Source organism: Coregonus lavaretus (assembly GCF_964263955.1).
Source record: "Coregonus lavaretus genome assembly, chromosome: 26".
NCBI classification, from domain to species: Eukaryota; Metazoa; Chordata; class Actinopteri; order Salmoniformes; family Salmonidae; genus Coregonus; species Coregonus lavaretus.
The window spans coordinates 39,457,222-39,529,310 of NC_140013.1; the positions used below are offsets into that span (position 1 = coordinate 39,457,222).

Consider the following 72,089-nt stretch of genomic DNA (forward strand, 5'->3'; position numbering starts at 1 on the left):
GTGGAATGAGCAGGCCCTTATCGACCACTTCCGGTGCCATCTGCGGGAGGACGTCCGAAGGGAGCTAGTCTGCCGGGACACCGTGTTAACTGGTGGACATGGCCCTCTGTTTGGACAACCTGCTGGCAGCCAGAGGACGTCCTGGAGGGGGTCTGCCCGTTCCCACCCCGGCCGACTCAGATCCAGAGCTGATGGAGCTGGGTGGAACCGCGATCCGAGAGAGCGGAGGACGACAGCGCCAGTGTCACTCTGGTGGCACGAAGGGACATTGCACCGCACATTGTCGTCAGCGTTCTTTTGGGTCTGGAGGCGGCAGGCAGGTATCTCGCATCACCCCTGGTATCGAACACCTACTCTCGTTCAGAGCCCTCTGCTGCGCACTGTACCCTACCCATCTACTTTCCTGATCACATGGTAGTTCCCCAGTGTAAGGCGCTAGTCGATTCAGGCGCAGGTGGGAACTTTATGGACAGGGCATTCTCACACAGTCCAGTTATTTCATTGGTTCTCCTATCCATTCCACTCCCCATCAGAGCACTTGATAGTCGACCATTAGGGTCCGGGTTTGTTAAGGAAGTTACAGCACCAGTCACCATGATTACCCACGAGACTCATTGCGAGCGAGTCTCATGCTTTCCCTGTGGTATTAGGAATCCCTTGGTTAGCACTCCACAACCCCACCTTTTCATGGCTGCAGAGGGTTCTCACGGGGTGGTCATGAAAGTATCAGGGTAGGTGTCTAGGTGTTTCTGTTGGTGCAACCACGGTGGAAAGTCCAGACAGTACCTCCACCGTGCGCATTACCCCCGAATACCTCGATTTGGTGCACACGTTTTCTAAAATGCAGGCCACCAAGTTACCACCTCATTGGGCGGGGGATTGCGCGATAAACCTCCGGGTAGACACTGTGCCTCCCAGGAGTCATGTGTATCCCCTGTCACAGTCTGAAACGGAGGCTATGGAAACATACGTCACCGAGTCCCTGCGCCAGGGGTATATACGTCCCTCCACTTCACCCGCCTCCTCGAGTTTATTTTTTTGTGAAGAAGAAAGACGGCGGTCTGTGCCCTTGCATTGATTATCGACCACCGAACAAGAAGACGATAACATTTAGTTATCCTCTCCCCCTCATTCCTTTAGTGATCGAGACAATGCATGGGGCGCGCTTCTTCACCAAATTAGATCTCAGGAGTGCGTACAACCTGGTGCGTGTCCGAGAGGGGGACGAGTGGAAGACAGCATTCAGCACAACCACGGGGCATTATGAATACCTGGTGATGCCCTACGGTTTGATGAATGCTCCATCCGTCTTCCAGTCCTTTGTGAATGAGGTGTTTTGGGACATGCTTGGTCGTGGTGTAGTGGTCTACATCGATGACATTCTGGTGTATTCCGCTACGCACGCCAAGCATGTGTCCCTGGTTCGCAAAGTGCTGGCCCGACTGCTGAAAAATTACCTTTATGCCAAGGCAGAGAAGTATATGTTTCTCCTTCCTCGGATACCGCATTACCACCTCAAGTGTGGAGATAGAAGGAGATCGCATTTCAGCCGTGCATAATTTGCCGACTCCCACCACGGTTAAGGAGGTGCAGAGCTTTATTGGCTTTGCCAACTACTATCGGAGGATTATCTGGGACTTTGGCAAGGTCGCAGCTCCCATTACATCTCTGTTGAAGGGTGGGCCATCCCGGCTCCGCTGGTCTGCTGAGGCTGACAGGGCCTTCAGTAACCAGCCCTGGTACTGGCCCACTCCGATCCATCACTACCGTTCGTAGTGGAGGTGGATGTGTCCGAGGTAGGGATAGGCGCTGTCCTATCTCAACGCTCGGGCACACCACCCAAGCTCCGCCCCTGTGCCTTCTTCTCTAAGAAGCTCAGCCCGGCGGAGCAGAACTAAGACGTTGGTGATCGGGAGCTGTTGGCTGTTGTCCAAGCCCTGGCCGTGTAGAGGCATTGGCTCGAAGGTGGCGAAACACCCTTTCCTCGTCTGGACGGACCACCGTAACCTGGAGTACATCCGGGCAGCGAGGAGGCTGAATCCTCGCCAGGCCAGGTGGGCGCTATTCTTCACCCGGTTTGATTTCACACTATCATACATCCCGGGTACGAAGAACGTGAAGGCAGATGCATTTTCACGGCTGTATGACACAGAGGAGAGGCCCAGAGACAACAACCCCATACTCCCGGTCTCCTGCATTGTGGCGGCGGTAGTATGGGCGATGGACACGGATATAGAGCAGACGTTATGCACAGAGCCATCTCCACCTCAGTGTCCAGCTGGGCTGCAGTACGTGACTGCTCTTATCCGTGATCGTCTGATCTACTGGGCACACATGTCACCCTCCTCTGGTCACCCAGATATCGGTCGTACAGTGCGCTGCCTGACCGGAAAGTACTGGTGGCCTACCTTGGCTAAGGACGTGAGGGTGTATGTCTCCTCCTGCTCGGTGTGCGCCCAGAGTAAGGCACCTATGCACCTCCCAGCGGGTAAGTTACAACCTTTACCAGTTCCACAACGACCATGGTCTCACCTGAGTATTAATTTCCTGACTGATCTTCCCCTCTCCCAAGGTAACACCACCATCCTGGTCATTGTGGACCGCTTTTCCAAGGCCTGCCACCTCCTTCCTCTGCCCGGTCTACCCACGGCCCTGCAAACTGCGGAGGCCCTGTTTACACACGTCTTCCGGCACTACGGGTACCAGAGGATATAGTGTCTGACCGAGGTCCCCAGTTTACATCCAAGGTCTGGAAGGCGTTCATGGAACGTCTGGGGGTCTCGGTCAGCCTGACCTCTGGTTTCCACCCTGAGTCTGATGGGCAGATGGAACGGGTAAATCAGGATGTGGGTAGGTTCCTGCGGTCCTACTGCCAGAACCGGCCGGGGGAGTGGTCGGTGTTCTTACCGTGGGCGAATATGCCCAGAACTCTCTCTGTCACTCCTCCACTAACCTAGCGCCATTCCAATGTGTTTTAGGCTACCAACCGGTTCTGGCACCGTGGCACCATAGCCAGACCGAGGCTCCTGCCGTGGATGACAGGTTTCGGGCGCGCGGAGGAGACGTGTCCACCTCCAACGCTGACCGCCACCGCAGTGAGGCCCCGGTCTTCGTACCGGGTGATCGGATCTGCCCCTCCGCCTGCCCTGCCGGAAGCTGAGCCCGCAGTTTGTGGGGCCGTTCAAAGTACTGAGGAGAATCAACGAGGTCATGTATAGGTTATTACTCCCCCCTTATTACCGTATTAACCCCTCGTTTCATGTGTCTCTCCTCAGGCCGGTGGTGGCAGGTCCGCTCCAGGAGTCTGAGGTGCGGGAGGTCCCTTCGCCTCCTCTGGACATCAAGGGGGCCCCGGCGTACTCCGTCAGTTCCATCCTGGATTCGAGGCGTTGGGTGGGGGTCCTTCAGTACCTCATGGAGTGGGAGGGGTACGGTCCGGTCCGGAGGAACGGTGCTGGCTCCCGGTGAGGGATATCCTCGATCCCTCCCTGTTGTGGGATTTCCACTGTCACCATCCGGCTTGCCCTGTTACGCGTCCTCCTGGCCGTCCCCGAGGCCGGGGTCGGCCCGCTGCTGGAGCTGCGCGTCAAGGTGGGGGTACTGTCACGACTTCCTCCGATGCTGCCTCCCCTCCTTGTTCGGGCAGGCTTCGGTGTTCGTTGTCACCGGCCTTCTAGCCACTGCCGCTCCATATCTCATCATTCCATTTGTCTAGTTTTGTCAATTACACACACCTGGTTCATATTACCCTCATTAGTACACGTATAAGTGTTCCCTCTGCCCCCTTGTCCTTGCGGGTGATTGTTTTATGTGAGATTAGTGTAGCTCGGTGGAGCTACCTGTACTTTGTGTTGCCGGGGTATATTTTCCCTGTGTGCCTGTATTTGTTCCAGTGCGCCTGTTTTGCCAGAGAGTCTGTTCTAATGAAACAAAATTGTAAAGCCTTTAATACAGCATAGCAAAGTTTAAAAGCAGCCGGATTTGTGAAATTGCTTTATCCGATTTGTGGTTGCATGAGGCTTGGTGATCACAGAATCAGTTGGATATTAAACAAACACTCAAATGGGCAACAGAAGCAGGAACAGAAGCATAGGGCTGAGTGACTCACTCATTCCTGGTTTTCGTTCAAAATAAGATATATTATAATGCAGGGTTAAAGACACATTCTTTCTGATTGACTTTAGCATATGCAGTCTCGCTCCTCTTGCTACAGCTCATTTCGTTTGAATTATTATGTGGAAAATAATAAATTGATATATTTGTAGGGGTTGATGCATTTTTCGTTAGGCAAATCTGGTGTGTGATATTGAGTTAGAAATTTAAAACTTTAGAGGACTTAAGCCTTGCAAGTTTGCCATTTTTGGCCATTAGGCTGCACTTTACAATAGGACTCAACTCTGACTGACCGCAGCATCTATCAGTAGTCTAAACTGTGGCACAAACTGGGGGACTTTTCACACCTAGCCAAGCTATTAGACTATCCTTTTGTAAATTAATGGAGGTGTGAACGTTTCAGTGCGAGAGTCTCTCTACTCTTGCACTAGAGTCCTGCGTCGGGTAAAAAAAAAGTCAGCTGGCAGGTGGTCCCTGAGTTGAGAGAAAACTTGGGTAAATACAATGGCGCAATTACACTTGACATGTGGGCTGACCATTTTCGAAAAATAGGATATATGTGCCTTACAGCCCATTACATAAAGGAAGAGTGGGTGTTATCCACCACTGAGTGGGACAGTGCAGCTCAAAACTGCAGATAACATAAGGCCAGCTATTGTGAAAGAATACTTGTGGATCTTGTTGATTTCCTGGTAATTGTGTGGTTCCAAAGGATAAAGCGTTACCTGCAGATGGATGTGTGGTTTCAGAGAGAAGCCAGCTGCCAGCCTGCGACCAGGCACGGTGGGCATTTGGTTTCTCTCCTTCTAAAAACAGAAAGAAAGAATTCTAAATAACAAATTGGCTTTATTTACCACAGTGTGAAAGAGTGACAGCCCCTCTATATAAAGTCAGTTTGTGAAACACAGAGTCCTTTGCTGATGTGAAGAAGAAACTGAATGAAAGGGAGTCCAGCGAGGACAGGGAGGACAGGGAGTCCAGCGAGGACAGGTAAGACAGTGAGGACAGGGAGGACAGGGAGGACAGGGAGTCCAGCGAGGACAGGGAGGACAGGGAGGACAGGGAGTCCAGCGAGGACAGGGAGTCCAGCGAGGACAGGGAGGACAGGGAGGACAGGGAGGACAGGGAGGACAGGGAGTCCAGCGAGGACAGGGAGGACAGGGAGGACAGGGAGGACAGGGAGGACAGGGAGGACAGGGAGGACAGGGAGGACAGGGAGTCCAGCGAGGACAGGGAGGACAGGGAGTCCAGCGAGGACAGGGAGGACAGGGTGACAGGGAGTCCAGCGAGGACAGGGAGGACAGGGAGTCCAGCGAGGACAGGGAGGACAGGTAGGACAGGGAGTCCAGCGAGGACAGGGAGGACAGGGAGTCCAGCGAGGACAGGGAGGACAGGGAGGACAGGGAGTCCAGCGAGGACAGGGAGGACAGGGAGGACAGGTAGGACAGGGAGGACAGGGAGTCCAGCGAGGACAGGGAGGACAGGGAGTCCAGCGAGGACAGGGAGTCCAGCGAGGACAGGGAGGACAGGGAGGACAGGTAGGACAGGGAGGACAGGGAGTCCAGCGAGGACAGGGAGGACAGGGAGGACAGCAAGGACAGGGAGGGGAAAAAGGTTGCCCATATTTTCAAGACCTGAGCTACTTCCTTTATTTATTTAATTTATGAAATGTACTAGTTTATTTAGGCAATGTAATATGTTAGTTTAGGCTATGGCTATTTCGCAGCATAAATCTATATTTGTCAGCATAAAACTGAGTGACTCACTCATTCGTGGATTTGGATCAAAATAAATAAGTACCAACATTCTTTCTGATCGTCTTTAATAAATAAACGTTTTGACCAAGTTAATCTGCTCATGTTGTGTGTGTGTGTGTGTTCAATTATTTGTGACTTTGTGGTTACAATTAAGAATGTAAACGAAATAAATCAAAGAAATCCTATGCATAATGAATAATCAGCTACATGTTGCAAGCTTGTCAAGTTAGCTAGGCTAAGGGTTAAGGTTAGGGTTAGGTTTTGGGGTTAGAGGTTAAGGTTAGAGCTAAGGTTAGGTAACATACAAGCTAACATGCAAGCTAGCTAAATTGTTAAAATGTAGTAAGTTGTTGCTAATTTGCTAATTAGCTAAAATCCTAAAGCTGTCCATGACTTCATTCGAACACACAACGTTTGGGCTGCTAGACGGTCACGTCATATGCCCACCCCGACCAACCTCACTCCTATTGTTTCTGTCTTAAGTAACCTACTGTCTTTATCTGTGATTAAAATGCACTGTATACATAATTGTGTACTGCACATGACAAAGGCCTTTTCAGACAAGGCCTTTCAGACAAAGGCCATCTTTCTTCTCTCTGTAAAAGTCAATACACTGGCCTGTGTGTTCGTGTGTGTGTACTGTATGTGACTGCACTGGCTTAGCGGTGTGTGTCTATGTTTCATTCTCGGGAAATCCCAAAGTTTATCAACACGTTTACGAAAAGCGTTTTCAAGTCACAAGTTTCTTATGGGATTGGGTTTGGTGTTGATGTAACAGGGGGAACTGTACAGCAAATAACTTGTGCACGCACACACACAGTCACACACACACACACCCACACACACACCCACACAGCGTTGCACTGTGGCACTTGTGATAACCTCTCAATGGAGTAGTTTATCAGGTGCTGCTAACCGCCGGGTCACAGTGTTTTAGCAGTCATGGTCAGCAGGGGAAAGAACCAGGTGGACAAATAATATTTGTGAAATCTTTACCTCTCCGGGATGAAGAAAAAGTAGTCCACGCTATGCCCAGGAGGACATGTTCTAGGCTGGGCTGTGATGTCTGGAAGTCCCCTGAGGGGAGATGACCTATTTCTCTGAAAATGGAGGTCGGAGGAGACATTCTTTAAACATGACGTGTGTGAAGTAATTAATACTCTTCTCTGCTGGTTGTCTGGAGAGGTTTGCTGTGATTTACAGGAAAACAGGAGCACCTTGATTCTCTGGCCTGTTTATATGAATCTCAACAGGTGTTTAATTTGGTAATGTGTTCCACATTGACACATTATTTGACACATTATTTGACATTTTCTCTTTTGTCTTTTAATTAAAAATCACTATGCTTTTCACGCACAAACACACACACACACACACACACACTGACACACACACACACACACGGCTTCATGCCTCTGTAGATCTTCTCCTCTCTCTCTCTCCTTCTCTACCTCCTGCTCTCTCTCTCTCCTCTCTCCTCTCTCCTTCTCTACCTCCTCCTCTCTCTCCTCTCTCCTCTCTCTCTTCTCTACCTCCTCTCTCTCTCTCCTCTCTCCTCTTTCCTTCTCTACCTCCTCCTCTCTCTCTCCTCTCTCTCTTCTCTCCTTCTCTACCTCCTCTCTCTCTCTCCTCTCTCTCTCTCCTCTATCTGACCCCATAACAACTGATCCCACAGGAAATGCTTCACTCAAGCAGCTCTGACTTCTCAGAAGCAATATGTCTCCCTCTCTCTCTCCATCTATCTCTCTCTTTCCCTGTTACAAGAAATACACCAAACATAAACAATACATTTTTGTTGGGTTTCAACATTCAAACATTTTACATGGAGCTATATTCAACACGCACGCACACACACACACACACACACACACACACACACACACACACACACACACACACACACACAGGGGCATTATCCAGTCAGTCATTATCTGGGACAGAATAGGAAGCAGACTGGTTCATTTTATTGTCAGAAAACATAACAAAATAATGCATGTCTTCAATTCACCATATTTCACATGAAAAACAACAACTGTCATGATATTTAAAAGGATTTGTAAGGAGAATACTGAAACAAATAAAAATAGTATCTCTGAGATTAGATGAGATGAGATTAGATTATGTGTCATCAAAGTCATCAAAAATGCACTTTGTCTGAAACACGCTAATCCCATGATAAAGAACGCTGAGCTTTATTTCCCCAACAAGATTATTCTGTGACAAATCTGCGAATGGTGGTGAGGAGTGTCAGCTGAGCTGAGGAGGCTTTCAGGGAAAAGATAAGGAGACTGATAGCGAGAACAGTAGCTCTGCAGTAAACTCAAAGCTGCTACTTTAAACTGCTTTCAATTGACTGCAGCTCTGTTAAACCTCAAAGCCTGAAAATAACAGCTACATGCTCAGACTTTAAACACTCCAAACCTGACATCCTGTAAGGGTTTTACCCCTTCTCATGTTGGTCCTTCCAGGTCACAGGGCAGGCGGATTGAGACCCAGTTAGACAGAGAGCGAGCGAGAGAGCAAGATAGTTATTTTGACCCTTGTTTATTGTTGTTTCTGTTGTCCCGTTGACAATATTGATTATTATTATTTTAATTATGTTAATATTGTAAATATCCAAAGTAAGCTTTGGCAATATGTACATTGTTATGTCATGCCAATAAAGCAAATTGAATTGAGAGAGAGAGAGAGAGAGAGAGAGAGAGAGAGAGAGAGAGAGAGAGAGAGAGAGAGAGAGAAAGGTGGGGTGGAGTGGGGTGTGGAGACACGTGAAGAGGCTCAGTACACCTCACATGATCACAGGGCCTACAGGGGATGAGAACTCAACTATGTTTATCCCAAATACTCTCTACTGGTCCTCAATAACAGCAGTGGTGGAAAAAGTACCCAATTGTCATACTTGAGTAAAAGTAAAGATACCTTCCAAGAAAGTAAAATAGTAAAATACTACTTGAGAAAAAAAGTCTAAAATATTTGGTTTTAAATATACTTAAGTATAAAAAGCAAATATAATTGCTAAAATATACTTAAGTATCAAAACTAAAAGTATAAATAATTTCAAATTCCTTATATTAAGCACATTTTATTGTATTTTTATTTATTTACGGATAGCCAGGGGCCCACTCCAACACTCAGAGATCATTTACAAACGAAGCATTTGTGTTTAAGTGAGTACACCAGATCAGAGGCAGTAGGGATAACCAGGGATGTTTTCTTGACAAGTGCGTGAATTGGACCATTTTCCTGTCCTGCTAAGCATTCAAAATGTAACGAGTACTTTTGGGTGTCAGGGAAAATGTATGGAGTAAAAAGTACATTATTTTTCTTAGGAATGTAGTAAAGTAAAAGGAACGGTGGTAAAAGTAGTCAAAAATATAAATAGTAAAGTAAAGTACAGATACCCCAAAAAACTACTTAAGTAGTACTTTCAAGTATTATTACTTAAGTACTTTACACAACTAAATAACAGCCAGGTCACACGTGATACAAGTCAGTATTCGTGGAAACCGGCCACTAGGGGCAACATTAAGCGCTTATACCTTCAAGTAGGTTTTCAGTTTTGTCAGAGTGTTGTGGACAGGGATGGCAGATGGGCTTAAGCATCTGCCTCTGATTCCAAAGGTTGCAAGTTTGAATCCAGTGATAGACAGTTATTTTTGTTTTAAGCCTATCCTAAACCTTAGGAGTTAACGCCTAACCTTACGATTTCAGTTTTGTTTTTACATGATTTTAGCAGACGCTTTTATCCAGAGCGACTTACAGTAAGTAATGAGCGCATACATTTATGTACTGATCCCCCATGGGAATCGAACCCACAACCCTGGCGTTGCAAACACCACGCCACAAGGCAGTTAATGCCTAAACTTAACCCTAACCTTACAAATTTGGAGTTAATGCTTAAACTTAACCCTAACCTTACACATTTGGAGTTAATGCTTAAAATTAACCCTAACCTTACAAACTTGGGAGTTACTGCTTAAACACTTAGAAATTTGACGAGATTCAGCTGCAGCATCAGATGGATATGTCAGAATTCAAATGTAGAACACTTGGCTTCATCAAATGTCTTCCATCTGGCATCAGTTGTTCTGCCTCATTGGTTTCCTTGGTGATTCGAAAATCCAGACAAACCTGTTTTGATATCTGGTATTGTTGTTGGGACGCAGTGCCATAAAGAGTGGAAAATCCATCAGTTTTCAAGCACAAAACAAACAAATAAACACTGTCTATCACTGAAAAAACAACAACAAAGACAAAAATCAAAGCAGCACCTAAACAACTGCTGAGTTGCTAGGGGAAACAGAAATGAACATTGAAACACCGTAACTTTTCTTCTGTTTTCTACAAGTTATGCTGCAGCCATTTTATGAAGTTTTCCGTCATCGTGCGTCCAATCAGGAAGTCGGTTGGCCACACCGTGAACATGAGGGCGCCGTGGAAACCACTGGCGTAGTGTTCGTGCGTCACCTCCACGCCAGCGTGGCGCAGGCGCGTGGCATACATCACCCCGTCGTCCCGCAGCACGTCGTACTCACAGGTCAGCACGTAAGCCTTGGGTAGCGAGCGTAAAGCGGCATCCGGGACCAGCAGGGGCGAGGCCCGGGGGTCAGCGATGGAGCGCGATGGCCCGTCCGACCCCGCCCCTCCCGCCGACAACGCCACGACCGGAGCGCTGTAGTTGTACTTCCCCCGGTAGGACTCTGGCAGGAAGGCACTCCAGTTGGCGAACTTGAGCAGGGCAGCAGACTCTGGGCTGTTATGAGTGTTGGCCATCATGTCCCTGAAGAAGGTCTTGTCGCTGGTGAAGTACTCGCTCCAGAAGCGCACCATGAGGGTGCGGGGCAGGATAGGCATGTTCTGGTTCTGCTGGTAGGACGGGGTATTGAGGTCCAGAGCCTGCAGCACCGGGTAGAGCAGGGCCTGGACCTTCAGCTGCAGCTGCTGTTCTGGATCCTGCTGCAGCTGTAGACACACACACACACAGACACACACACACACACACACACACACACACACACACACACACACGGACACACACACACACAGATAGACAGACAGACAGACAGACAGACAGACACACACAGACACACACACACACACACACAGACAGACAGACAGATACACACTCACACACACACACACACACACACACACACACACACACACACACACACACACACACACACACACACACACAGGACCATAAGACCTACTGTTCTGTACTGCACCGCAGCCTTGGATGGCTCCTCCTAATCTCATCTACTCATAGATCAAAACAACAGTGGATAGATAGTACTGCTAACCTGCTGGGACACGGCTGCAGCCAGGTTTCCCCCGGCGCTGTCCCCAGACACAGCGATGCGTCCTGGGTCCACAGTGTACTGGGCCAGCACCACCCTCTGGAGGAAGTGCTTCACCACCCGGTACACGTCCTCATACGGGACAGGGAAGTGGTGCTCTGGGGCCAGGCGGTACCTGGGCGGACACAGGGGAGGGGTCAGAGGTCAACTGAGCTAGAATTCAGGTCATCTCACCTGAGAACAATTTGTGTACCAGCTGAGGTAGCTATAGCTAAATGACAACACCATTTCCTGTACCCTATGGAAGTCAATATGGACCTGAGGCAACTAGGACATGGTGACTAATCTCTATACAAACTGAACAATAAGGACATAGTGATTAATCTCTATAAAAACTAAACAGTAAATCAGGGTGGATCTAAAACGACATCCAACTAGTTTAGACATAAAGTATCTCTGACTCGCTGGTTGTGACCCAGGGGTTAATTACACTACAGTACTTCTAACTTGTCATGTTGTGTTGACATTACTAAAGCAAAACCTCCTAATCCTGTATTGTCAGTGTACTGTATGTGATCAATCTAATCAGGGACCAAAGGCTAGCTGATACAAGAGCATTGTTTTTCATGAGCTGGTTTAGAGATGAAAGGCAAGTCATATAATGATACTGCATAGTACAGTCATATGACTCAGCCCATTAACGTTATCACACAAGTTATATAAAAACAGTTTGGAACCTAACACATTTGGAAAGCATTGGAATGTCGACACATTGTTGGCAGGAATTTGGCTGGCAGTTTGCACAGATACAATACCCCCACACACATGCAGCCATGCTTTCACAGAGGGAATCACAGGTGTGATGTGGTGTACAAAGTGCTCTCTGTCTCTGTCTCAGTCTCTCTCTGTGTCTCAGTCTCTCTCTGTGTCTCTCTCTGTGTCTCTCTCTGTGTCTCTCTCTCTCTCTCTCTCTCTCTCTCTCTCTCTCTCTCTCTCTCTCTCTCTCTCTCTCTCTCTCTCTCTCTCTCTCTCTCTCTCTCTCTCTCTCTCTCTCTCTCTCTCTCTCTCTCTCTCTCTCTCTCTCTCTCTCTCTCTCTCTCTCTCTCTCTCTCTCTCTCAATTTAAGGGCGTTATTGGCATGGGAAACATATATTTACATTGCCAAAGCAAGTGAAATAGCTAATAAACAAAAGTGAATTAAACAATAAATATTAACAGTAAACATTAAACTCACAAAAGTTCCAAAAGAATTTCAAATGTCATATTATGTGCAAATAGTTAAAGTACAAAAAGGGAAAATAAATAAACCCCAAAAGACTGGTACTGTATATAACATTGATACCAGATGTATGTCAGATATACAGTACATCAAATATATACTCACTCTACAGACACGACCACAGAGTTAAGATCCATTACCATCTGCCTAGCTAGGAGGTCGTATGGTCCCATTCCTACACAAAGAGAGGAGAGAAGAGAGAGCCGTCAGAGACAATATCATCTAATAATATCTTACATCGTCAACAGCTACAAAGTACTCAATAGTATCTTGAGCAGTATCTTGAGCATCTCATGCTCAATAGTCTTGTAGTCCTGGCAAGTCACACACAAACACACACACACACACACACACACACACACACACACACAAACAAACAGCAGATTGCAGGCACAACATGACACTTGTCGCATGTCACATAATTGCCTTTGGTTACCAGGGGGTTACCATGGTCTCTGTGTTGAACAGCTTGAACAGAGTGTACATTCCTCAGGAGAGGTGGAGGGTGAACAGAGTGTATATTAATTCCATAGTAAACTGTAGTATACTGTAGAATACTATAGTAAATACTACCGTGTTATCTGCGAACAAAAACACTGCAGTAAATACTACAGTTATGTCCGCAAAAACACTACACTTTTTTAAAACTATAGTAAATACTACATTATTTAAAGATGCACTATGCAGAAATCGCTTTACCATTTCCTGGTTGGTAAAATTCGAATAGTTGGCCTGATTTCAGTTTATGTGACAAAACAAGCAAGTATAGTATAGAGAACCATTGTACCATCTAAACCGCTGTGAAATAATGTATATTTTACATAAGTCAAAATATAGTATTTCAGCTGTTTGAAGCTGGTATACAAATCTGAAAGTAAAAGACGCAAATACGAAACTTAAGAACAGGAAGCATAGAATCAAATCAAATCAAATTGTATTTGTCACATGCGCCGAATACAACAGGTGTAAACCTTACCATGAAATACTCACTTACAAGCCCTTAGCCAACAATGCAATTCAAGAAATAGAGTTAAGAAAATATTTACTAAATAAACTAAAGTAATAAATAAAATAAAAGCAACACAATAAAATAACAATACCGAGGCTATATACAGGTGGTACCGGTACCGAGTCAATGTGCGGGAGTACAGGTTAGTCGAGGTAATTTGTAAATGTAGGTAGGGGTAAAGTGACTATGCATAGATAATAAACAGCGAGTAGCAGCAGTGTAAAATGGGGGGGTGTCAATGTAAATAGTCCGGATGGCCATTTGATTAATTGTTCAGCAGTATTATGGCTTGGGGGTAGAAGCTGTTAAGAAGCCTTTTGGACCTAGACTTGGTACTCCGGTATTGCTTGCCGTGCGGTAGCAGAGAGAACAGTCTATGACTAGGGTGACTGGAGCCTTTGACAATTTTTTGGGCCTTCCTCTGACACTGCCGAGTACGTATATAGGTCCTGGGTGGCAGGAAGCTTGGCCCCAGTTATGTAATGGGCCGTACGCATTACCCTATGTAGCGCCTTACGGTCGGATGCAGAGCAGTTGCCATACCAGGCGGTGATGCAACCGGTCAGGATGCACTCGATGGTGCAGCTGTAGAACTTTTAAAGATCAGGGGACCCATGCCATATCTTTTCAGGCTCCTGAGTGGGAAAAGGTGTTGCCGTGCCCTCTTCACAACTGTCTTGGTGTGTTTGGACCATGATAGGTTGTTGGTGATGTGGACACCAAGGAATTTGAAACTCTCGACCCGCTCCACTACAGCCCCGTTGATGTCAATGGGGGCATGTTCGGCCCTCCTTTTCCTGTAGTCCACGGTCATCTCACATTGAGGGAGAGGTTGTTGTCCTGGCACCACACTGCCAGGTCTCTGACCTCCTCCCTATAGAATGTCTCATCGTTGTGTCGTCAACAAATTTAATAATGGTGTTGGAGTCGTGCTTGGCCACGCAGTCGTGGGTGAACAGAGAGTACAGGAGGGAACAAAGCAAGCACCCCAGAGGGACCCCCGTATTGAGGATCAGCGTGGCAGATGTGTTGTTGCCTACCCTTACCACCTGGGGGCGGCCCGTCAGGAAGTCCAGGATCCAGTTGCAGAGGGAGGTGTTTAGTCCCTGGGTCCTTAGCTTAGTTATGAGCTTTGTGGGCACTATGGTGTTGAACGCTGAGCTGTAGTCAATGAGCATTCTCACATAGGTGTTCCTTTTGTCCAGATGGGAAAGGGCAGTGTCGAGTGCGATTGCGATTGCGTCATCTGTGGATCTGTTGGGGCGGTATGCGAATTAGAGAGGGTCTAGGGTTTCCAGGATGATGGTGTTGATGTGAGCCATGACCAGCCTTTCAAAGCACTTCATGGCTACCAATATGAGTGCTAATGTCGCACATAGAACAGATCTACCACTTCTTAGACTTGCTTTCAATAAGAATGACAGATCTATAACTTACATTTCTCTGTGAATTTGGTCAGGTCACCCAAAAAGTTACATATTGCAGCTTTAATTTGCATCTGGCCTACCCATTCCCCTCCCCCATATCGCTGGTTATTTCTTGTCTGGGTTCCCAGTGCTGACATTCAGCCCACTGAACCTCTCCGACATTACATTGTGGACGGGTGGGTGCATGGATGGATGGATGGATGGATGGATGTTGGTGAATGGATCAGTGGATGGATGGATAAATATACTGTATAGATATACGCCTTGACTAATTGCTTGCTTGGTAGATGGATTCATTACCAAGCAACTAACTGCTACTCACTGGAGCTGCCCAGACACCATCCTCCTCCATGCAGGTATATGACTGCTCTCCTCAGCTCAGTGTTGCCGTCCTGCAGTTTGGGCTGGTACACCACCACCTCCACCCCATCAAACAGCTCCTCTGTGACGTGCACATGTTGGTCTGACACGGGCACCACCCGCTCAGCAAAGGTGATGAACATCATCACCCCCATGTAGTCCTTCATCCCCACCAGTTCACTGAAGTCTGCCTGGAGAGAGAGAGAGATGAAGAGGTATGTTGGAGCAGAGGTAGAGAGTGAGGCAGGGATAGAGGTTAGAGAGAGAGGCAGGGATAGAGGGTAGAGAGAGAGGCAGGGATAGGGGTAGAGAGAGAGGCAGGGATAGAGGTTAGAGAGAGAGGCAGGGAGGGATAGAGTTAGAGAGAGAGGCAGGGATAGGGGTAGAGAGAGAGGCGGGGATAGGGGTAGAGAGAGAGGCGGGGATAGGGGTAGAGAGAGAGGCAGGGATAGGGGTAGAGAGAGAGGCAGGGATAGGGGTAGAGAGAGGCAGGGATAGAGGGTAGAGAGAGAGGCAGGGATAGGGGTAGAGAGAGAGGCGGGGATAGGGGTAGAGAGAGAGGCGGGGATAGGGGTAGAGAGAGAGGCAGGGATAGGGGTAGAGAGAGAGGCAGGGATAGGGGTAGAGAGAGGCAGGGATAGAGGGTAGAGAGAGAGGCAGGGATAGGGGTAGAGAGAGAGGCGGGGATAGGGGTAGAGAGAGAGGCGGGGATAGGGGTAGAGAGAGAGGCAGGGATAGGGGTAGAGAGAGAGGCAGGGATAGAGGTAGAGAGAGAGGCAGGGATAGAGGGTAGAGAGAGAGGCAGGGATAGAGATAGAGAGAGAGGCAGGGATAGAGGTTAGAGAGAGAGGCAGGGATAGAGGTTAGAGAGAGAGGCAGGGATAGAGGTAGAGGTAGAGAGAGAGGCAGGGATAGAGGTTAGAGAGAGACAATATTTCCTGTTGAGTGAGAGAATTTAAATAAATATATTTTGATCATGGGGGCCAACGGGTGAACTTCCCCTGCTATTCAGTCACCTATTTTTATGAAATCTCGACAGCTTAATTATCCACGGTCCTGCCTGTCTCTGTCCAAGAGCAAAGACCAGGCCTTTTCTGACACATATTTGGCTGGTGCATGGCACCCGTATAAATACCAACAGGGAACCTTGATTGGATTGATCACCCATATAAATACCAACAGGGAACCTTGATTGGATGGATCACCCATATAAATACCAACTGGGAACCTTGATTGGATGGATCACCCATATAAATACCAACAGGGAACCTTGATTGGATGGATCACCCATATAAATACCAACAGGGAACCTTGATTGGATGGATCACCCGTATAAATACCAACAGGGAACCTTGATTGGATGGATCACCCATATAAGTACCAACAGGGAACCTTGATTGGATGGATCACCCATATAAATACCAACAGGGAACCTTGATTGGATGGATCACCCATATAAATACCAACAGGGAACCTTGATTGGATGGATCACCCATATAAATACCAACAGGGAATCTTGATTGGATGGATTTTGGAGTAAACGTTAGTGCTGAGCGATTCGTGCATTTTGAGGTCAGTCCTGTTTCGGTTCCATTTATGATTTTTCGGTTTTAATTTTTTTGTTTTTTATTATTATTGACATTAAATGGACTATGCATTATGTGGGTTGAATGCTGTAACAACACAGAATAAAACAATTAATAAAAGTCCCATGATGGTAGTGACTGCCCATTACTGCTGATCACTTTTATAATCATCATTTATTCACATTACTTTACTTTAATAAAATATTCAGTGTTGTGTATTTTACATTTGTTTTAATTGATGACTTTATTATTTCATTCCAAGTCATCATCTCATCTCTACAGAGCTGCTGCCTATGCTGTCTGACTAAATCACTATTTTAGTAGTTCTTCAAAGTAAATGAGGCATATAGTACGTTTATGACAGCTGAATACCAACTACCAATCACTTAGATCATGTATTTTCAGGTAGAAATACCTCATTAAGCAACTCCTCTCTATCCCTCGGTCACGGATTTAGCCGAGGCTGCTCCTCCTCCTTGCTCGGGCAGGCTTCGGCGTTCGTCATCCCCGGAGTACTAGCTGCCACCGATCTAGGTTTCAGCAATCATCTAGATTGGTCTGCTTTGTGTACACCTGTTTCCCATTAGTGTTGATGGTTTCCCTGTATAACCCCTGTCTGTCATTCGTTTGTTGTGTGTGATTGTTCTCTGTTTGTTTTCGGCAGGACTGTGTATTGCGATTATTGTTCCTCCCTGTTTTGGAGGTATTGTTGTTTTGTACTTTGCATTACGTTTATTAGTAAAGTACATCTGCCAGTCTCTCGGTGTCCTGCGCTTGACTTCGTTCACCGCATACACGTTTATCCTGACACCCTCTCCATCATGCATTCTTCTCTCCCTCTCTGGTCTACCGCACACAGACCGGACAAGTAGGCGCGCAATGGATTATGGTCATTGTAGTTAATTACAAAATTTTCTGAGCTAAACTATGTAGAATATTGACCTGTTGGTAAACTACAACTCACTACCAAATCGCACAGTTCGGTCTTGATCCGATTTATCTCTAGAGATACTGTGCATTGATCTCACAGGAAAAAAACTGAACGAAATGTAATTCAAATAATTGAATTGACATGGTAAATTAGTTGTTTAAAAACCGGAAAATAACAGACATTTTGGTTAATCGCTCAGCACTAGCGTAATCATCAACCCAAGTTTACTGTTGCGACCAGGCGGCACAGACAGACTAGGGACCTTTCTAGGAAGACTAGACCCTTTCTCCTCCTAAAGCAAATTTGCGGGTGTTAAAATCTCGGTGTTATTAGTGTTATACCTGAGTATTGATTCTAGTGGGGTTAACACCAATGTTATATCTGAGTGTTGATTCTAGTGGGGTTAACACCAGTGTTATACCTGAGTATTGAGTCTAGTGGGGTTAACACCAGTGTTATACCTGGGTATTGAGTCTAGTGGGGTTAACACCAGTGTTATATCTGAGTGTTGAGTCTAGTGGGGTTAACACCAATGTTATATCTGAGTGTTGAGTCTAGTGGGGTTAACACCAGTGTTATAACTGAGTATTGAGTCTAGTGGGGTTAACACCAGTGTTATACCTGAGTATTGAGTCTAGTGGGGTTAACACCAATGTCATATCTGAGTATTGAGTCTAGTGGGGATAACACCAGTGTTATACCTGAGTATTGAGTCAGGTGGGGTTAACACCAATGTTATATCTGAGTGTTGAGTCTAGTGGGGTTAACACCAATGTTATATATGAGTGTTGATTCTAGTGGGGTTAACACCAGTGTTATACCTGAGTATTGATTCTAGTGGGGTTAACACCAGTATAACATCTGAGTGTGATTCTAGTGGGGTTAACACCAGTGTCATATCTGTGTGTTGAGTCTAGTGGGGATAACACCAGTGTTATACCTGAGTATTGAGTCAAGTGGGGTTAACACCAATGTCATATCTGAGTGTTGATTCTAGTGGGGTTAACACCAGTGTTATACCTGAGTATTGAGTCTAGTGGGGTTAACACCAGTGTTATACCTGAGTATTGAGTCTAGTGGGGATAACACCAGTGTTATATCTGAATGTTGAGTCTAGTGGGGTTAACACCAGTGTTATATCTGAATGTTGAGTCTAGTGGGGTTAACACCAGTGTTATATCTGAGTGTTGATTCTAGTGGGGTTAACACCAGTGGGATTGTAATTGACACCACCTGCTGTGAATAAACGAAGTGTTATTTGAATCACAGTGGAATCAACACTGCGTAGGTGTTGTTATTCGACTGTGTTGAGTTCATTTCCGTTAACTCTCTCAGAGTGAAAAAGACATCGGAGAGGCCTCGTTATCATATTTCTCAACATGCATTGATGCAGGTTGCTTTTTAGAGTAGTTTGTTTTAATACATAGCTTTCTGCATGCACATTGATTGACTAATTGATCTTATACTACACAAAGATAAATAACATACATTTTCCTAAACTAATCCAATCTATAAGTGGTTGGACTTTTTCACACGTAATTGAATTGGTTGTTCCAGTTTAAGTAGTCTCATTTATCAACCTTCCCTACCTTGAGAGCCACTCTAACTGCAGTTGCGGGTGATTCAAAGTTCAAATAGTTGGCTATCCTATCTCTGGCTGGATTCCAATAGGAATTATATAACACTTTTTGCAAGCCAGCATATTGAGATTTGCCGATGTGGCCTGCAAACCAGACGTTTCAGCGTTAGGGAATTAACACCTGTGGTGTTACAGTAATTCGTTTTTTTTTTTGGCTATTGTGACAGAAACATTATTGTTGCATTATTGTATGGCTTGCAGTCCTGTAGCCTTCACCAAGTGAGTGCCCGCCTAAGGGAATGTTTATCATAAAAATGTAATTATTTATAATAATAATAATAATAATATGCCATTTAGCAGACGCTTTTATCCAAAGCGACTTACAGTCATGCGTGCATATGTTTTTTGTGTATGGGTGGTCCCATACATTGCTTTTTTTTTTTTACAACACCATACTTCAACAGCCTAGTGTTACCCTAAAACAGTGGTATGGGAACGTGTAACTGCATCAGCTCTAAAGGTTTAAGTTAAGTTGGAATTTACAACACCCACGGGTGTTAGAGACCCAACACTCTTGGGGTGTTTGTTTATCAACACTTTGAAAAGTATTAGTTTAACATTATTTGAGATGGTCACATCAGAAAGTGTTAGATGTAACACTGGGGTGGTGTTCACGTTCTGATTGCAAATTTGCTGTGTGTATCGTATCTACATCACCAAACACCTCTGGAGTCATGCTGGGGTATAAACAGTCGTCTAATTTGGTGGTCTTCCGTTCATAAGTACAGCATCGATTTTCTTAATAGGGTCTATAATTAGAACAGATCAGCAGGACTACAAATACCTGGATTACCGTTTGACATGATCTGCTGTAACTGTCATTCAGCATGTCTGCATGTGCACATCAACCTCAGTGGAATCAATGTTAAAATAACACAAGATTTTGAATGCACAGCCTATATGTAAATACAAAAAATATGACTAAATATGTTTTTAGGTACAGTAAAACAAAGATTTGGGCATTATTTTCATTTAATATAGAATGGTCAGCTATGCATACCAAGAAGAGAATGTTCCTACTACCCTCTTTATGTTGGGACAGGCAGAGGAAAACAGAATGTTCCCACTACCCTCTTTATGTTGGGTTCCCACTACCCTCTTTATGTTAGGACAGGCAGAGGAAAACAGAATGTTCCCACTACCCTCTTTATGTTGGGACAGGCAGAGGAAAACAGAATGTTCCATTTACCCTCTTTATGTTGGGACAGGCAGAGGAAAACAGAATGTTCCCTTTACCCTCTTTATGTTGGGACAGGCAGAGGAAAACAGAATGTTCCCACTACCCTCTTTATGTTGGGACAGGCAGAGGAAAACAGAATGTTCCATTTACCCTCTTTATGTTGGGACAGGCAGAGGAAAACAGAATGTTCCATTTACCCTCTTTATGTTGGGACAGGCAGAGGAAAACAGAATGTTCCATTTACCCTCTTTATGTTGGGACAGGCAGAGGAAAACAGAATGTTCCATTTACCCTCTTTATGTTGGGACAGGCAGAGGAAAACAGAATGTTCCCACTACCCTCTTTGTGTTGGGACAGGCAGAGGAAAACAGAATGTTCCCACTACCCTCTTTATGTTGGGACAGGCAGAGGAAAACAGAATGTTCCCACTACCCTCTTTATGTTGGGACAGGCAGAGGAAAACAGAATGTTCCCACTACCCTCTTTATGTTGGGACAGGCAGAGGAAAACAGAATGTTCCCACTACCCTCTTTATGTTGGGACAGGCAGAGGCAAACAGAATGTTCCATTTACCCTCTTTATGTTGGGACAGGCAGAGGAAAACAGAATTTTCCCACTACCCTCTTTATGTTGGGACAGGCAGAGGAAAACAGAATTTTCCCACTACCCTCTTTATGTTGGGACAGGCAGAGGAAAACAGAATGTTCCCACTACCCTCTTTATGTTGGGACAGGCAGAGGAAAACAGAATGTTCCATTTACCCACTTTATGTTGGGACAGGCAGAGGAAAACAGAATGTTCCCACTACCCTCTTTATGTTGGGACAGGCAGAGGAAAACAGAATGTTCCCACTACCCTCTTTATGTTGGGACAGGTAGAGGAAAACAGAATGTTCCCACTACCCTCTTTATGTTGGGACAGGCAGAGGAAAACAGAATGTTCCCACTACCCTCTTTGTGTTGGGACAGGCAGAGGAAAACAGAATGTTCCCACTACCCTCTTTATGTTGGGACAGGCAGAGGAAAACAGAATGTTCCATTTACCCTCTTTATGTTGGGACAGGCAGAGGAAAACAGAATGTTCCCACTACCCTCTTTATGTTGGGACAGGCAGAGGAAAACAGAATGTTCCATTTACCCTCTTTATGTTGGGACAGGCAGAGGAAAACAGAATGTTCCCACTACCCTCTTTATGTTGGGACAGGCAGAGGAAAACAGAATGTTCCATTTACCCTCTTTATGTTGGGACAGGCAGAGGAAAACAGAATGTTCCCACTACCCTCTTTGTGTTGGGACAGGCAGAGGAAAACAGAATGTTCCCACTACCCTCTTTATGTTGGGACAGGTAGAGGAAAACAGAATGTTCCCACTACCCTCTTTATGTTGGGACAGGCAGAGGAAAACAGAATGTTCCCACTACCCTCTTTGTGTTGGGACAGGCAGAGGAAAACAGAATGTTCCATTTACCCTCTTTATGTTGGGACAGGCAGAGGAAAACAGAATGTTCCCACTACCCTCTTTATGTTGGGACAGGCAGAGGAAAACAGAATGTTCCATTTACCCTCTTTATGTTGGGACAGGCAGAGGAAAACAGAATGTTCCATTTACCCTCTTTATGTTGGGACAGGCAGAGGAAAACAGAATGTTCCATTTACCCTCTTTATGTTGGGACAGGCAGAGGAAAACAGAATGTTCCATTTACCCTCTTTATGTTGGGACAGGCAGAGGAAAACAGAATGTTCCCACTACCCTCTTTATGTTGGGACAGGCAGAGGCAAACAGAATGTTCCCACTACCCTCTTTATGTTGGGACAGGCAGAGGAAAACAGAATGTTCCCACTACCCTCTTTATGTTGGGACAGGCAGAGGCAAACAGAATGTTCCATTTACCCTCTTTATGTTGGGACAGGCAGAGGAAAACAGAATGTTCCATTTACCCTCTTTATGTTGGGACAGGCAGAGGAAAACAGAATGTTCCCACTACCCTCTTTATGTTGGGACAGGCAGAGGAAAACAGAATGTTCCCACTACCCTCTTTATGTTGGGACAGGCAGAGGAAAACAGAATGTTCCATTTACCCTCTTTATGTTGGGACAGGCAGAGGAAAACAGAATGTTCCATTTACCCTCTTTATGTTGGGACAGGCAGAGGAAAACAGAATGTTCCCACTACCCTCTTTATGTTGGGACAGGCAGAGGAAAACAGAATGTTCCCACTACCCTCTTTATGTTGGGACAGGCAGAGGAAAACAGAATGTTCCATTTACCCTCTTTATGTTGGGACAGGCAGAGGAAAACAGAATGTTCCATTTACCCTCTTTATGTTGGGACAGGCAGAGGAAAACAGAATGTTCCATTTACCCTCTTTATGTTGGGACAGGCAGAGGAAAACAGAATGTTCCATTTACCCTCTTTATGTTGGGACAGGGAGAGGAAAATAAAAACCAAAAGATAATGAAACATCAACTCCTTCCCTACCTGTCTCCTTCCCCTCCGTCCCTCTCTCCCTCCCAGGGTTGTACCACCCACTCTCCCTCCCTACCTGCCTCGACCTCTGAACCTTGGGGGGGGGGGGGGTGGGGCTGCACAAGATAGCTACTGGGAAGAGGGGACATTGCCGGCGGTTCCCCACTATAGGGTCACCATCACAAGTGGCAAGTGTGGCAGTACAATATTGGTTGCTTATGATGTTATTATAGTTCACGTTCCACCTTCATAAGTAATTGTCTAAGAGGTTTGGAGGGTGGGTGCTCCATTTGTTAAGCGGCCAAGTTAACAACAGTGTATAGCCAAGTTTAGAAGAGAAATCCTTTAGAATATAATGTAAATATCTATACAATTCCCATTGACAACGTTAATAGAAATCCTATAAGAATAAAAAAACATTGACATCCTATAGGATCCTATAGGATTCCAATACAATAATCCAATTGGATTACAATTACAATCAAATAGAAATATTATATCAGATTTTGGAACCAGTCCTATTGGACTCCTATGAGATTCTATCCTATATGGTTTTGTCTTATGGGATCCTTTAGGATTCTACTACCAATAAAAAAAGGTGCCAGGGGTTGACCGGGGCCAATCAGGGGTTGACCGGGGCCAATCAGGAGTTGACCGGGGCCAATCAGGAGTTGACCGGGGCCAATCAGGGGTTGACCGGGGCCAATCAGGGGTTGACCGGGGCCGATCAGCTGACTACTGACATCTCCTCATCCCCTGCCCGTGCTCTTCAGAGTAGGACGAAGTCGCCCCTAAATCCACTGATCTTAAAGTGTTGTGTTACCCCCTTATGTATAAGGATTTGGTGAGGATAAGCTGCTAGATCTGTGCATTGTGTAACGTTGTCACTTTCTAGCCAGAGGGGGGTGTCAGAGCTGATGTATTCTGCTCTGGGCTTGTATAGGAGGAGAAAGGGTCTCGTGCGTCTGTCCGTGACACCAGGTCCCAGTAAACCTGGGTAGATTATTTCAAATTACGTTTGCCTTTTCGGAGCTTTTACACTACGTTTCCTCACAAATCCATTCAGTCAAGGTTCCCTGTTGGTATTTATACGCGTGCCATGCACCGGCCAAATATGTGTCAGAAAAGGCCTGGTCCTTGGTCTTGGACAGAGACAGGCAGGACCGTGGATAATTAAGCTGTCGAGATTTCATAATAGTAGGTGACTGAATAGCAGGGGGAGTTCACCCGTTGGCCCCCATGAACAAAATATATTTGTTTCACTTCTCTCACTCAACATGGACAAAGTGAAATATTGTCTGCTTAATAAAAGTTAATAATTCTAGTTAGAGGGAATTCAGTCTGGTTTAACCCATTGTTCTCTTTATAATATAATATTTTATAATTTGAAATAATAAATACAATGTTGAATTATATCATATCTAAATCGATAAACACCTCTGTGTCATGAATGCTGGGGTATAAACAGTCATCTAATCTGGTGTTCATCCGTTCATAAATACTTCATCGATTTTCTTAATAGGATCTATAATTAGAACAGGTGAGCAAGACTACAATACCTGGATTACCGTCTGACATAATCTGGTGTAACTGTCATTCAGCATGTCTGCATGTACACATCAACCTCAGCGGAATACATTTACTAGACTATAGGCTACTAGGCTATTTACCAAGTCTATTTACCATGCCAAAGGACTGGCCAATAACCTTGTAATTCTAGTCAAACAATAACATCTTAAAACCATACATGTATTTTAGGCATGACTCCCACGCACATCCGAGAAGCGCAGCTTTGAGTACGATCCCTCTATAATAGCAACTTCACAACAATATTAAACACATCAACAGGATAAGTCTGCCTAAAAAAAAAAAATCTGAATCAAAAACGAATATTCTATTTTATTGAAAAATCCATTCTTGCATTATTCTTACCAGGTGGCTGAGACTTCTGAAGAAGCAGTCGGTCAACATGAGTTTCCATCTCTCCTCTATCTTGTCCGGGATGGGCTGGTAAACATAATATGCGGTGAACGCTCCCAAAGACAGGAGTAAAAATATGCCTTTCAAACGCATTTTAGGAAGAGTCCGCATCTATTGGTGGCAGGGTGCAGAAAGAAACTATGTCAGTTGTGCTTATTAACAAGTCACTTAAATCCGAGCAAAGCGTAATCTTGTATTAATTTTGGAACTGAGCCAGCCTGATATGAAAGCACATGTAAGCGTTATCTGATCATTATAAACGAGCATGATCATAGCTTTTCACCATGACTATCACTGCCTCCGCACAGCAGGCGGTTGTGTCGTATGATCCCCTGGTCTTCACACCCATGGAACGAGAAAAATGCGTTAATGCGAAGCGCGCCAGTGAGTTGAAACGATCGAACTGAGGAGTGAGCAATCCCCCCCCCCTCCCTCCCTCCCCACTCCCCCTTGCAGTCCACTCGGTTCCTTACCGGGTGAGGAACATGAACCAGAAAACTTGCTGCGACAGCACCAACAGCTTGTGCGCAACTTTCACAACTGCGTCGCCCTGTATGTTTGTTAGCAGGTTGCAGGTTATTCTATCGGCGTAGAATACAACGTGTTAAAGGTTCCGGCACGTAGATAATACAATTTCACAATTATACACATTCTTCAAGCCGAAGCACAACATTTGGTGTCAGCACACTCCACCCAGGCGAGATGCGAGCAGCCAATGATTTATGTACACTAGGTGACTAACATGGGGAGCTATTTCGTAGCCACCGCGCCTCCATCTTGGCCCTCTCAGACATCATAAAAAATATTTAGGAAGCTATGGAAATGTTTTATTAATGTCTACATTTGTTTTTTTTCCCATGCTTATTCTATAACAGACAACTTAATGCATACTTTGAAATTATATTATGTGAGCTAAACGTATATATATATATATATATATATATACACAGTACCAGTCAAAGGTTTGGACACCTACTCATTCCAGGGTTTTTCTTTATTTATTTTTTACTATTTTCTACATTGTAGAATAATAGTGAAGACATCAAAACTATGAAATAACACATATTGAATCATGTTGTAACCAAAAAAGTGTTAAACAAATCAAAATATATGTTATATTTGAGATTCTTCAAAGTAACCACCCTTTGCCTTGATGACAGCTTTGCACACTCTTTGCATTCTCTCAACCAGCTTCACCTGGAATGCTTTTCCAACAGTCTTGAAGGAGTTCCCACATATGCTGAGCACTTTTCCTTCACTCTGCGGTCCAACTCATCCCTAACCATCTCAATTGGGTTGAGGTCAGGTGATTGTGGAGGCCATGTCATCTGATGCAGCGCTCTATCACTCTCCTTCTTGGTCAAATAGCCCTTACACAGCCTGGAAGTGTGTTGGGTCACTGTCCTGTTGAAAAACAAATGTTAGTTCCACTAAGCGCAAACCAGATGGGATGGCGTATCGCTGCAGAATGCTGTGGTAGCCATGCTGGTTAAGTGTGCCTTGAATTCTAAATAAATCACAGACAGTGTCACCAGCAAAGCACCCCCACACCATCACACCTACTCCTCCATGCTTCACGGTGGGAACCACACATGCGGAGATCATCCGTTCACCTACTCTGCGTCTCACAAAGACACGGCGGTTGGAACCAAAAATCTCAAATTTGGACTCAGCAGACGAAAGGACACATTTCCACTGGTCTAATGTCCATTGCTCGTGTTTCTTGGCCCAAGCACGTCTCTTCTTATTATTGGTGTCCTTTAGTAGTGGTTTCTTTGCAGCAATTTGACCATGAAGGCCTGATTCACACAGTCTCCTCTGAACAGTTGATGTTGAGATGTGTCTGTTACTTGAACTCTGTGAAGCATTTTTTGGGCTGCAATTTCTGAGGCTGGTAACTCTAATGAACGTATACTCTGCAGCAGAGGTAACTCTGGCTCTTCCATTCCTTTGGCGGTCCTCATGAGAGCCAGTTTCATCATAGCGCTTGATGGGTTTTGCGACTGCACAAGCAAAGTTCTTGAAATGTTCCGTATTGACTGACCTTCATTTCTTAAAGTAATGATGGGACTGTCGTTTCTCTTTGCTTATTTGAGCTGTTCTTGCCATAATATGGACTTGGTCTTTTACCAAATAGGGCTATCTTCTGTATACCACCCTTACCTTGTAACAACACAACTGATTGGCTCAAACGCATTAAGAAGGAAATAAATTCCACAAATTAACTTTTAACAAGGCACACCTGTTATTTATAATGCATTCCAGGTCACTACCTCATGAAGCTAGTTGAGAGTATGCCAAGAGTGTGCAAAGTGAGATACCCAATGGGCTGGACGATTCCCTTCTCATCCCTCATCTTTAAAAAAAGTATACTAAAAACGTAGAAATCAATTAACACAATGGAAAAATCAAGAGATGGGGTGTGTGCTAGTGGGTCTTTGGAAGGTGTGATGTAGTTGATGTTTGTATAATTTCTTTGTGTATTTTGGGAAACATTTTGAGAAACATATTAAGATGGATTTATTCATACATTTTTGGTGAAATAAAATTAACAAATCATTGAAACGACTTCATTTATTTTTAATATAAGCAGTGGGGAGAACAAGTATTTGATACACTGCCGATTTTGCAGGTTTACCTACTTACAAAGCATGTAGAGGTCTGTAATTTTGATCATAGGTACACTTCAACTGTGAGAGAAAAATCCAGAAAATCACATTGTATGATTTTTAAGTAATTAATTTGCATGTTATTGCATGACATAAGTATTTGATCACCTACCAACCAGTAAGAATTCCGACTCTCACAGACCTGTTAGTTTTTCTTTAAGAAGCCCTCCTGTTCTCCACTCATTACCTGTATTAACTGCACCTGTTTGAACTCGTTACCTGTATAAAAGACACCTGTCCACACACTCAATCAAACAGACTCCAACCTCTCCACAATGGCCAAGACCAGAGAGCTGTGTAAGGACATCAGGGATAAAATTGTAGACCTGCACAAGGCTGGGATGGACTACAGGACAATAGGCAAGCAGCTTGGTGAGAAGGCAACAACTGTTGGCGCAATTATTAGAAAATGGAAGAAGTTCAAGATGACGGTCAATCACCCTCGGTCTGGGGCTCCATGCAAGACATCAAAACTATGAAATAGCACATATGGAATCATGTAGTAACCAAAAAAGTGTTAAACAAATCCAAATATATTTTAGATTTTAGATTCTTCAAAGTAGCCAACCTGTGCCTTGATGATGGCAGGTAGCCATCAGGTAGGGTGACAGGTAGTTTAGTGGGTAAGAGCGTTGTGCCAGTAACCGAAAGGTCGCTGGTTCTAATCCCCGAGCCGACTAGGTGAAAAATCTGTCGATGTGCCCTTAAGCAAGGCACTTAACCCTAATTGCTCCTGTAAGTCACTCTGGATAAGAGCGTATACTAAAATAGATAAAATATGACATCTTTGCACACTCTTGGCATGCTCTCAACCAGCTTCATGAGGTACCTGGAATGGATTTCAATTAACAGGTGTGCCTTGGTAAAAGTTAATTTGTGGATTTTCTTTCCTTCTTAATGCGTTTGAGACAATCAGTTGTGTTTTGACAAGGTAAGGGTGGTATACATAAGATAGCCCTATTTGGTAAAAGACCAAGTCCATATTATGGCAAGAACAGCTCAAATAAGCAAAGATAAACGACTGTCCATTATTATTTTAAGACATGAAGGTCAGTCAATCCGGAAAATTTCAAGAATTTTTAAACTTTCTTCAAGTGCAGTCGCGAAAATCATCAAGCGCTATGATGAAACTGGCTCTCATGAGACTGCCACAGGAAAGGAAGACCCAGAGTTACCTCTGCTGCAGAGGATACGTTCATTAGAATAACTGCACCTCAGATTGCAGCCCAAATAAATGTCATACATCTCAACATCAACTGTTCAGAGGACACTGCGTGAATCAGGTCTTCATGGTCAAATTGCTGCAAAGAAACCACTACTAAAGGACACCAATCAGAAGAAGAGACTTGCTTGGGCCAAGAAACATGAGCAATGGACATTAGACTGGTGGAAATCTGTCCTTTGGTCTGATGTGTCCAAATTTGAGATTTTTGGTTTAAACCGCTGTGTCTTTGTGAGACGCAGAGTAGGTGAACGGATGATCTCCGCATGTGTGGTTCCACCATGAAGCATGGAGGAGGAGGTGTGATGGTGTGGGGGTGCCTTGCTGGTGATTTATTTAGAATTCAAGGCAAACTTAACCAGCATGGCTACCACAGCATTCTGCAGTGATATGCCATCACATCTGTTTTGCGCATAGTGTGCAAAGCTGTCATCAAGGCAAAGGGTGGCTATTTGTAGAATCTCAAATATAAATTATATTTTGATTTGTTTAATGATTCTATATGTCTTATTTCATAGTTTTGATGTCTTCACTATTATTCTACAATGTAGAAAATAGTAAAAATAAAGAAAAACCCTTGAATGAGTAGGTGTGTCCAAACTTTTGACTGGTACTGTAAATATATATATATATATATATATATATATATATATATATATATATATATATATATATATATATTGTAGTACATTTCAATTCAACCTGAATAATTTGTTACACTGTGGCTGTGTGGTTGAATGTGTAAAATATTACTGCCCCATCGGTCGGGGATTCAATTCCTACTCCTGCCTGTCCCACTTTCACTTCTTCTCTGACTCCTCCTGTTTCTAATCTGTCTAAATAAAACATTGAAAAAATGCTGTTTAATACACTGAAAACAAACTTAATGGAATTCCACCCAAAAATATCCTCTGTATCTTAATCTTATATTTAGGCAATACATTATTTGCATTTCTTAACCAAGGGACCAGTTTGGATTTGGCTTCAGACCAATCAAATCACTTCCTAAGGAAAACGTCATTTTCTGAAAAACGTGTCTGTTTCTGGTCAGCTTGTGTTTATTTCCTGCAGTAGCTAGCTTGCTAAATCGTCCCTTTCCTAAGACATGGATGAAGATGGGGAATTGACTTGTGGGTTTGACTTAATTCTCTGTACAGGCCACTGATTATGACGGCGATTCTGATCTAACCATAAATGAATATGTTGTGCCACTGGCCTGTGACGATTGAAGTTCAATATGTAGCCTAGATGTATCCTAGTAGGCTCACGTTAACTAGCTAGCTAGCTAACTTAGCTGGTTCATTGTTGCCAATGCGAGGAACTTAGGCTAGTATCAAGCATTTTAGCTAGTTAGCCTATGACAACAAAAACTAAAAGTGTATGACAGAGGTATAGACCATTTTGCGAACAAAAGAGAGTAGGATGACTTGGGTGTTCAACTAGTCTACAAGTAGTGTGAGTAACACTACTTGAGAACAGCGCCGGAACAGCGCCGGAAGAAGATGGCTGCCGTTTTACAGCCCTCTAACCAATTGTACTATTATGTGTGTTTTTCCGCGTTATTTGTAATTTATTTTGTACATAATGTTTCTGCCATCGTCTCTTATAACCAAAGAGAGCTTCTGGATATCAGGACAGCGATTACTCACCTCGCGTTGGACGAATACTTTTTCTTCAACGAGGCGTTCGCGAAGGATATTCTACAGACTCCCGACAAGGCCCAGATCCCCATCATTCGCGTGAGGAAGAGACGGAGGTATCGTGGGCGCAGATCCGGGTGCCTTGTAAGGATCCGACGGCGAACGAGTAAACTGCCTCTCCCATCAATCCTATTAGCCAACGTTCAAGCTTTTGAGAATAAAATGGACGATTTAAGATTACGGTTATCCTACCAACGGGACATTAAAAACTGTAATATCTTATGTTTCACGGAGTCGTGGCTGAACGACAACCATGACAACATTCAGCTAGCAGGCTATACGCTACATCGGCAGGACAGAACGGCAGACTCGGGTAAGACGAGGGGTGGCGGTCTCTGTATATTTGTAAACAACAGCTGGTGCACAAAATCAAATACTAAGGAAGTCTCTAGGTTTTGCTCGCCTGAGGTAGAGTATCTCATGATAAGCTGTAGACCACACTATTTACCAAGAGAGTTTTCATCTATATTTTTCATAGCTGTCTATTTACCACCACAAACCAATGCTGGCATTAAGATTGCACTGAATGAGTTGTACAAGGCCATTAATCAACAAGAAAATGCTCATCCAGATGCAGCGCTCCTAGTAGCCGGGGACTTTAATGCAGGGAAACTTAAATCCGTTCTACCTCATTTCTACCAGCATGTTAAATGTGCAACCAGAGGGGAAAAAACTCTAGACCACCTTTACTCCACACACAGAGACGCATACAAAGCTCTCCCTCGCCCTCCATTTGGCAAATCTGACCATAACTCTATCCTCCTGATTCCTGCTTATAAGCAAAAACTGAAGCAGGAAGCACCAGTGATGCGGCTAATAAAAAAGTGGTCAGATGACGCAGATGCTAAGCTACAGGACTGTTTTGCTAGCACAGACTGGAACATGTTCCGGGATTCTTCAGACAGCATTGAGGAGTACACCACATCAGTCACTGGCTTCATCAATAAGTGCATCGATGATGTCGTCCCCACAGTGACCGTACGTACATACCCCAACCAGAAGCCATGGATTACAGGAAACATCCGCACTGAGCTAAAGGGTAGAGCTGCCGCTTTCAAGGAACGGGACTCTAACCTGGACGCTTATAAGAAATCCCGCTATGACCTCCGACGAACCATCAAACAGGCAAAGAGTCAATACAGGTCTAAGATTGAATCATACTACACTGGCTCTGACGCTCGTCGGATGTGGCAGGGCTTGAAAACTATTACAGACTACAAAGGGAAGCACAGCCGCGAGCTGCCCAGTGACACAAGCCTACCAGACGAGCTAAACCACTTCTATGCTCGCTTCGAGGCAAGCAACACTGAAGCATGCATGAGAGCACCAGCTGTTCCGGACGACTATGTGATCACGCTCTCCGTAGCCGATGTGAGTAAGACTTTTAAGCAGGTCAACATTCACAAGGCCGCAGGGCCAGACGGATTACCAGGACGTGTACTCCGAGCATGTGCTGACCAACTGGCAAGTGTCTTCACTGACATTTTCAACATGTCCCTGACTGAGTCTGTAATACCAACATGTTTCAAGCAGACCACCATAGTCCCCGTGCCCAAGAACTCTAAGATAACCTGCCTAAATGACTACCGACCCGTAGCACTGACGTCTGTAGCCATGAAGTGCTTTGAAAGACTGGTCATGGCTCACATCAACAGCATAATCCCAGAAACCCTGGACCCACTCCAATTTGCATACCGCCCCAACAGATCCACAGATGATGCAATCTCTATCGCACTCCACACTGCCCTTTCCCACCTGGACAAGAGGAACACCTACGTGAGAATGCTATTCATTGACTACAGCTCTGCATTCAACACCATAGTGCCCTCTAAGCTCATCACTAAGCTAAGGATCCTGGGACTAAACACCTCCCTCTGCAACTGGATCCTGGACTTCCTGACGGGCCGCCCCCAGGTGGTAAGGGTAGGTAACAACACATCTGCCACACTGATCCTCAACACGGGGGCCCCTCAGGGGTGCGTGCTCAGTCCCCTCCTGTACTCTCTGTTCACCCATGACTGCATGGCCAGGCACGACTCCAACACCATCATTAAGTTTGCCGACGACACAACAGTGGTAGGCCTGATCACCGACAACGATGAGACAGCCTATAGGGAGGAGGTCAGAGATCTGGCCGTGTGGTGCCAGGACAACAACCTCTCCCTCAACGTGACCAAGACAAAGGAGATGATTGTGGACTACAGGAAAAAAAAGAGGACTGAGCACGCCCCCATTCTCATCGACGGGGCTGTAGTGGAACAGGTTGAGAGCTTCAAGTTCCTTGGTGTCCACATCACCAACGAACTATCCTGGTCCAAACACACCAAGACAGTCGTGAAGAGGGCACGACAAAGCCTATTCCCCCTCAGGAGACTAAAAAGATTTGGCATGGGTCCTCAGATCCTCAAAAAATTCTACAGCTGCACCATCGAGAGCATCCTGACTGGTTGCATCACCGCCTGGTATGGCAACTGCTTGGCCTCTGACCGCAAGGCACTACAGAGGGTAGTGCGTACGGCCCAGTACATCACTGGGGCAAAGCTCCCTGCCATCCAGGACCTCTATACCAGGCGGTGTCAGAGGAAGGCCCTCAAAATTGTCAAAGACTCCAGCCACCCTAGTCATAGACTGTTCTCTCTGCTACCGCACGGCAAGCGGTACCGGAGTGCCAAGTCTAGGTCCAAAAGACTTCTCAACAGCTTCTACCCCCAAGCCATAAGACTCCTGAACAGCTAATCATGGCTACCCGGACTATTTGCACTGCCCCCCCACCCCACCCTTTTTACGCTGCTGCTACTCTGTTAAGTATTTATGCATAGTCACTTTAACTCTACCCACATGTACATATTACCTCAACTACCTCAACTAGCCGGTGCCCCCGCACATTGACTATGCAACGGTACCCCCCTGTATATATAGCCTCCCTACTGTCACTTTATTTTACTGTATATATAGCCTCCCTACTGTCACTTTATTTTACTTCTGCTCTTTTTTTTCTCAACACTTTTTTTTGTTGTTGTTTTATTCTTACTTTTTTTGTTTAAAATAAATGCACTGTTGGTTAAGGGCTGTAGGTAAGCATTTCACTGTAATGTCTGCACCTGTTGTATTCGGCGCATGTGACCAATAAAATTTGATTTGATTTGATTTGAGTAAAAAAAAAATGTTTTACTTGCGTGCACACACACGCACGCACACAGACAAATAGACAGACAGAAATCAGTCCATGTATATTTAGCAACATTGATTGGACTAAATTGTTTTTGGTATCTTTAAGTTTGTTTTCAGTGTATTAAACAAAGCATATATAGCCTTGTTGATTTGATGTTGTTAAAATTGAAATGGTGCTGGAATAGCGGAGGCAGTGCTCCTGTTTTCTTTGTGCTGACTTGCGGTAACTCTGTGGTTCTAAATCAGTAGTTGTTTAGTAAACTGTCGAAAAACATTAACTTACTTTACCATGCTGTAGGTTACATTTAATATTTGCTTTGAGGATTTCACTGAACAGATGTTGCTCCGGTTTTGTAATGACACAAATGTATGTGTCGTTGAATTTATTCCACCACTGTGTGACTTGTGACTGTCTTTTTGTTGTCATGGCCTTATTGCATATCACGGTGGCATACAAACGAATGGGTTGTAGAGCAAACAACGCAATTATGACAACATAGGTTGCAATATGGCTTTTTTACAGCCTTGGCTAGGAGGCTTCAACAGTGATTTTAACCACGTACCGCTACTGGTGCCATCTCTAAAATAATGTATTTATTATTTTACCAGGCAAGTCAGTTAAGAACAAATTCTTATTTACAATGACGGCCTACACCGGCCAAACCCGGACGACGCTGGGCCAATTGTGCGCTGCCCTATGGGACTCCCAATCACGGCCGGTTGTGATACAGCCTGGATTTGAACCAGGAGGTCTGTAGTGACGCCTCAAGCACTGAGATGCATTGCCTCAGACCGCTGCGCCACTCGGGAGGCCAAAAATGGGTTATTATTACTGGTTTCAATGAAGGATTTAGGTATAGAAGAACTAAACTGCCTAGGTTACTACCTTATTCATTTGAATAGAATACTGTTATGAGCAAGGCCGCAGGGTTCCAGTCCAGAAGCACGCTATCCACTGTGCTCAGAGGACACTTTCGGTATTGCAGTTTAGCTGAAGTTGAACCCAAAAAGTCATTTAGCAGACGCTCTTATCCAGAGCAATTTACAGTTAGTGAGTGCATACATTCGCATACTGGCACCCCGTGGGAAACGAAACCCACAACCCTGGCGTTGCAAGCGTCATGCTCTACCAACTGAGCTACAGGGGACCAAATCGCATAGACGGCCCCATAGTGAAGTCCAATTTGAAAATTCCCCAAAATACACTTTCGTTATCACAGTTGTGTCAAAAATATCCATTGAATATCATGTAATAATTGTCTAAGATTTTATATTAATCCAATGATTGAGTGATTGTGGGTTCGATTCCCACGGGGGGCCAGTATATAAAAAAAAAATATGTATGCACTCACTAACTGTAAGTCGCTCTGGATAAGAGCGTCTGCTAAATGACAATTGAAAAAAAAAAAACATAAAAAAATGTATGGTCGCTGCTTGCCCAGCTCTAGAGCGTACAGAGTGCCAGTGCACAGGTGTTATCGGCTCTGTAAAGAAATGGCGTATGCAAACATTAGTAGATTACGTTGAAAACAACGGTCGGCCATCTTGGACACTGTCTCCAGTTCATATATACCTCAGCGGTTATGAGTGGAGATCCCACCTACAATGTAGTTTGATGATTGATGGCTTACTAGCCAATCAGGGCACAGCCCTGAGGTTATGTTCTTTGTGCACTGATTTGAGTGTCAGTTTATAGTGCAACTGAAAGTGTTTTAGCAACATGAAATCTTATCTTATTCAAATCTGTGCATATACACCCCCAGGAAGAATACGATGCCTTATTTTGAGATTTTCTGAGAAGCTAGCACTTAGACATGTATTCATACTTTCATAGAACGTTTGGGAATGACGTAGAATGAGGCATTTGTTCTACAGTAATATAGATTGGGAGAGGGCGTAATAGACACTGCAGTAAATAAAACTGAAGAAAAGTGTGTCAGTCTTGTCCAGGACCGGACAGGTGCACCATAGCCATTCCGAGCTACTGTAGGCTTATATGCAAATAAGGCATTTTCCACATGGCCATCATTCACTTTGGTCCTGGAATGTGTGTTTACAGGCAATAGCAACAGCGCAGCTTTAGACAATTAGAAAGCTTTCGCTAAAAGCCACATAAATATGTGTGAAAATGTATCCACTCACTAACTGTAAGTCGCTCTGGATAAGAGCGTCTGCTAAATGACTAAAATGTAAAATGTAAATACACCTGGATGGATTTCTGCAAATATGTAAATACCACAGGAGACCTCTTACATTTGGGAACTTTACAGTCCTATTGATCAAACAACCATGAACTGGTAGTCTATCTCTCCCTTATTTGCCTATGCACAAAAACAACAAGATTAACAACTAATGTTAGCCAGTGAGAAGAGCTAAAATCTAATGAGGGAACTGTAGATAAACCCTCTCAAACTTTTTCAGTTTGTAGTTGGCCATCAAAATTGCACTGATAAACAATGGGGAATAGTAGCCGGCTCGCCCTTCTGCAGCTTGCCTGCCAATGCATGCTTATCCCAAACCACGTTTTGACAACTGAAAGGGAACTTGCCTGCCTGCCCCCCTATTTGACCAATCCCAAATACATTTGATTGACAACTAAGAGATGTGTTAACTGTGGATAGTTGTTCAAGTTTAGCATAGCTAGCTAGCAAAGCGATTCACATTTCTTGCTAGCTAACCAAATGACTCCTGCATCTCTATCTGTAGCCACTATATAAACGATATGGGGGAAAGAAGAAGGCCACTTACCCACTCGTCCAATGACATGACATCCTCCCAGTAGCTAGTTAGTTAGCGAGCTAACGTTAGGCTCCGTGTTCTTAGCTTACTAAATAAATAGCTACATAAATAGATACGCTAGCCTATTAGCCACATTATGGCTGACTTGTGGTCATTGCCGTTGCTAGTTAGATTGTATTGACATTCCCAGACTTAGTTACATTAGTCAGTTTTTATCCAAAAATACTGAGTAATTGAAACTGAATCCCAAATGGATGGAGGCAGCAAACAATGTACCAGGCCAGCTGTGATTTACAACCTGATAGCAATATTTGTTAGACTTCCAAGAAATGTATTCGTGAATTAGCTATATTAAATCATGCATTGAACTGCATCCATCTATTCTGACAACAATGTCTTACTATACATCATATAATTTTGAGTCAAATAGGACCTATTTTGTAGCATAAACTGGGAATTTGATGTTTTTCAATTATATTATGATTGTCGGTTTGTTTCATATCTGCAAGGTAAATGCTGTCAGTTCCACTTTAACTTGAAGTATGGCCCTGGCATGGAACCTGTTGTTCTATGCTGGAAGTAGTCAATCTCTGTGTTGCATTAGCTACATTTTCAAGTTGTGAATAAACACCCTGAAAGAGAAAAGGTTGTTGTGGCCTTCTTCCCATACCATCCACCAACGAGGAGTTGACCGAAGAACAGTCATTCAGCCATTTAGCAACAGTAAGAGCAGTCAGTTAGCTACAGTAAGAGCAGTCATTTAGCTACAGTAAGAGAGGTCATTTAGCTACAGTAAGAGTAGTCATTTAGCTACAGTAAGAGAAGTAATTTAGCTACAGTAAGAGCAGTCATTTAGCTACAGTAAGAGAAGTCATTTAGCTACAGTAAGAGAAGTCATTTAGCTACAGTAAGAGAAGTCATTTAGCTACAGTACAGCAGTCATTTAGCTACAGTAAGAGCAGTCATTTAGCTACAGTAAGAGTAGTCATCTAGCTACAGTAAGAGCAGTCATTTAGCTACAGTAAGAGCAGTCATTTAGCTACAGTAAGAGCAGTCATTTAGCTACAGTAAGAGCAGTCATTTAGCTACAGTAAGAGAAGTCATATAGCTACAGTAAGAGAAGTCATTCAGCTACAGTAAGAGAAGTCATTTAGCTACAGTAAGAGCAGTCATTTAGCTACAGTAAGAGAAGTCATTTAGCTACAGTAAGAGTAGTCATTTAGCTACAGTAAGATAAGTCATTTAGCTACAGTAAGATAAGTCATTTAGCTACAGTAAGATAAGTCATTTAGCTACAGTAAGAGTGGTCATTTAGATACAGTAAGAGAAGTCATTTAGCTACAGTAACAGCAGTCATTTAGCTACAGTAAGAGAAGTCATTTAGCTACAGTAAGAGAAGTCATTTAGCTACAGTAAGAGAAGTCATTTAGCTACAGTAAGAGCAGTCATTTAGCTACAGTAAGATAAGTCATTTTGCTACAGTAAGAGCAGTCATTCAGCTACAGTAAGAGCAGTCATTCAGCTATAGTAAGAGCAGCCATTTAGCTACAGTAAGAGCAGTCATTTAGCTACAGTAAGAGCAGTCATTCAGCCAGAGTAAGAGCAGTCATTTAGCTACAGTAAGAGCAGTCATTTAGCTACAGTAAGAGTGGTCATATGGCTACAGTAAGAGAAGTCATTTGGCTACAGTAAGAGCAGTCATTTAGCTACAGTAAGAGAAGTCATTTAGCTACAGTAAGAGAAGTAATTTAGCTACAGTAAGAGAAGTCATTTAGCTACAGTAAGATAGGTCATTTAGCTACAGTAAGAGAAGTCATTTAGCTACAGTAAGAGCAGTCATTTAGCTACAGTAAGAGAAGTCATTTAGCTACAGTAAGAGAAGTCATTTAGCTACAGTAAGATAGGTCATTTAGCTACAGTAAGAGAAGTCATTTAGCTACAGTAAGAGCAGTCATTTAGCTACAGTAAGAGAAGTCATTTAGCTACAGTAAGAGGGGTCATTTATCTACAGTACAGCAGCTATCCAAGTTGAGCTAACTCTGGTGAAACTACTGAAGAGGCTAGTCAACCCAACGGACCAAGATAAAGGCGAAAGAAACGCACACCTATTTAGGCGAGGTGCTGGCTGACGGCGTAAAACACTTGAAAAAGAAAAGGAAAGCCGCACACTCTAGGAGCTCAGATGCAATAATTTAATATCTTAATAACCAACGTCTTCATCAGGGTATAATGACAAACACTGCGGGTCACTGGTTTATATAGTGTGAAAGGACACACGCAGGTGTCTGTAATCATGGCCGGGTGTGGCCTAATAGCATTGGCCAATTCACAGATAAAAACAACATACAAAAAACATGGATAGCATATGATCATAGATACTTGGATACATAGGCCCACAACATTTACAATGAATAGCAAAATCACAAGAATGGCTTCAAATCAAAGTCTACGTTGAGACCAAAGGGAGCAAGGGTCTTTAAATTAAAGATCCAGGCAGCCTCTCGTTTTAACAATAAGTTGTCGAGGTCACCCCCTCTCCTAGTGTCACGATCGTTTACGAACGAGAAGGACCAAGGCGCAGCGTGATAAGCATTCATGTTTATTTAACGAATAAACACCACGACAAAACAACAAACGAAACGTGAAGTCCAAGGTAGCGCACACACACCATACCTTTACGGAACAAGATCCCACAACTAACAGGTGCCAAAAGGCTGCCTAAGTATGGTCCCCAATCAGAGACAACGATCTACAGCTGCCTCTGATTGGGAACCACCCCGGCCAACATAGATCTACACATTCTAGATCTAACACATAGAAAACAACATAGCAAACACAACACAGAAAATGCACACCCTGACTCAACAAATACAAGTCCTCAGAGTCAGGGCGTGACAGTACCCCCCCCCTAAGGTGCGGACTCCGACTCAGGGCTTGACCACCACTTACTCTCCACCTCCCTGTTGCGCCCCTGGTCTGGTCTGGACCTCGGCGCGCTGCTTCCCCTCTCCTTCCTCCCACGACGTACCAAGCCCTGTCTGGACCCTGGTGTGGGAGACCCCGAACCTGGAGAGGGGCTGACGTCTGGGTCTGGACTGGAGCCGCTGACTGGAGCTGGACCTGACGACGGTGGATCGAACTGCTCTGGCTCCGGAGTGGAACCGCTGACCGGAGCTGGATCAGGCACCGGTGGAGCGGACTGCTCTGGCTCCGGAGTGGAGTGGCTGACCGGAGCTGGACTGGACCCCGGTGGAGCGGATTGCTCTGGCTCCGGAGTGGATCCGCTGACCGGAGTTGGACCGGACCCCGGTGGAGTGGATTGCTCTGGCTCCGGAGTGGAGCAGCTGACCGGTGCCGGACCAGGCACCGGTGGAACAGGCACGGGCCTTGCCGGACTGGACACACGCACCACTGGCTTGGTGCGGGGAGCAGGAACGGGCCGGACCGGGCTGACGACGCGCACCACTGGCTTGGTGCGGGGAGCAGGAACGGGCCGTACCGGACTGGCAACGCTCACCACTGGCCTGGTGCGAGGGACAGGAACAGGCCGGACCGGGCTGGCGACGCGCACCACTGGCTTGGTGCGAGGGGCAGGAACAGGCCGGGCCGGGCTGGCGACGCGCACCACTGTCTTGGTGCGAGGGACAGGAACAGGCCGGGCCGGGCTGGCGACGCGCACCACAGGCTAGGTGCGAGGGGCAGGAACAGGCCGGGCCGGGCTGGCGCAGAATTGCCCTGTCGCTGCCTCCTGCTGCCTCGTCGTCCACACCGTGTGCCCCCCCAAATTGTTTTTAAATATTATTTTCTAATATTACGGTCAAAATCTGATTGTTTTTTACAAATTATTTTGATTCGACAGAATTTTGCTATTCATTGTAAATGTTGTGGGCCTATGTAGCCAAGTATCTATGATCATATGCTATCCATGTTTTTTGTATGTTGTTTTTATCTGTGAATTGGCCAATGCTATTAGGCCACACCCAGCCATGATTACAGACACCTGCGTGTGTCCTTTGACACTATATAACCCAACGGACCAAACACAACAATGCAAAATAGTAGCTAGCAAGATGGTTTGCATCAACTACCTTCACTAAAACCACTGCAAAGGTTTTGCCTGCAAACTTTACTTTCAAATCATGACGTTATGGCATGTCTGCCTCGTGATTCAATGTGGTCTCAGGGCAATTCGTATTATTCTGACATAAACCGCTATTCCATTCATTATGTAACCTAACGTTACAGGTCACACTAAAGTGAATTGGGTTAAGTTTAGAATAAGGGTTAGGGGAAGGCTTAGCTAAAATGCTACAGTTCTCCCCGATGCGACTTTGAACATGCAACCTTTGGATTGCTAGACTGTCGCGGATTACACCCACCCATCCTCCCCGATCAACCATTAGTAGGTATTATACGTCTTGGAGGTGCTCAGAAATACGTGTATATTTCATATGGCTCTGAGGCCAGGCTGCTTGATGTTTTGGGAGACTTCTCTGTCTGAAGAGGACCCACCCCAATCTTTTTTATTTTCTTGTCGAATTTGCCGAGTCCGTCATTGAAACCAGACCCTAGTCACTGTTGCCTAGTCACTGTTGCCTAGTCACTGTTGCCTAGGGTCAGGTTATCGAGACTATGTAGCGTACATGAGTAAAAGGGCAGATGGCGAGAGAGAGAGAGAGAGACTTGGCCTGCTGCCTGTGACTTCAGGAAACCTGTCCATGCTAAATGGGGAAGATTTACTAGTAGAAACCTATCCTCTCTCTCTCTCTCTCTCTCTCTCTCTCTCTCTCTCTCTCTCTCTCTCTCTCTCTCTCTCTCTCTCTCTCTCTCTCTCTCTCTCTCTCTCTCTCTCTCTCTCTCTCTCTCTCTCTCTCTCTCTCTCTCTCTCTCTCTCTCTCTCTGCCTCCATACATACAGACAACAAATATAACCCTATAATGTACTTGTTATTTTTTTGTATTGATATATGATTATCTGTATAATGCTTGATGTTTATTCTTAAATGTTTTGTTTGAATGTTTTTGTTTAATATTTTATTTAAACAATAACAACCATTTCTCCCTGCACCTGTTTCACTATAAAGCTAAGGGATGGGGCTGGACAAATGTAATCACTCTCAAATTAATAGACAGACCTATGGATGTAAAGACTGACCATCCATTATATCAATTGTATAATTTTAACCATATTTTGAGGCTATACAGTGTTTATTTACATGTACGTTGTTTACAAACATTTGGAGAAAAAAAAGCTTATATTTTGGGTTCTGATGGGGTACGACAGTTGAACTAAGGTCATGAGGCATTTATAAGTTATATTCTTCAATAATCAAGGGGTACATATAATACATTTATAAATTCAAAAATGAATGTCATGCACAGTCACCCTATTTCCCATTTAAAATACACTACAAAAAGTATGTGGACACCTGCTCGAACGTCTCATTCCAAAATCATGGGCATTACATTTACATTTTACATTTTAGTCAGTGAGTGCATACGTTTTCATTAATATGGAGTTGGTCCCCCCTTTGATGCTATAACAGCCGCCACTCTTCTGGGAAGGCTTTCCACTAGATGTTGGAACATTGCTGCGGGGACTTGCTTCCATTCAGCCACAAGAGCATTAGTGAGGTCGGGCAATGATGTTGGGCAATTAGGACCGGCTCGCAGTCGGCGTTCCAATTCATCCCAAAGTTGTTAGATGATTTTGAGGTCAGGGCTTTGTGCAGGCCAATCAAGTTCTTCCACACCGATCTCAACAAACCATTTATATATGGACCTCGCTTCATGCACGGAGGCATTGTCATGCTGAAATAGGAAAGGGCCTTCCCCAAACTGTTGATACAAAGTTGAAAGCACAGAATCATCTAGAATGTAATTGTATGCTGTAGCGTTAAGATTTCCCTTCACTGGAAAAAAGGGGCCTAGTCCGAACCATAAAAAACAGCCCCAGACCATTGTTCGTCCTCCACCAAACTTTACAGTTGGCACTATGCATTGGGACAGGTAGCATTCCCCTGGCATTCGCCAAACCTAGATTCGTCTGTTGGGCTGCCAGATGGTGAAATGTGATTAATCACTGCAGAGAACACGTTTCCACTGCTCCAGAGTCCAGTGGCTGTGAGCTTTACACCACTCCAGCCGACGCTTGGCATTGCACATTGTGATCTTAGGCTTGTGTGCGGCTGCACGGACATGAAACCCATTACATGAAGCTCCTGAAGAACAGTTCTTGTGATGACGTTGCTTCCAGAGGCAGTTTGGAACTCGGTAGTGAGTGTTGCAACAGAGGACAGACGATTTTTACAATACGCGCTTCAGCACTCGGCGGTCCCGTTCCGTGAGCTTGTGTGCCCTATCACTTCGCAGCTGAGCCGTTGTTGCTCATAGACATTTCCACTTCACAATAACACTTACAGCTGTACCGGGGCAGCTCTAGCAGGGCAGAAATTTTACGAACTGACTTGTTCGGAAGGTGGCATTGTCAGACTGGGGTGATGTGTATGCGGCGGTGAAGTCAGGCGCAGGACACAGAGGATCAGGATGACTACTTTAATTCCAGTAAACACGCACCAAACAAAAGGTCTCCACAACACTGGAGGAGTAACATGCGCTGTGCGTGATAGGCGAACTAGAAATGCCGAACATCAGACAGGACAAAATGACAATAACACACAAAGGCCAAACGTAAAACAAGGGAACTTATATGTCACATAATCAACACAAAATAAGTAACAGGTGTACAAACTAGACAACACAAGACAAACACCGAAACATCGATCGGCAGTAGCTAGTACTCCGGGGACGACGAACGCCGAAGCCTGCCCGAGCAAGGAGGAGGAGCAGCCTCGGCGGAATCCGTGACAGTACCCCCCCTTGACCCGCAGCTCCAGCCGTGCGCCGACCCTGGCCTCGGGGACGGCCAGGAGGACGCGGAGCAGGGCGAGTGGGATGACTCAGGTGGAACTCCGTCAGGAGGGAGGGATCTAAGATGCCCCTCCTAGGCACCCAGCACCGTTCCTCCGGACCGTACCCCTCCCACTCCACGAGATACTGCAGACCCCCCATCCGACATCTCGAATCCACAATGGACCAGACTGAGTACGCCGGAGCCCCCTCGATGTCCAGTGGGGGCGGAGGAGTCTCCCGTATCTCATTGTCCTGGAGTGGACCAGCTACCACCGGCCTGAGGAGAGACACATGGAACGAGGGGTTAATGCGATAATCATTTGGTAGTTGTAACCTGTAACATACCTCGTTCAATCTCCTCAGGACTTTAAATGGCCCCACAAACCGCCGACCCAGCTTCCGGCAGGGCAGGCGAAGGGGCAGGTTTCGAGTCGAGAGCCAGACTCGATCTCCAGGTGCATACACTGGACCCTCACCGCGGTGGCGATCGGCGCTCGCCTTCTGCCTACGGATAGCCCGCTGCAGATGGACATGCGCAGCGTTCCATGTCTCCTCCGAGCGCCGAAACCATTCATCCACCGCAGGAGCCTCGATCTGGCTCTGATGCCATGGTGCCAGAACCGGCTGATACCCCAACACACACTGAAAAGGGGTCAGATTCGTAGAGGAGTGGCGAAGGGAGTTCTGGGCAATCTCTGCCCAGGGGATATACCCCGACCACTCCTCCTGCCGGTCCTGGCAATAAGACCTCAGAAACCTACCCACATCCTGGTTCACTCTCTCCACCTGCCCATTACTCTCAGGGTGGAAACCCGAGGTAAGGCTAACCGAGACCCCCAAGTGTTCCATAAACGCCCTCCAGACTCTAGAGGTGAACTGGGGACCCCGATCAGACACTATATCCTCAGGTACCCCGTAGTGCCGGAAGACGTGGGTAAACAGGGCCTCAGCAGTTTGTAGGGCAGTAGGGAGACCCGGCATTGGGATGAGACGACAGGCCTTAGAAAACCGATCCACAATGACCAGAATAGTGGTATTCCCCTGGGAGGGGGGAAGGTCCGTGACAAAGTCTACCGATAGGTGAGACCACGGCCGTTGTGGAACGGGTAGGGGTTGTAACTTCCCCCTGGGAAGGTGTCTAGGCGCTTTACACTGAGCGCACACCGAGCAGGAGGAGCCATAAACCCTCACGTCCTTTGCCAATGTTGGCCACCAGTACTTTTCACTAAGGCAGTGCACTGTCCGGCCAATACCAGGATGTCCAGAGGAGGGTGACGTATGAGCCCAATAAATTAGTCGATCACGAATCTCGAGCGGCACGTACTTCCGCCCCTCCGGACACTCTGGAGGAGTAGGGTCGGTACGTAACGCCCGCTCGATCTCCGCATCGACCTCCCACACCACCGGTGCCACTAGACAAGACTCCGGAAGTATGGGAGTGGGCTCAATGGACCTCTCCTCTGTGTCATATCGCCGGGACAGGGCGTCTGCCTTAACGTTCAGTGAACCTGGTATGTAGGTGAGCTTAAAAACAAAACCGGGCCAGAAACATGGCCCACCTAGCCTGACGAGGGTTCAGTCTCCTAGCTGCCCGGATGTACTCCAGGTTACGATGGTCAGTCAGAATGAGAAAAGGGTGTTGAGCCCCCTCAAGCCAATGCCTCCACACCTTTAGGGCCTGGACCACAGCTAGCAACTCCCTGTCCCCCACGTCGTAATTACGTTCCGCCGGGCTGAGCTTCTTAGAGTAAAAAGCACAGGGCCGGAGTTTAGGAGACGTGCCTGAGCGTTGAGACAGTACAGCCCCAATACCAGCCTCTGACGCGACCACCTCCACTTGGAATGCTAAAGAGGGGTCCGGATGTGCCAGCACCGGAACCGAGGTGAACAGGTCCTTCAGTTGTCTAAACGCCCTGTCCGCCTCAGCCGACCACTGCAAACGCACCGGGCCCCCCTTTAGCAGGGAGGTGATGGGAGCTGCTACCTGTCCAAAACCCCGGATAAACCTCCGGTAGTAATTGGCAAAACCCAAAAACCGCTGCACCTCCTTAACCGTGGTAGGAGTCTGCCAATTACGCACGGCTGAAACGCGGTCAATCTCCATCTCCACCCCTGACGCGGAAAACCGATGGCCCAGGAAGGAGATGGACACCTAGAAAAACAGGCATTTCTCTGCCTTCACATACAAGTCATGCTCCAACAGCCTACCCAACACTCGACGCACCAGGGCCACATGCTCGGCTCGTGTAGTAGAGTATACTAGAATGTCGTCAATATACACCACTACACCCTGCCCATGCAAATCCCGGAAAATCTCGTCCACAAATGATTGGAAGACTGAAGGAGCATTCATTAACCCGTATGGCATGACGAGATACTCATAGTGACCCGAGGTGGTACTAAATGCTGTTTTCCATTCATCTCCCTCCCTAATGCGCACCAGGTTGTATGCGCTCCTGAGATCCAATTTTGTGAAGAAGCGCGCTCCGTGTAATGATTCCGTCATACTCGCAATCAGAGGGAGAGGATAACTGTATTTAACAGTGATCTGATTGAGACTACGGTAATCAATACACGGGCGCAAACCTCCATCCTTCTTCTTCACAAAAAAGAAACTCGAGGACGCAGGAGAAGTGGAGGGCCGTATGTATCCCTGTCTCAGAGACTCGGCGATGTATGTCTCTATAACCGCCGTCTCCTCTTGAGACAGAGGATACACATGACTACGCGGAAGTGCAGCTCCTGCCTGGAGGTCTATCGCACAATCCCCCTGGTGGCAATCACGTCGCCCTCTTCTTACTGAACACGAGTGCCAAATCATCATACTCAGGAGGAATGTGCAGTGCGGGAATTTGGTTCGGACTTTCCACCGTGGTCGCCCCTACGGAAACACCTATACACCGCCCGACACACTGATCAGACCACTCCCTGAGAGCCCTCTGTTGCCACGAAATGGTGGGGTCATGAGAGATTAACCAAGGAAGCCCCAGCACCACGGGAAACGCAGGAGAGTCGATCAGATACAACTGTATGATTTCCTCATGACCCCCCTGCGTCTTCATCTTTAGTGGCGCCGTGACCTCTCTAATTAAACCAGATCCCAACGGACGGCTATCTAGGGCATGAATAGGAAAAGGCACATCTACTGGTAGGAGGGGAATCCCTAACTTAACACAGAAATTACGATCAATAAAATTCCCAGCTGCGCCTGAATCGACTAGCGCCTTATGCTGGGAATGAGATGAAACCTGGGGAAATTCAACTTGAATACACAAGTGGACAACAGAGAGCTCTGGGTGAGTTGGGCGCCTACTCACCTGAAATGACTCATCAGTGCGTGACCTGTTGCCTCGATCCCCAGGAGACCCTCCCCAGCACCGAGCCGCAGTGTGTCCTCTACGGCCACAGTTGGTGCAGGGGACGGCCTCTCTCCGGTTCTCTCTCCTCCTCTCTCTAGCACCAGCACCCCCGAGCTCCATAGGGCTCGGCTCGGAGTTGCTGGGGGATGGAATGGACGGCCCCAACTCCGGACGTCCGCGGGTAGCCAGCAGGGTATCCAGACGGATCGACATGTCCACCAACTGATCGAAGCTTAGATTGGTGTCCCTGCAGGCCAACTCTCGGCGAACGTCCTCTCGTAGGCTGCACCGATAGTGGTCGATGAGGGCCCTCTCATTCCATCCCGCATTAGCCGCCAGAGTCCGGAAGTCCAGGGCGAACTCTTGTGCGCTCCTCTTCCCCTGTCGGAGGTGGAACAGACGCTCCCCCGCCGCTTTACCTTCTGGGGGATGATCGAAAACCGCCCTGAAGCGGCGGGAGAACTCCGCATAGCTGATGGTGGCGGCGTCTATTCCCCTCCATTCGGCATTGGCCCACTCCAATGCCTTGCCGGATAGACAGGAGATGAGGGCGGAAACGCTCTCGTATCCCGAGGGCGCCGGATGTATGGTTGCCAGGTAGAGTTCCACTTGAAGTAGGAAACCCTGACACCCGGCTGCGGTGCCATCATATGCCCTCGGGAGCGAGAGCCGAATCCCACTGGACTCCGGAGATGGAATGATGGGTCTGGCCGATGGTGGTGGTATTGTAGGAGGAGGTGTGGGCAAGCCTCCTCTTTCCCATCGGCTCAGAGTGTCCATCACATCTTGCATGGCGGTGCCGAGTCTACGGATCATGGCGTCCTGGCTGCTGACCCGATCCTCCAGAGACTCAGTTACCACCGCTGGTCCTGCTGACTCCATGGGTGGTTTGTTATTCTGTCAGACTGGGGTGATGTGTATGCGGCGGTGAAGTCAGGCGCAGGACACAGAGGATCAGGATGACTACTTTAATTCCAGTAAACACGCACAAAACAAAAGGTCTCCACAACACTGGAGGAGTAACACGCGCTGTGCGTGATAGGCGAACTAGAAATGCCGAACATCAGACAGGACAAAATGACAATAACACACAAAGGCCAAACGTAAAACAAGGGAACTTATATGTCACATAATCAACACAAAATAAGTAACATGTGTACAAACTAGACAACACAAGACAAACACCGAAACATCGATCGGCAGTAGCTAGTACTCCGGGGACGACGAACGCCGAAGCCTGCCCGAGCAAGGAGGAGGAGCAGCCTCGGCGGAATCCGTGACAGGCATCTTATAACGGTGCCACGTTGAAAGTCACTGAGCTCTTCAAGTAAGGCCATTCTACTGCCAATGTTTGTCTATGGAGATTACATGGCTGTGTGCTCGATTTTATACACCTGTCAGCAACGGGTGTGGCTGAAATAGCCGAATCCACTAATTGAAGGGGTGTCCAAATACACTTGTGTATACATAGTGTATCATTTAAGGGACCAAAATATCACCCCATCATGTTTTTTACACACTTTCTACATTGTGTCACAGATAACGTCTGATGTTTCAAGGCCTACTTGTCCTTAAAAATGCCATTCAACTTGAACTTTGACCTTGTCCCAGCCTTTCAATCAGTCTGTTCATACCAGTGGAATAACATTACTGTGGGGCTTACTGATGCACTTTAGAACACACAAACATATTGGGCACATCAGTTATTCTTAGGGTTTTTACATGTTTTACATTCGTCTGTTATAACCTTTTGGCTCCCATTTGGATCGTGTGTGTGTGTGTGTGTGTGTGTGTTTTAATGTTTGAGTCTGAATGTCTCTTTGTGTGGCTGTGCTGAGTGTTTCAAATCTTACTATAATTGGACATGTGTGAAGGATGGCGTCCGGAGAGAGCTCTTCCCTACTCGCTGTTCTCCGTCTTTCCCAGAGTAGGAGTCAGTAATTGGACAGTACGGGGGAGTTGGGACGTGCCTGCTGCCATCTGAGATCAAGCCCTGCTCAGGCGCTAGGGGAGGAGGAGTAAAATGTATTTAAAATACATGTAGATAGATTTTCATCTTTACTAAAATGCCTTAAAATGTATTCCAAAGATGTTTTGAGCTTACATTTTACATTTACATTTTAGTCATTTAGCAGACGCTCTTATCCAGAGCGACTTACAGTTAGTGAATACATTTTTTTTTATAGCTTATAATGCATCATAATGCATGAAAATGACCTACAACATAAATAAAAACCTAATAGATACAACACAGCTTTGGTGAAACCCCTGTGTCAAGAACGAACAGTTCTGAATGCTTGCATCTCCCCTTACGTCGTGTCTGTCTCTGCCTCTTCACAGAAACCTCTTTAACCCATCAGAGTCTAAGCCCTGTCTAAGCCAGGGGAGGGTTCTACTAAGCTATATGGAATTGTTTTAAGAAGGTCATACCAAGGATCATTTTGCTATTTGATTTTGACATTTTAAGAAGTATCAAAAAGTATACAAAAAAATATAGAAATAAATGATTTGATTAACATTTTTATTTGGCCTTACTGCTCTTAGCCCATACAAACACATTGAATAACAGATTAATTCACTACATGGAACAACAGATAGTCCTTACTGCTATTAACCCATACAAACACATTGAATAACAGATTAATTCACTACATGGAACAACAGCAGTCCTCCCAAAAAATCTAAAGGATGTTTGTTTTGAAGTGTCTGTCCTATCTGATAGATATAAGAAAGATCAGGAAACATTCATTTTTTTTGTTTTACATGTATTTAACCCCTTATTTTTGTCACTAAACAGTCTCCATATATACCTTCAGACGCGTCTTGTGAGGCCTACGGATCAAAACAACCGACATGTACCTGTTCGTGAGAGTCTCACCTTGCCACAGAGGAGTCATATTAGTGTGTAGCCCCAAACTGTTCGGACGCTACAGACAGAAGTTGGCAGATCGGCTGTACCGACTTCAGATGATTCCCAAGATGCTTTTGGGGGTCGTAGAGCGAAACACGTTCGTGAGAGTCCCATAAGGGGGGGTCATAATAGTTTGTAGACTGTTCAGATGCTACAGACCATTTCGTGAGAAGACAGATTTTTGGGGATGTCTCACGGTCTGACAAACACCGCTCTAGCTCTGTCATTTTTCGCCGCAGCTGCGGAAGTGCGACACAGGCGGACACGGTGGATCGAGAGCTTAAACGGAACGGTTTTTATGGGGATTTTTTTGTATTATGCTAATTCTATTTTGACCTTAGGGGGTTAAGTGGTTGTTATATTTTTATATACCTTCTCCACTCTCTCTTCCTCCCACGCCTTGTCAGCAGGGGACCTGTCAGTGTGTGAGGCTGCCGGGCTGGTAACTTTATTTAGGCTGCGACACGAGGCTCGACACCCTGTGTTTATTTTAGGTGTGTGCATACGTAACACGATGACTCAGGGAGAAAAGGGAAATGTTTGGCAAGATGAGAAAATAATCCTTTAGACTTTCTGACTGCCACAGACAGAGAGAGAGAGAGTGTCCCACAGAGTGTGTGTGAGTGTGTGTGTGTGTGTGTGTGTGTGTGTGTATGACTCCCACAGACAGAGAGAGAGAGTCCCACAGAGTGTGTGTGTGTGTGTTTATGATTCCAACAGACAGAGAGAGTCTCCCACAGAGTGTGTGTGTGTATGACTCCCTCAGAGAGAGAGAGAGAGAGAGTCTCCCGCTGAGTGTGTGTGTGTGTGTTTATGACTCCCTCAGAGAGAGAGAGAGAGAGAGAGAGAGAGAGAGAGAGAGAGAGAGAGAGAGAGAGAGAGAGAGAGAGAGAGAGAGTCTCCCGCTGTGTGTGTTGTATCTGACAAGACAAGCAGAGTATAATTAGCAGGTTATCTCCCGTCCACTGAGCTTCAATTGCTTTTGGAAATGCCTACAACTAGAGCTGGGCAGCAGTGCAGTCTACTGGAAGGGACTGTGGGACGGGACAGGCATGTGGGCTTCTGGTTGTCAAAGTGGTGAGAGTTAGTGCTATAGTTAGAGTTAGTGGTCAGAGTGGGATTGTAGTAACCCATACGTACAAATATACATTTCAATATATTAAACGTCACGTAGATACGTTTTCCTCTTTACTAAAATGCATGTAATGTCTTAAAATGTATTCCAGAGATGCATGTACAGTTGAAGTCGGAAGTTTACATACACTTAGGTTGAAGTCATTAAAACTCGTTTTTCAACCACTCCACAAATGTCTTGTTAACAAACTATAGTTTTGTCAAGTCGGTTAGGACATCTACGTTGTGCATGACACAAGTAATTTTTCCAACAATTGTTTACAGACAGATTATTTCACTTATAATTCACGGTATCACAATTCCAGTGGGTCAGAAGTTTACATACACTAAGTTGACTGTGCCTTTAAACAGCTTGGAAAATTCCAGACAATGATGTCATGGCTTTAGAAGCTTCTGATAGGCTAATTGACATAATTTTAGTCAATTGGAGGTGTACCTGTGGATGTATTTCAAGGCCTACCTTCAAACTCAGTGCCTCTTTGCTTGACATCATGGGAAAATCAAAGAAAATCAGCCAAGACCTCAGAAACAAAATTGTAGACATCCACAAGTCTGGTTCATCCTTGGGAGCAATTTCCAAACGCCTGAAGGTACCACGTTCATCTGTACAAACAATAGTATGCAAGTATAAACACCATGGAACCACGCAGCCGTCATACCGCTCAGAAAGGAGACGCATTCTATCTCCTAGAGACGAACGTACTTTGGTGCAAAAAGTGCAAATCAATGCCAGAACAACAGCAAAGGACCTTGTGAAGATGCTGGAGGAAACAGGTACAAAAGTATCTATATCCACAGTAAAACGAGTCCTATTTTGACAAAACCTGAAAGGCCGCTCAGCAAGGAAGAAGCCACTGCTCCAAAACCGCCATAAAAAAACCAGACTACGGTTTGCAACTGCACATGGGGCAAAAATCATACTTTTTTGAGAAATGTCCTCTGGTCTGATGAAACAAAAATAGAACTGTTTGGCCATAATGACCATCATTATGTTTGGAGGAAAAGGGGTTTTGCTTGCAAGCCGAAAAACACCATTCCATCCGTGAAGCACGGGGGTGACATTTGCATCTTTGCTCAAATGCATGTTCACCTGCCACATCTGAAGCCTATTCTTTTGGGGTGCTGTTCTCAGCCACCAAGTGCTAACAGTCACTATCTGGATAATAAGTGTGAAATGCTTGATAGATGTACGTCAGGGTTCCCTAACAGGAGCTCACGGAACGAATTTGGCCCGTGAGTGATTGTATTTGGCCCCCAATGATTTGAGCATTTTTGAAAATATATATACAGTACCAGTCAAAAGTTTGGACACATACTCATTCAAGATTCTATTTTTTTTCAAACTATTTTCTACATTGTAGAATAATAGTGAAGACATCAAAACTATAAAATAACACATATGGAATCATGTAGTAACCCAAGAAGTGTTAAACTAATCAAAATATATTTTATATTTGAGATTCTTCAATGTAGCCACCCTTTGCCCTGATGACAGCTTTGCACACTCTTGGCATTCTCTCAACCAGCTTCATGAGGAATGCTTTTCCAACAGTCTTGAAGGAGTTCCCACATATGTTGAGCACTTGTTGGCTGCTTTTCCTTCACTCTGCGGTCCAACTCATCTCAAACCATCTCAATTAGGTTGAGGTCGGGTGATTGTGGAGAGCTAAGCTGGATCTGGTTATGAAAAATGTGGCTATACAAGTTGAGGAAACTAAACTACTTGATGTCACCTTGAACTGTATATTGTCATGGTCAAGGCATATTGATTCAATTGTTGTCAAGATTCTCAGCATTCTTAACACCACAACTGACCAAACAAGTCCTACAGTGGGGAGAAGTATTTGATACACTGCCGATTTTGCAGGTTTTCCTACTTACAAAGCATTTAGAGGTCTGTAATTAATGTATTATTTTTAAGTAATTCATTTGCATTTCATTGCATGACATAAGTATTTGATCATCTACCAACCAGTAAGAATTCCGGCTCTCACAGACCTGTTAGTTTTTCTTTAAGAAGCCCTCCTGTTCTCCACTTATTACCTGTATTAACTGCACCTGTTTGAACTCGTTACCTGAGACCAGAGATGTGTAAGGACATCAGGGATAAAATTGTAGACCTGCAAAAGGCTGGGATGGGCTACAGGACAATAGGCAAGCAGCTTGGTGAGAAGGCAACAACTGTTGGCGCAATTATTAGAAAATGGAAGAAGTTCAAGATGACAGTCAATCATCCTCGGTCTGGGGCTACATGCAAGATCTCACCTCGTGGGTCATCAATGATCATGAGAAAGGTGAGGGATCAGCCCAGAACTACATGGCAGGACCTGGTCAATGACCTGAAGAGAGCTGGGACCACAGTCTCAAAGAAAACCATTAGTAACACACTATGCCGTCATGGATTAAAATCCTGCAGCGCACGCAAGGTCCCCCTGCTCAAGCCAGAGCATGTCCAGGCCCATCTGAAGTTTGCCAATTACCATCTGGATGATCCAGAGGAGGAATGGGAGAAGGTCATGTGGTCTGATGAGACAAAAATATAGCTTTTTGGTCTAAACTCCACTCGCCGTGTTTGGAGGAAGAAGAAGGATGAGTACAACCCCAAGAACACCATCCCAACCGTGAAGCATTGAGGTGGAAACATCATTCTTTGGGAATGCTTTTCTGCAAAGGGGACAGGACGACTGCACCGTATTGAGGGGAGGATGGATGGGGCCATGTATCGCGAGATCTTGGCCAACAACCTCCTTCCCTTAGTAAGAGCATTGAAGATGGGTCGTGGCTGGGTCTTCCAGCATGACAACGACCCGAAACACACAGCCAGGGCAACTAAGGAGTGGCTCCGTAAGAAGCATCTCAATGTCCTGGAGTGGCCTAGCCAGTTTGGAGGGAGCTGAACGTCCGTATTGCCCAGCGACAGCCACGAAACCTGAAGGATCTGGAGATGGTCTGTATGGAGGAGTGGGCCAAAATCCCTGTTGCAGTGTGTGCAAACCTGGTCAAGACCTACAGGAAACGTATGATCTCTGTAATTGCAAACACAGGTTTCTGTACCAAATATTAAGTTCTGCTTTTCTGATGTATCAAATACTTATGTCATGCAATAAAATGCAAATTAATTACTTAAAAATCATACAATGTGATTTTTTGGATTTTTGTTTTAGATTCCGTCTCTCACAGTTGAAGTGTACCTATGATAAAAATTACAGACCTCTACATGCTTTGTAAGTAGGAAAACCTGCAAAATCGGCAGTGTATCAAATACTTGTTCTCCCCACTGTATATGTTCTAGTTTTATCATATCTTGACTACCACTATACGGTCAGGTGCTGCAAAGAAAGACATAATACAGCTGAAACTGTCTCAAACAGAACAGCACGTCTTTTCCTGCAATGTTCCAAGAGAGCTAATGTCAGAGATTGTCTGCATCACTTCTCGTTGTTGTTAGAAATATTAATGTATTAAAATCTCCAAACTGTCCATTCAATCAACTAACATACAGCTCTGACAGACATTCATATTCCACAAGGCATGCAACTAAAGGTCTCGTCATAGTCCCTAAAGCCAAAACAAGTTCAAGGCAATGCACAGTAATATACCCTGAGTGTACAAAACATTAAGGACACCTGCTCTTTCCGTGACATAGACTGACCAGGTGAATCCAGGTGAAAGCTATGATCCCTTATTAATGTCACTTGTTAAATCCACTTCAATCAGTGTAGATGAAGGAGAGGAGACAGGATAAATAATTATTTTTAAGCCATGAGACAATTGAGACATGGATTGTGTACGTGTGCCATTCAGAGGGTTAATGGGCAAGACAAAATATTTAAGTGCCTTTGAACGTGGTATGGTAGTAGGTGCCAGGCGCACCGGTTTGTGTCAAGAACTGCAACGCTGCTGGCTTTTTCACACAAGAATGGCCCACCACCGAAAGGACATCCAGCCAACTTGAAACAACTGTGGGAAGCATTAGAGTCAACATCGGCCACCATCCCTGTGCAACACTTTTGACACCTTGTAGAGTCCATGCCCCGACAAATTTAGGCTGTTCTGAAGGCAAAAGGTGCAACTCAATATTAGGAAGGTGTTCCTAATGCCATCTTAAATCACTCAAGCAAGCAGCAAAAGTAGCTTTAAAAAAAAGAAATAAAACAGCACAATGCCTCTCACCTAAATAGCTGTAGCATTTCCCTCCTGAGCACATCTGGTGTTTGGGTTAAAACGAAAGATAAGATGTGCCCTTGTCATCAGGATATCAGGTCCTGCTCAGAGAACAACTAGCTCTCACTGTGTCACTTCAGAATTAAATCTATGTTTCTCAAACATCACATTTCGAATGTAGTCTGGGGATTTGGTCTGGAGATGTAGTCTGGAGATGCAGTCTGGGGGTGTAGTCTGGGATGTAGTCTGGGGATGTAGTCTGGGGGTTTAGTCTGGGGGTGTAGTCTGGGGATGTAGTCTGGGGGTGTAGTCTGGGGGTGTAGTCTGGAGATGTAGTCTGGGGGTGTAGTCTGGGGATGTAGTCTGGGGGTGTAGTCTGGGGGTGTAATCTGGGGGTGTAGTCTGGAGATGTAGTCTGGGATGTAGTCTGGGGATGTAGTCTGGGGGTGTAGTCTGGGGGTGTAGACTGGGGGTGTAGACTGGGGGTGTAGTCTGGGGGTGTAGTCTGGAGATGTAGTCTGGGATGTAGTCTGGGGATGTAGTCTGGGATGTAGTCTGGGGATGTAGTCTGGGGGTGTAGACTGGCGGTGTAGTCTGGGGGTGTAGTCTGGAGGTGTAGTCTGGGGGTGTAGTCTGGGGGTGTAGTCTGGGGGTGTAGACTGGGGGTGTAGTCTGGGGGTGTAGTCATAATGAAGGCATGAGCAACAGTTTCAGTAAAGCGGTATGAAGAATAGAGTAGTGCAAAATGTTGGATGCTGAAGAATCCCCTTTCCCTCTCTCTCTGTCTAATATCCACTCTGGAGCTGTACCCACTAAGACAGTTCAACAAGGCTTTCCTCCTCACACATAGACCTACACACTCACACAAATGTGTTGCCTTGTTCTGCTGTTTTCCCTGTATCCCCTTGACACACACACACACACTTGTTGACTTTGGCTTTCCAGAATCCCGCGGATTTCCCTGTATCCCCCTGGCCGGCTAGCGTTCCTGGCCTCCTCCAGGGAGAGTGGATCCTTAATATCTCAATGTGTGTGTGTGTGTGTGTGTGTGTGTGTGTGTGTGTGTGTGTGTGTGTGCGTGTGTGTGCGTGTGTGTGCGGAGCCAGAGAACTTGCCTGGAGAGAGATACCTGCCATAATGAAGGACCACCAGCAGGAGTCCCTCGGCAGGATGTGGTTACATGTAGCCGGAGCCAGGGGTCTTTAGCCTGGGGTCTGGAGCAGGAATGTTAATCTGTGGTAATCACATCCGTCCAGTACAGCACACTGCACACTGGAACCTGGAGGTGCAGTACACTCTTTTAGAACAATCATTTCAGTCTTCTGTTCTGGCATTGTACTCATCAGTCATCACATAGAATCGGGCGGAATGTTCCTCAAAGGATCTACAAAGTGTCCACAAAGGAAAACATCTCAAAATGTGCTCTTGATTGGAATCCACAAGGCAAGCACGAAAGAGGACATCCAACCAAATGACCTGACGCAGGGGTCTAGACGAAAAACTCATGAAGATCCGGTTGTCATGGCCTGAGGTAAAGAAAGCAGCACAAGACCGGCAACGTTGTAACACTGAAGTACAGACCCTATGTTTCTACATTAAGTAGCACTGCAGTACAGACCCTATGTTTCTACATTAAGTAGCACTGCAGTACAGACCCTATGTTTCTACATTAAGTAGCACTGCAGTACAGACCCTATGTTTCTACATTAAGTAGCACTGCAGTACAGACCCTATGTTTCTACATTAAGTAGCACTGCAGTACAGACCCTATGTTTCTACATTAAGTAGCACTGCAGTACAGACCCTATGTTTCTACATTAAGTAGCACTGCAGTACAGACCGTATGTTTCTACATTAAGTAGCACTGCAGTACAGACCCTATGTTTCTACATTAAGTAGCACTGCAGTACAGACCCTATGTTTCTACATTAAGTAACACTGAGGACCAGACCCTATGTTTCTACATGAGGTAACACTAGTACACCCTCTATGTTTCTCCATTAAACTTAGTCTTGAATGATGCATACCAAGATATACTGTACCAAAGTTTAGGGACTGTTGATATTGCAACCACACAAATGAAACTCCGGTTCACCAGCATGAATGAAATCGGTTGAGCCCTCAAGAACTGTTGTCTGCTAAAGATAATCTGTTTGCATCTTCCAATTAATTGGCTGCCCAGTAGGCCTATTCAGACGACCTGTCCCCCCAGCTTCCTATACAATTAATATCTTTCCGTAACGTCTTGAAGCCGGCAATGGAGGAGAATGAGAGGCTCAATCAAAGTTGTTGCAGAACTTCTAATTTGAGGCACCACTCCCTTCTGCCCAGTTTCCCTGGTGCTGCTACAGCTATCAAGCTGTTTTTAACCATCCCAGTAACTTTCACTTCTGCAGAGAGATCCTTTTCTAAATTTAAACTAATAAAGAACTACCTAAGAAGCATTAGGCTCTCGGTCTGATATGAGCTTTTGAACACCTGAGTAAGATCCACTCATTGCACTGTCACCTTGGCCACGGCATTTGTTCAACGATATAGCCTTACTTTCAATCAATTAAATTATTTATTTTTCAAGGCCTGGGGCACTTTGATCAGTCACATTGTTGAAGCCCAAGATACAAACACTTAGCTTCCTAGTACATATGGAAATTAAAAAGGTTTATGAATGACTTTTTGGAGGGTTACTGTCAAAAGGAGTGCGATACACCAGACTGGCAGGAACATTAAGCGCCCAGCATTTAAACAACATTTAGTTGTATTAAATCATTATAGTCTATAGATTGTGCATATAGACTGTGACTTACTTCAAATTAAACAGAATCGTCTAGAATATCATTGTATGCTGTAGCGTTAAGATTTCCCTTCACTGGAACTAAGGGGTCTAGTCCGAACTATGAAAAACAGCCCCAGACCATTATTCCTCCTCCACCAAACTTTACAGTTGACACTATGCATTGGGGCAGGTAGCGTTCTCCTGGCATCCGCCAAACCCAGATTCGTCCGTCGGACTGCCAGGTAGTGAAGCGTGATTCATCACTCCAGAGAACGCGTTTCCACTGCTCCAGAGTCCAATGGCGGCGAGCTTTACACCACTCCAGCTGACGCTTGGCATTGCGCATGGTGATCTTAGGCTTGTGTGCGGCTGCTCAGCCATGGAAACCCATTTCATGAAGCTCCCAACGAACAGTTCTTGTGCTGACGTTGCTTCCAGAGGCCAGTTTGGAACTCGGGTAGTGAGTGTTGCAACCGAGGACAGACGATTTCTACATGATAAGCGCTTCAACACTCGGTGGTCTCGTTCTGTGAGCTTGTGTGGCCTACCATTTTGCTGCTGAGCCGTTGTTGTTGCTCCTAGACATTTCCACTTCACAATAACAGCTCTTACAGTTGACCGGGGCAGCTCTAGCAGGGCAGAAATTTTACTAACTGACTTGTTGGAAAGGTGGCATCCTATGACAGTGCCACGTTGAAAGTCACTGAGCTCTTCAGCAAGGCCATTGTACTGCCATGGTTTGTCTATGGAGATTGCATGGCTGTGTGCTTAATTTTATACACCTGTCAGCAACGGGTGTGGCTGAAATAGCCAAATCCACTAATTTGAAGGGGTGTCCACATACGTCTGTATATACAGTGTACTTTGCTACAATGACACACTTAGCTAGTGACCCACCTTGTTCCTTTCTGTTAGCATAAGCACGTAGCACATCATCATGCTTTCGGAGATATATGTCTTTTCAGATTCCACAATGATTCTGTAGTTGTGGACACTACATCACCACACTCTCTCTCTCTCTCTTGCTTTTGGTCCTCGTCATCTTTGTAAGTCACCTTGATTTTGCACCTGTGTGTTTTATCAGTTTCTTTATGAAAATATTTAGCGAACTCCATGACAGTAGCTCAAGCAAGGGGCTATAGTAGAACACAAATAGCCTACAAATGCATGCTGGGACGGGCATGCCCTGAGCTAGTGAAGTGAGAGCCACTGGAGCACTACTGGAGCGAAATTGGAGCGGGCAAGAAGGCCTACACTCCAGCCTTTGGGAAACACAGTTAAGCAGAGAACAGGGTCACCGCAGTGCAGTTTCCCTGGATGGAGGGCATTTCTTGGAAGTACCCTAGCACACAGTTCATTTAAGGTGTTTCCTGAATTCCAGGGGTAGAGCGCGAAAAAGCAATCCACTCTCTCAAGGCTATTGATTCAGTTGAAAAGAAGCCTGGGATTTTCACAGCTGCCGCATATCATTAGTGGAACAGCAGGACAGAGCCTCAGGGTTGACTGCCAGGCCAGCATGTAACAGCTTGAATCAGCATACATCAAGGCATGTAGCTTACTGTAGCCAACCCACCACAGCTGTTATCAGTCTCAGCAGCTTGGGGTCAACTGTCACAACAAGGCAGGTGCTTAACAGACATGTATGACAGAGGCCCGCAGTCATCTTCATAGTATCCTGATACACACGGATCCCGGGTGCCAAACACACAGAGGGCTTAATGCTTTCATTATCCAGGATGCCAGGTGGAATTAAAGTTCCTCTGAACTGGTTTAGCGACGTGGTTTAGCTGGCTTAAGGACGCTTCAGTGTAATAGCTGGAATCAAGGAGTGAAGTGAGAGTAATTATCTGTTAGTGCTCTGCCTAATGAACACGCATGGCAACTCTAGTGGTGTAAAGCACTTAAGTAAAAATACTTTAAAGTACTACTTAAGTAGTTTTTTGGGGGTATCTGTACTTTACTATTTATATTTTTGACAACTTTTACTTTTACTTCAGTACATTCCTAAAGACAATTATGTAGATTTTACTCCATACATTTTCCTGACACCCAAAAGTACTCATTACATCTGGAATGCTTAGCAGGACAGGAAAATGGTCCAATTCACACACTTATCAAGAGAACATCCCTGGTCATCCCTACTGCCTCTGATCTGGTGGACTCACTAAACACAAATGCTTTGTTTGTAAATGATGTCTGAGTGTTGGAGTGGGCCCCTGGCTATCCGTAAATAAAAAATAAAATACAAATTGCTGTCTGGTTCGCTTAAAATAAGCAATTTGAAATGATTTATACTTTTACTTTTACTTTTGATACTTAAGTATATTTTAGCAATTACATTTATTTTTGATACTTAAGTATATTTAAAATCAAATACTTTTAGACTTTTACTCAAGTACTATTTTACCGGGTGACTTTCACTTTTCCTTGAGTAATTCCTATTAAGGTATCTATACTTTCACTCAAGTATGACAGTTGGGTACTTTTTCCACCACTGGGCAACTCACCTGGACTGCAGGGTGCATGTCTTTATTCTAATGTGTGGTGTAGTGCTCTCTATCCAAACTCAGGACAAGAGATGACTTCTTTGTCAGATTAATGAACAACCACAGGCCGCTGCAGTTCTTTGTTAGATTAATGAACAACCACAGGCCGCTGCAGTTCCTTGTTAGATTAATGAACAACCACAGGCCGCTGCAGTAGTGTGGATGAGTTTAACATTAAAGTGGATTAAGTCATCAGGCCAATGGGGATTGTTTTTCTAAATATTACCTTTACACTGTAGCGCCTCCCGACCAACACTGAGTACGTTGTAGATCTTGTACTGGGTCTGGGAAAAAGCAGATAAGCTCTTTGTTTTTCAGCATCTGATAGTAAAACGTTATTTTATGAGGAACGCTCTCCTCTTCCTGCATTCACTGTTTGTCTCTGTGCCATTTACTACACATGAACCCCCCACACACATTTCCCGGTGAAGACAAAAGCTAATTTACTTCATGTGAAATCATCATTAAGTGATTCATCTGATTGACAGAACATAACATTGCCCTGATACCTGAACACATGTATTTCTCAGTCAATAGCTTTCGATCTGCCAGTGCATGGGGTCAGGTCTACACACCACCTCAAACAAGTATTCTGTATTGCCAGCAGATGGGGATATAATCTAAGACAACTCATGCAATCGTTTTATACTCATACAAAGTCCATGAAAATATAGAAGAATGCAGTGCAAAATGTTATTCGTTTCATTAACTTGTGCAGCAATACCCGTTTGCACTAGAAACAAGCCATGATTGAGATGCAAGACTACATTTCTGTTGGTAGAAATCTGTTTATTAAGTGTTTTTATTTTGCTTGAACAGGCTGATAAATCAAATCAAATCGATTTTATTGGTCACATACACGTGTTTAGCAGATGTTATTGTGGGTGTAGCGAAATGCTTGTGCTTCTAGCTCTGACAGTGCAGTATTATCTAACAAGTAATATCTAACAATTTCACAACATATACCCAATACACACAAATCTAAGTAAGGAATAAATTAGGAATATCTACATATATGGACGAGCGATATCAGATTGGCATGGACTAAGATACAGTAGTATAGAATACAATATATACACATGAGATGAGTAATGCAAGATGTGGAAACATTATTAAAGTGACTAAGATACCATAAAATAGTATAGAACACAGTATATACATATGAGATGAGTAATGCAAGGTATGTAAACATTATTAAAGTGGCTAGTGTTCCATTTCTTAAAGTGGCCAGTGATTTCAATAGGCAGCAGCAGCCTCTAATGTGCTAATGATGGCTATTTAACAGTCTGATGGCCTTGAGATAGAAGCTGTTTTTCAGTCTCTCGGTCCCAGCTTTGATGCATCTGTACTGACCTCGCCTTCTGGATGATAGAGGGGTGAACAGGTAGTGGCTCGGGTGGTTGATGATCTTTTTGGCCTTCCTGTGACATCGGGTGCTGTAGGTGTCCTGGAGGGCGGGTAGTTTGCCCCCGATAATGCGCTGTGCAGACCGCACCACCCTCTGGAGAGCCTTTCGGTTGCGGGCTGTGAAGTTGCTGATGATAGCAGTCTGATAGCAGTCTGATAACAGTCTGATAACAGTCTGATAACAGTCTGATAACAGTCTGATAGCAGTCTGATAGCAGTCTGATAACAGTCTGATAACAGTCTGATAACAGTCTGATAACAGTCTGATAACAGTCTGATAGCAGTCTGATAACAGTCTGATAACAGTCTGATAACAGTCTGATAGCAGTCTGATAACAGTCTGAAAGCAGTCTGATAACAGTCTGATAGCAGTCTGATAACAGTCTGATAGCAGTCTGATAACAGTCTGATAACAGTCTGATAACAGTCTGATAGCAGTCTGATAACAGTCTGATAACAGTCTGATAACAGTCTGATAACAGTCTGATAGCAGTCTGATAGCAGTCTGATAACAGTCTGATAACAGTCTGATAACAGTCTGATAGCAGTCTGATAACAGTCTGATAACAGTCTGATAACAGTCTGATAGCAGTCTGATAACAGTCTGATAACAGTCTGATAACAGTCTGATAACAGTCTGATAGCAGTCTGATAACAGTCTGATAACAGTCTGATAACAGTCTGATAGCAGTCTGATAACAGTCTGATAACAGTCTGATAACAGTCTGATAACAGTCTGATAACAGTCTATGTACAGCTCAGTTGGTAGAGGATGGTGCTGCAACACCAGGATTGTGGGTTTGATTCCCGCTTCGGGCCACCCACACGTAAAATGTATGCACGCATGATTGTAGGTCACTTTCCATAAAAGCGTCTGCTAAAGGGCATGATATTATATTAAACACAGTTTTATTAAACACAGTTTCATTCATCAGTCCGTAGTTATAAGACGAGACACTGTTTATCTTTGTATCAACACAGCACAACCTGGCTGTCACGTCTGACCCCTGACCCCTGCAGCCTCTTCCTGACACTGAGAGGTGAGAGGTCAACCCTGGTATTGATTGTCTACCATGACCCTTTACATCAGGAGCAAAACCAGGGATCTCTCTGTCTTCTTTTAATCTCTCTCTTTCTCTGTTTATGAACTGAATACATTGTGTGAATCAGTCTTCCCTTAGACTGTAGAAGCCCATACAGTCTGGTTTGGAGACTGATGGGGGGTAGTGAACATATTGTATATTATACTGAACAAAAATATAAACGCAACATGCAACAATTTCAAATATTTTAATGAGTTAAAGTTCATATAAGGAAATCAGTCAATTTAAATAAATTCATCAGGCCGTAATCTATGGATTTCACAAGACTGGGAATAAAGACATGCATCTGTTGGTCACAGATACTTTTTATAAAAAGGTAGGAGCGTGGATCAGAAAACCAGTCAGTATCTGGTGTGACCACCATTTGCCCCATGCAGCGCGACACATCTTCTTCGCATAGGCTGTTGATTGTAGCTTGTGGAATATTGTCCCACTCCTCTTCAATGGCTGTGTGAAGTTGCTGGATATTGGCGGGAACTGGAACACGCTGTCGTACACATCGATCCAGAGCATCCCAAACGTGCTCAATGGGTGACATGTCTGGTGAGTATGCAGGCCATGGAAGAATTGGGACATTTTCAGCTTCCAGGAATTGTGTACAGATCCTTGCGACATGGGGCCGTACATTATCATGCTGAAACATGAGGTGATGGCGGCGGATGAATGGCACGACAATGGGCCTCAGGATCTCGTCACGGTATCTCTGTGCATTCAAATTGCCATCGATAAATTGCAATTGTGTTCATTGTCCGTAGCTTATAAAATAACTCCTCCGCCACTGTAGCCGGCGCGGTCTGCTCGTTGCCGACTACTGCGTTGTGTTCCGGTGCACTGAAGACAACACACTGGCGTACTTGAAGGCACTTTATTGTGTACAACTCTCTCAATCTGTTCAACATCAAAGTGAGAAAATATTCAAAACTCTACCCTCGACCAGAATCCGCCTCTCCCAGCCGAGTACAATGCAGACTCAATATAATCACATTCAAAAATACAAGGAATAAAATACAACATAATTGGAAAATAAACATTGCATCTGGTGTTTATCTTATGTATGTGTCATATTGCATGTTATCTCTGCCAAAAACTCTGAGCTTTTAGCCTTTACATTAATACTGTGCAACATGACATAAACCATCTTTCAAATAGGTAATACATACAGTAATATGCACGAAGCAACATGTAATCCTTCACATTTGAGCTTTTCAGTGCCATTAAACACTAATCAATACATGAAAACATTTTAAATGAACACATATTTTTAACCTGATATAGGGAATACATACCTGTTCAACATCAAAGAGAGTAAATGTTCAAAACTCTACCCTCGACCAGAATCCGCCTAACATAAAAAGAACAACGTGGGCTTCATCACAAGAGGATAGACGATTGCTAACTTACAGCTAAACAAAACACGAGGTTAGCTAAGTTAGCAATTTCTCAAACTCTCAAAAATAGCTAAATTCACGACACAGCTTGATTAAATGTATGTACACTCATCATATAATATACATACAAGTTACTATGTGCACTGAAACGTTCTAGTTCTAACAGGTATATCAAGTTTATATCACGCCGAAGTGAACACATACCTCTCCCAGCCGAGTACAATGCAGACTGAGAAAAGCATGACACCCCTCAGCATATAACCAAACCAACACTCTAGAGGGCGCACTTACACAACTAACTCTCCCAATATCTGTAAACTACACGAAATGCTGAACAATACAATATTTTGGTGAAATCAACTCACAAAATAAAATAAAAAATAGAAAATGAACGGTTGCAAAAATCTGTAATTCTTTGACCTGTTACATTCACCCCTCTTTAATTTCACAAAAAATCCTTCACACTTCGAGGGTGGAAAATAACCAAAAACATATAGAATAAAACTCTTGTCCACTTGGTCCAAGATAGCCCTGGGACTCAATTTCCCATATACAGCGTATAAAGCTACTTACAAAGTAAGTTAAAAGAAAACATCAGTTGATCAGGCTACTGCCCCTTCTAGTGAATATGATGACTTATACACCATATGAAATCTTGGAACACTTTCCCTCCAATATGAACATCTCATGACCCAGGTCATACTACTGGTAATAAAGAAAAATATCTCAATCTCAAAAATGTATCTAAAATAAAGAACGGAAAGACAGTGACCTTCTGACTCCTGTAACAAAACCCTTGGTGAGTGGTTTTTGCACCATGTTCTCTATCAAGCGATCGACTGCCTTAACAACCCTGCCAGTACGTGTTCTGACAACCTGACTTTCAAACCCTTGTACTTGGGAGGGTATCTGACTATCAATCAGTGTAACAGGTGAATTGACGTCCGAAGACCCTGTCTCATCTAAGTCAGGAACATCAATTGGGGCAACAGAGTCAGTGTCAGTCATGTGCAAATCAGGGGGGTCACTGGAATCCGACAAGTCTCTCACAGGTGAGTATTCATTTTCCCCTTGGCCTCTGACCTCTTTAGACTGGGCTCTCATGGGTGTCAGTTGAACAGACTTCCTGGACAGAGAGTGGGGCATCTCATTCTCCATCTCAGACTCATCAGCTTCTCCAATAGACTCAGAGTCAGAGGATGCGTTTAACCACGAACATGTACGGTCCTCAGAAGCATCTACTGCTAGGCCACTCAAAGCATCAACAGAAGGAGGCTGAAACTCACTGGCCACATCCGAGGCAGCTCCATTCGTCTCTTCATCGCTTAGTTCTGGCATGGGCAAGAAGCTCACGTCCAACATCAAATTCCGATGAACAACTTTTGTTTTCCCACTTCCGTCTCTGACTTTGTAAACGTGCGTCTGAGGGTTCCGGTCTATGATGGTATACATAGTGGCTTCCCACTTATCCGCTAACTTCCTCTTCCCTCTCTCTGCTTTATTAGCTAACAAAACTCGGTCGCCAACGTTCAAGTGGGTTCCACGAACTCTCTTGTTGTAGCCATCAGCTTGATGTTGCTGTCCTTTCCTCGCATGCTGCTGAGCTATGTCGGCAGCCACATGGAGGTTCGCCATCAGTTTCTCTGCATAGGTCTTATAATTCACCACGACCGGATCCCTCAAGACTTGTTTGAAGACCATGTCTACTGGGAGTCTGGGGACTCGACCATACATCAAATAGAATGGAGGATATCCAGTTGTTTCATGAGTGGTGGCATTATACGCAAAAGTCAAAGTCTGTATCTGTTGGGCCCGGTGTTGCTTAGCTGTCAGGGGTAGGGCACGCAACATACTGCCAAGTGTCCTATTGAACCTTTCGGTTTGCCCATTTCCCATGGGATGGTATGCTGTTGTGTGTGTTTTCATAGTCCCTGTGAGGCTGAGGAGTTCAGCTATGAGTTTGCTTTCAAAATTGGCCCCTTGATCAGAATGTATTCGCTCTGGGAAACCGTAGATGCAGAATACGTTATCCCATAACTTCTTTGCTATTTGCTTTGCAGTTTGGTTTATGCAGGGAAAGGCATGAGCCAATTTTGTAAAGTGGTCTGTTATGACTAACACATCGACAGATCTTTGCTTACAGTCCTCAGCACTCCAAAAATCAATGCACACCAGCTCCATGGGTGCCGAAGTGCGAATGCTCTCCAAGGGAGCTCGGGCAGCTGGTTCAGGGGTCTTTGCAAGGATACAGCGTTGGCAGCATTTCACATATTCCTTGATGTCTCTTCCCATTTGCGGCCAGAAGAAACGCTGTCGGGCGAGGTGTGCTGTTCTAGCCTGCCCTTGATGCCCAGCGAAATCATGCACACCAGCGAGAGCTTTGGCCTTCAAGCTAGCAGGCAGCACAAACTGATACCTCTTCTCTCTGCTTAATGGGTCTTTGGTTACCCTATATAGGACTCCGTCCTGGACTTTTAGATGATGCCACTGCTTGCACAGTGTCTGGGTCGTAAGAGCTAACCTCCTCCTCCCTCGCCTAGGTGGTGGCTCACCCCTCTGAATGAGTGGCAGGACTTCCCTGATAACTGGATCTATTTCCTGGCTGTGCCTCAGCTCGCCGATGGAGAGGGCTGGAAGTGTGTCTTGTTCTGAGGGCACTGCCTGGGGAAGAACATTGAGAAACTGTGTTGCTCTTATCTCTGCTCCCCTTTCCCACTCTACATGAGCTTCACAAGCAGATTTCACATGAGAGGGTTCTTGACTGCCGGCCAGCCTGTCTTGAGTGGGGTCCATAGTTACACAGCACCCTGCATCAAGTGCCTGGAGACACTGGGTCTTACTCCGGAAGAGATCTTGGACTTTCTCCTCTTTGGTTCCCTCCGCCTCGGCCAAAAGACTTCCATAGGGCTCACTGATCAACCTTTGGCTCACTGATTTAGCAAACGGATCTCTACTCAGGGCATCTGCCACAATGTTCTTTACCCCAGGAATGTGTTTGATACTGAAGGTGTAGGGGGAAAGCTTTGCCACCCACCTCTGTTCGCAAGCATCAAGTTTTGGTTTGGTCATTATATAGGTCAAAGGATTATTGTCGGTCCACACTGTAAAAGTGTGGCCTTTCAACCAGTGGCTGAATTTTTCACAAACACTCCATTTGAGCGCCAAGAACTCCAGTCGGTGAGCAGGATACCTCTTTTGTGAGCCAGTGAGGGTCTTGCTGGCAAAGGCGATCGGGCGTGCCTTCGTTTCTCCTTCTGGTATCTGGGACAGAACCGCCCCAAGGCCATCAAGAGACGCATCAATGGACAGAACCAAGGGCTTAGAAAAGTCTGGATGGCTAAGGACCACACAATTCAGGAGCTTCTCCTTAAGGCCGGCGAAAGCGGAATCGCAGTCAAGGGTCCAATCCGCAGGTTTGAGCTTTCTGTAGACTCCCGCATTCTGACTGTACTTCCCGGCCTTTCCTCTCCGTTTCTGGCCAGCTGTGAGAGCAAACAGGGGTTTTGCGATGGAGGAGCAGTTTGGTATGTAGTGTTGGTAATAAAATACCATCCCCAGGAACGACTTCACTCTGCGAACTGAAGGAGTGCAGCCATCATCTTCCATCAAGTCCCTCTTTGACATTTTGGTGATGACCTCGACCTTCTCTGGGTCAACAGCAACACCGTCACTGTCAACGATGTGTCCGAGAAACTTCACAGATCTCCGCAACAGATGGCATTTTTTTGGACTCAACTTTAGATTGTGCTCCCGTAGCCTCTGGAAAACAACCTCTAATCTGCTGAGGGCCTGCTGTTCATTGGGGGCAAATATCAAGAGATCATCTAGGTAGCACAAGAGACTGCTGAAGTTAAGATCGCCAAAGATACTCAGCATCATCCCCATGAAGGACGTTGGACTGTTGCAAAGCCCCTGTGGCATTCTGTTATACTCATGCAGGCCTAATGGTGTTGTGAAGGCGGTATACTTTTTGTCCTCCTCATGCATGGGCAAGTTATAAAATCCAGACGTGAGGTCCATGGTGCTGAAGACAGCATTACCTTCAAGGGCAGCCAAGCAGTCCGATTGATGGGGCAAAGGATGAGCATCCTTGATAGTTCTTGCATTCAGCCATCGAAAGTCTGTGCATATCCGGAGGTCGCCATTTTTCTTCCAAACCATCACGAGTGGAGAAGCATATTCACTCATTGATTTCCGTATGATTTCCTGTTCCTCCATCTCGGTGAGAACTTGGCACAGCTTTTGATAGTGGGCTGGCGGCACTCTGCGATATGGAAGACGGAAGGGACGGTCGTCAGTTAGGCAGATCCTATGGGCAAAGCCCTTGGCTTCTCCACAGTCAAGATGATGCTTTGAAAATATATCCTGATATTTCTCCAGCAATGTCACAAGTTGGAGCTTGGTGGAGGGGCTCGCTTCACAATGATCAATGTCGACATTTCCTAGACCAGACTTCTGCAGTCTGTCTTTCAGGTCACCGTTGTCGTCCTGTTCCACATGAGTCACTCTAACAGAGCCAGTATCACTCTGACAGGAACCCTGGAACAGTGTGAGATCTTCAGCTGCAACACAAGTAGAGACGTCCGCAAGCTTGCTGTTCCTTTTCAGTGTGAGTGGTTTGTCTGAGATATTAGTGATTTTCATGGGAGTCCAGCCATCTCCCCATAGCGGTGTTACCACTCTCCCCACCATAATGCCCCGAGGCACGCACCTGGAGGTTGTAGGCTCCACCATAACTGTACTCCCAGGTGACTTGGGTATATTACTTGGCAGTCTTCCCCACAGCAGGTACTCTTGTTTGGGAAGGAGAGTCACCGCCTGAGTTAGCTTCACTGTCCCTACTTTTCCTGGGACATCTTCACCCCTCCATCTTGTGAGACTGGTCATCATTTCTAGAAACTGTTCGCCATCTGGAGACCCTTTTGTGTTGCTCGAGATAAGTGTCCAATAACTGTTCTCGTTTTTCAGCTGATGCAGTACACGTTTCAACATGTTGGTGCCTACTATTATGTCGTCTTTCTGACCAGTGATCACCAGAACTGGGACCATGCACTTTACCCCATACAGACTTAGTTCCATGTCATACATGCACTTGGGGCGCACTTGTACTCCTCCACAGCCAACAAGGATGATATGCTGTGAGAGTTCTTGATGTGGGGTCAAGACGCTATCCGATAGTAGTCTCTGCTCTGCCTCTTCACTTATCGTGCAGGCCATTGAGCCTGTATCGAGGAGCCCTTGCAACTGAGCACAGCCATTAACTGTCACCGGTGCGTGAAATAACTCACTGAACGTCTCAACTCTGTGAATATTCTGAACAATTACCGTGCAATTATCAGACATTGCTTTACAGACATTGACATACATCTCCTTCAATTCTTCACTTTCTTCAAGGGTTGAATCTTCAACGCTCACACATCCCCTTTCCGTATGTGAGCTATCTAGTTTAAACTGGCTCCACCTTGCTCAGAGTTAGGTGATGTGTGCGTTAACTGTGGCTGAGCGTTCATTCTTGGCCGGCGCTGTTGGCATTCTCTCTTCCAGTGGCCGGGCTTGTAACAGCCCATACAGAGGTTCGCCTGTCTACAGTGTGCAGTAGTTGAATGTTCGGCAGACTGACAGACTTTACATCTACTCTGAACAATGGCTGCTGGCCCCCTGCTTGGTGGCACGACTGCTGTTGTGTGTGCCGTCTGCTCTAGCACACGGTCCAGCAAGCCAATGAGAGACTGCATGCAGATGCTCTCTGTCTGAGGAGAGGATGGAAGCCCCATTGCCTTTGGGTAACCAGTAAGGTCTGTTGGGTTTTCAGCAGCGACTGTCTCTGTGGTTAATGCCTGAGCATGTGCACCAATGTTCTTTGGCCGATAAGATTTGGCTTGACACATTGTTCTAGCCTCTCTCTGATGTTCAACGAGGTGTTCCTGAATCTCATTTGCTGTCCACTTTTCAGCTGTTTTGCACTTTAGGACACTTGCAAGAGCGGGGTCGGGACAGTGTTTCACCAGCATCATTGTGACTTCGTGAGAGGGGTCCTCAATGTTTCGCCCCTGCCTTCTCAGACACTCATCTGCGACATCCACAGCCTTGTTCAAGCGTATCCAATAGTCCATGGGACTTTCTCCAGCCAGAGGAAGTGTGTTATAGAAATCTGCTAAAGGCATAGAGGAGTAGGTTAACTCACTGAAATGTTGTTTCAGAATATCAAAGACGAGCTTGGAGTTCTCAGCTGGCTGCAGCGATGGCATACTGCGCAGGGTAACTTTAACAATGTCTCTAGCCTTTCCCATTAGTCTTGACATTATCTCCTGGGAGTGCTCTTGCGGGTGTACACCCCTCTTATTCAGGTAAACGCTCATAATCTCTTCCCACTCATGCACTGTGTGTTTGTCTGTTCCATCACCCCTGAAGTACGGCGGCTCTTTGACATCTGTCTTCATGACTAACTTTACTCCTGTCATGTTCAAATCAGACTGTCCATATCCTAAGTTCAGGCTAGGCGCAGGAGTGGTTTGGTTATCTGCACTACCAACAGATCTCTGTAATTGGCTAGCAATGTTCTCTCCTATTTCATGAGCTAACTGTGTGATGAGACTCCCTAGGTCTGCAGAACTCACATGTGAACTAGACACTGGCTGACGTGGAGAATGTTCATCTGTTTGGGTGTGAGTGTATGAAAATGCAGGACAGCCCACTGAACTAACGCTGCTTGCAATGTCTGGAGCATCTCCTAAGCTACGCATGTGTGGTGCGGGGGAATTTTCATCAGTGCGTAAGCGTGTGGACAAGAGTACAGGTCTGCCTAATATACCAGCACCCCTAACCGGCGTGCTCTCCACCCTACTCATAAACCTGCCCCTCCCCAGGCTTACCCCTGCAGCATCTCCAACACTAAATGGTGTCTGCGCATCCTTACCATCAGTCATTTTTTTTTTAAAATAGAAAGTTGCAATAGACTATGGTAATGATATGTGAATCACCAGAACATGTGAATATGAAAAAAATATTGTAAAATGATAGAAGTAGCTGAGGTAAGCAATTAAGAGCTACAATTTACACATTCATGTTAGTCCTTATACTTGTCAACGTTCCGAAGAGGTTCCTACTCGTCACAGCAACCACCGGCGATCACCCTGGCGATGACCTGAAGCGAAGATATCCGGGTCCACTGAAGACAACACACTGGCGTACTTGAAGGCACTTTATTGTGTACAACTCTCTCAATCTGTTCAACATCAAAGAGAGAAAATGTTCAAAACTCTACCCTCGACCAGAATCCGCCTCTCCCAGCCGAGTACAATGCAGACTCAATATAATCACATTCAAAAATACAAGGAATAAAATACAACATAATTGGAAAATAAACATTGCATCTGGTGTATATGTTATGTATGTGTCATATTGCATGTTATCTCTGCCAAAAACTCTGAGCTTTTAGCCTTTACATTAATACTGTGCAACATGACATAAACCATCTTTCAAATAGGTAATACATACAGTAATATGCACGAAGCAACATGTAATCCTTCACATTTGAGCTTTTCAGTGCCATTAAACACTAATCAATACATGAAAACATTTTAAATGAACACATATTTTTAACCTGATATAGGGAATACATACCTGTTCAACATCAAAGAGAGAAAATGTTCAAAACTCTACCCTCGACCAGAATCCGCCTAACATAAAAAGAACAACGTGGGCTTCATCACAAGAGGATAGACGATTGCTAACTTACAGCTAAACAAAACACGAGGTTAGCTAAGTTAGCAATTTCTCAAACTCTCAAAAATAGCTAAATTCACGACACAGCTTGATTAAATGTATACCAGCACCCACTCATCATATAATATACATACAAGTTACT

At 45.1% G+C, this 72,089-nt stretch overlaps 1 protein-coding gene across 1 annotated transcript; it reads right to left on the reverse strand.

Annotated features, from left to right (window-relative positions):
* Nucleotides 1-10,106: 10,106 nt before the first annotated feature.
* On the reverse strand, nucleotides 10,107-25,118 carry aadac (arylacetamide deacetylase; the record flags this gene model as incomplete). Its single annotated transcript, XM_084142591.1, has 5 exons — nucleotides 10,107-10,832; nucleotides 11,174-11,345; nucleotides 12,555-12,624; nucleotides 15,208-15,436; nucleotides 24,978-25,118. The coding sequence occupies 5 exons, from the start codon at nucleotides 25,116-25,118 to the stop codon at nucleotides 10,212-10,214; spliced, it is 1,233 nt and encodes a 410-aa protein (XP_083998717.1). The 3' UTR covers nucleotides 10,107-10,211.
* Between the last annotated feature and the right edge of the window lie 46,971 nt (nucleotides 25,119-72,089).